Source organism: Sarcophilus harrisii, chromosome 1 (genome assembly GCF_902635505.1).
Source record: "Sarcophilus harrisii chromosome 1, mSarHar1.11, whole genome shotgun sequence".
Lineage (NCBI taxonomy): Eukaryota > Metazoa > Chordata > Mammalia > Dasyuromorphia > Dasyuridae > Sarcophilus > Sarcophilus harrisii.
In genome coordinates, this window is record NC_045426.1 from 624,112,865 (window position 1) to 624,184,953 (window position 72,089).

A 72,089-nucleotide genomic window follows, 5' to 3' on the forward strand; every position below is an offset into this window, starting at 1 on the left:
GCATATAGAAGGTAATTAGATAGAGAGCAGAAGCAATCAGTCAACTAATCAATAAATATTAAATGTCTATTTTTGCCAGGCACTGTGCTGCTGGAAAAACAAAAAAGAGGCAAAAGACAGTGTTTACCCTTAAGGAGTTTACAATCTAATGGGGGAATAATATGCAAACAAATATGTACAAATATACAAACTATATACAGGATAGTTATAAGAGAAAATAGCAGAGGAAAGGCACTGGGATTAAGGGTTTGGGGAAGGCTTCCTGTAAAAGGTGGCATTTTAGAGCAAGAGCTGGGTATGAATATCTATGATGAATATTCAAGAAAATATAAATTCAAATGCAGCCTCTAACATTTAATGAGGTACATTTAGTAATGTGACTGTAAGCATACCAGTAAACCTTTCTTAGCTTCACTTTCCTGATTTGTAGAATAGAGATAAAAATACCACCTCCCTCTGAGGATTGGTGTGAGGATCAAAAGAGATGATATTTGTAAAAAGCTATGTATATATTACCTATTAACATTTTCATTATTTACATTTCCAGCACCTAGCACACAGTTTGCTATGTAATAAGTGACCAATAAATACTTGTTGCCTCACTGATATTATGCATTTTAGAGATAATAAGGCTGTCCCATATTTGTTATTGTGAATACCTAAGAGGGAATGAGGAGCTCTGTTCCCTATTTTTCAGGAAATCTAGACATAAAAATTAAAGCATTAAGCTTTTCTTTGGAGATGAACCTGGATTTAAAAATGCTCCATGCTGGTTTCAAGACCAAAAAAAAAAAAAAAAAAAAAAGAAAATAAAAAAGAAAGAGATGATGATGACCCAGTCTAGATGATGACCCAGGAGCAATCCTGATCTGTTTGATATGAGAGACTTTGTAGTCCCTGAATGACATTTGCATTGAGCTGAAGTGTGTCTTTGATTTTACCTCAAATTGTAAAATAGCAAATGATAGATGTGGGTGACAATTCTGGGATCTGCAGAGAAAATCATTACAGCCCATGACCCCAATAGAGATACATCGTTTTGGTCTAGGTCCCCAGAGACCTAGAATATTTACGTGATCTTAATTGGAAGATTAATTTCCCATAAAGTAATGCATGGCAGCTTAATCTCAAGTAAACCTTTGTTTGGCTATTTCTTCAGTACTAATGAGGAACTGTTGGCATTGAGATGTCTGGTTGGCCAAGTATCTATCATGGATTCAGTCCCATGAGCCGGATGTCTTTATAGAAAACTGGATCAGAGACAGAGGTTTAACTCAAGAGTCTTCAGATCTGTGAAGATTCATTCTTCCCATTCCTGAGGCAGCTTGCTTGGGTTGGGTAGTATCCATGTTCATTATAGGTTCATATTTATGGCACTCCAAATTTGTCCATCCCTTTACTTGGCAAGGCAAGGCAAGGCAAGAAGCTTATTTTATTACCTACTATGTGTCAACAACTGTGCTAAATTCTGGGGATACAAATAGGAGTAAAAAGAAAGATAGTCTCTGTCATGGAAGAACTTACATGAAAATGTGGGAAGATAGCATACAAAAGGGACACACAAAAGTGGGTATAAGCAAGGAAGGGGTGAAAAGTATTTACAAAGGACATGATTTCAAAGTCTAGATAGCTATAAGTAGAGTCAGAAGGGAAATGAAGTTTAAATTCCTTCGCAAGATGGTGGACCTGGGGGGAACTCAGCAAGAGGAGAAGGAGACTAGCATCCCAGACAGTTCCAGGATAAGAGAGCAACTGAGGCATAATAAAAATAACCCAGACTAATTTGATTTTTGCAACGTTTCTGGGAGGTATGCAGGCAAATATTATTTACGATTCTACAGTGAGGAGGCTACTCAGTATAATGTTGAATTTCTTCACTGGGTTGCTATGAAACTTAGAGAGTGGTTGCTCAGGATTGTAAAAAGTGTGTAAGGTCAAAAGAAAGTATATATGTGTGTATGTATGCATGCATGAATGCATGGAAAAGCCAACTCAGTGTTTGGGAGAATCTAAAGGAAAGGGTAAGAAAGAAGAGGTATTAGATTGACTCCCAAACCAAAGTCTCCAGAGCATTTTGCTGACCTCATTGTTATGTGCCTGTGAAACCTGGATAGTGTACCAGCTCCACACCAGGAACCTGAATTGCTTCCATTTAAATTGTCGTAGGAAGATTCTGAAGATTACCTGGCAGGATAAAGTACACTGAGATTTTTTCTTGAACTAAATTGTTAAGTATTCAAAGTGTGCTGCAGAGAACACAACTCCATTGAACTGGCCATGTTGTCTGAATACATAAATACTCTCTCCCTCCCTCCCTTCCTCTCTCTCACTCTGTTTGTGTGTGTGTGTGTGTGTAATATATACACACATACATATACATGTGTATACACTACATATACATACATAAATATGTGTATATATGCATGTACAATACATATACACTATATACACATATCCATATACATATATGTACATGAATACACATATAAATATGTATATATAATAAACATGCAAACAATATACATATATACACATAGGTCCATATACACCTGTATAATGTGTACATATTTGTGTATATATACCTCCTATACATATATAAATACATAGAGAGACATAGACACACAATACACACATATTATGATCAGTTAATATTGATCACCTCTAGTTCCATTATAGATGAAGGAGAATTAGTAGTCTCTGATTCTATATTAAGTTCAAACATATGTTCAAATTCTACCTCAGAAAAACACCAGCGCTGACCTTGAGCTGTGAACTTCAGTTTCTTAATCTACAAAAAGAAACTAATTAAAGCACTACCTCCTTGGGTTGTTTTGAGGATCAAACAAAATAATGCCAATAAAGTACTTTTCAACTTTTAAATTTCTCTACAAATGACAGCTATCGTCATCATCATTGTCAACTAGTTCAACCCATATGAACAAGGATTCCCTCTGCTTCACTCATGACAAGTGTGCAACCAGGATTTGCTTGAAGACTTCTACTGATAGGGAACTCATCATCTTCTGAGACAGCCAATTCTACTTTTAGATGGCTCTTATCCCTGTGAGTTGATCTACATACATAAAACTTTTCAATGAAGATGACTTTTTAAGTCCAAGTCTTAAGTCTAAGAAAATTAAAACATTCACTATTCATAAAATGATGATTGTCCTCCTTAAACTACACATTTTGGTTTCCCAAGTCTGCCTGAAATTTGTAAATAGAGTAGGGATACTCTCCACAAAATTTGAAAGTCCAAATTGAAACAACTCCACTCTTGACATCATTCCATTTTGTACAGTTTTTTTTTTTTCTCACAAAAACTGTGAGATAGGTAGTTGAATATGATTATTTCCCTCTGCACTGGAGACATCAAACCTTCATTGGTATGGTGTTCTCTTCTCTAAAATATGATCGTTCTCTGGGAGCAGGTTTCTTGGGGAGCTTCCGGGGCAGCCTTCATTTCAGCTTAGTGTAATAATCACCCCAAGTGCAATCAGGAGTTAAAAGTTCGATCCTTTATTATCTCTTCCAAAACACTCCAGTTAGCTTTCTTAGAGGCCTCTCTCCTTGGTTCCGAGAGCTCTTGTTGCTAGTCCTTTAGTTTTCCAGCTTCTCCCTCTAGCTCACCTCCTACTCCTGGCTTCTCAATCTCCCCAAAATTTCTAGTTGGCTTGTGGGAACTCCTTATATATGATCTCTTAAAGGTGTGAACTCAAGTTGACTCCTGCTCTGAGAGTGGGATTGTGGGAGCTGTGACTTGTGAATCTCCTCCACTGAACTTGTGAATCTTCCAAAATGCCTATAAATTCCAGTGACTTAGCATCTTGTAAGAATCCTAACAATTGACACACAGAACTTGACGATATAACAAAGCAAATATTTCTATGATGGAATGGAATTTTCTGGCATCCCAATAATAGGATTGACAAAAATGTCACATTAAAAAGGGCCCTTTATTTTATTCACTGCATGTCATACACTAGGCAACTGTATGCTTTGCCCATCCCTAATCCCAGCCCTACCCATAAGATTAAGACCTGGAGAAGGGGCATAATTACACAGACCCACAAATGAAGTGATGTTTGTTAACTTTATCTCCACAGAACAACTCAAACAAATTAAAAGAAGGGGAGGGAAATGGGCAGAGATATTAATTAACTTGGATTGCTACCAAAATAAACTCACATATAGTAGTGGTTAAAGGCTTGGCACTGAACTGGCTGGAGGCTGGCCCTTCCTGAAGAGAGAAAAGAAAGCTCTCATAGCCCCATATCACTCACTTTAGGATTTCTGGGTATTCTGGATCCTTATGCCTCTTACCTCTCCTCCTCCATGTTCCTTTGGGAGTAGTGAGGCAGTGGGTAATTATCTTGGTTGTGGTTGGGTGCCCATGTAGCCAATCAATTAAAATCTTGAAGCAAGTGAAAAACCAACTCAAGGGGATATCAGGCACCAAATTTGTGGTGTGAGTTCTTAGCCCCTTCCCCACCAAGAACTATAGAATCCCAGAGTCATAAAGATAGAAGGGGATCTACTTAGTCCTTTCTTGATTCTATGTTAGTCCTTCACTTACTGTGACCACTTTTTGTGGTCACCAGAAAAGCTCTCTGGTATTTCATCTTGGTGTGGAGGTCATTTTAAATTCAAAAGATCACACTAACGTCTATCAAGCTGGCAATGGGATAAAATAAAAAGAATTGACTCTGGAGTCAGAGGAAATGGGTTCAAATTCTACAACTAACACTTGTCACTTGTGTGATCTTGGGCAAGTCACTTAAACTATCACCAGGGTCTCCTGGCAAAGAAGACACAGTTGCACTATATGACTTGTGAGGGCCCTTCCAATTTTATATCTGTGAATCTAAGTAATAGACAGGCAATGCACTCAGCCATCAGTGGATAGAGTGCTGGACCTCTTGAAGACCGGAGTTCAAATGTGTTCTCAGACACTTACCTATATGAGCCTGGGAAATTCACTTAATTATTGTTTACCTGTTTGTCAATTGTAAAATGAGGAAAATAATAGTATTTTCATAGGGTTTTGTGGAGCTCAAATGAGATAATATTTATAAAACACTCAGTACAGCATCTGGAACATAATAGATACTTAATAAATACTTGCCTTCTTCCTTCCACAGTCAAGCCAAGCCACTCACAGTAGCCCATTGTCCCTGAAGGAATGTAGTAAGAGAGAATCAGGAAACAGTGTGCTCTGCCATTCCAAAGAGAGGGATGAAGAGCCCAGTTAGAGATTATTGTGATTATTTTTATTTGACCCATTCAGGAGGTGAAGTATGTAATGGAACTGCAGCCTAAGGATTTTAGTTAAGGGAGCAGTTTCATCACTGAAGAGCCATTTACCAGAATTAGAATTCATGTGGCTACAGAAACTCAGGAAGACTGGACATGAAGGCATGGAAAAATTGCAATATGAATGATAGGAGGCAGTGCTCACATCAGTGAGGTCAGTGATCTTTTAAATTCAAGAAATATTCTGTCTTTGTCTATCTGTCTGTTCTCTTACTACATTCCCATTTCTTCTTCTTTCCACCTCTCTCTTTCCTAGTAGCTTCTAATTTAGGAACAGTAAGAAGAAATGCTTCAGGCCTTTAGTTAGGGAGAAGTAGGAGTAACAGCAGTAGCATGCTATCATGGCCACCTTATCCTGTCAAGTGGCCTTCTTATAAGTATGAACAATTGGCATTTGTTTCTTCTGCATATGATAGGTTTTATTCTCCTTTCCTGGTTTAAGTGAATGAGTATCAGAATGGAATTGAACATCTTTAATATATATATATATATATATATATATATATATATATATATATATATATACACACACACACACACACACACATATTTTCCCCAATTACATGTAAAAACAATTTTTCATACTTTAAAAAAGTTTTGATTTTTAAAATCAAAGAGAGAGAGAGAGGAATGGAAGGAGAGAGATAGAGAGAAAGAAAGGAAAGAAAGAAGGGATGAAGGAAGGAAGAAAGAAAGGAAGAAAGAAAGAAAGAGAAAAGAAGGAAGGAAGAAGGAAGGAAGGAAGGAAGGAAGGAAGGAAGGAAGGAAGGAAGGAAGGAAGGAAGGAAGAAAGGAAGGAAGAAGGAAGAAAGGAAGCAAGGAAGGAAGAAAAAAGAAAGAAAGAAAGAAAGAAAGAAAGAAAGAAAGAAAGAAAGAAAGAAGGAAGGCAAGGAGGGAGGCAGGAAGGAAAGAAACAAAAGAAAGAAAAAAGAAGGAAAGATAAAGAAAAAAGAAAGAAAAGAAGTAAGGAAGAAAAATTGAAAAATAGTATATTTCAGTTGGTATTCAGATGCCATCAGTTCTTTCTCTGGAGGTGGAGAGCATTTTTCATCATGAGTCCTTTGGGAATTGTCTTGGATCATTGTATTTTTGAGAACAGCTAAGTCATTCACAATGAACAAGTTACATCTTTGTGAGCTTTTGAAGGTTGGAAAAGGCATCAAAGATAACCTTAGCTGGTAGTGGCTAGTAGTAGCAAAAGTTGAGTTCAGTGAGGAACCAGCTCTGAGGAGTAACTTTTTTGACCCAGCCCAGCAGTGAATCAAATTGACAATTAAGGCACCATCCAGCAAACAAGGGAGTGATTTATCCACCAGTTCTGGCACAGCCAGAAGTGAACTTCATGGGGAATGGGGGATGTTTTATTTCAACTACTTTAAGTTTGAACCCACTCTTTTCAGATACTGAGGAGAAAGAGAAAAATGTTCCCTAATTCTGGAATGTTTCGATCCTTGTTATGCTTTTCCAGTAAATATACCTTTGTAAAAGCTAATTGATATTAATTGGTTAGATGCAATTGGGAAGATGTTAACTGGTTATTGATTTAGTGCAAACTCACTGAATGGGAGCTCAGGGGCAACAATAATAGCATTTCCAATCCTTAAGTAATAGGAAATTGACCAATGAAGTAGGAGTTCTCCTATTTTATAAGGAAAATTATCCTAAAAACTAAAATGCTCTCAGTTTTCTCTCCTAGTTTTTAACACCAGGACTTTCTCCTATTAATCCCCACTGGGATGTAGTTTTATTCCTTTCCCTTTGCTCTCTATGCTTCTTTTGGTGTTCAGGGAGGGTGTGTATTTCTCCTTTTGTGTTTCTATCTAGGTATCTCTATCATTCTGGTAATGTTGTGTTCTTTTACTCTACATGAGGGTCAAACATACTTAAATATATAATTACACGGAATGCAAGATCTTAATATACTTAATCCTGTAATATCCCACATCTCTCTCAGAAGGAACCCAATTATAAAGTGAGGGAAAGGACTCTGAATTAGAAATTTAAGGCATTAAAATTAGAAGAAAAGTATTTTGGCATGAGTATGAAGCAAGGGATAGTTGACTTTTGGGTAGCTGAGTAGAAATAACACTGCATCTTGAGAAAGAATACCTGAATACAATGTTCTGATTTTACAATTTCTATTCTTATCTGCAAAATTATAACAATGGTATTTTGCTTAGCTCACAGAGTTGCTAGAGGAATCATTATATAATTATTAATTATTATAAACCAAAGGAAGATATTCCTTTGGAAGTTTCTGACAAACACCTCTTTGCCTTCTTAAAGGGGGAAGGAGAAAATGATTCAGTCCAATATAATTGGGTAAATTACTGATCAATTAAAGAGTATCTGATTCCTCTCTCTACATTTAGTAACAGTCTACTCAGCCAACTCAGAACAAATTATGCTTATTTCATTTTCCTATTAAAAAGCACAGTGTCTCAGTGTCTGAAGTGGGCATCTTGTCCAGATTACTAAGAAAAAAGATCTCTTCCACAAAATTTTGAATAGTTTCTACCTGATATTTTCTAGTAATAGAGAGGGAGCTAACTACTTTTCAAGGCAACAAATTCCAGCTTAGGAAAGCTCTATTGTTAAGAAGATATTAAGAAAAAAATCACATTAAAATGATTGTCTTCTTGTAAATTCTATCCATTATTTCTCATTCTGTCCTCCAGTAAAATAAGTCCAATTCTTTTTCTATTTTATAGCCTCTCAAATACTTGAAAACAGGCATCATATCTTTTTAAATCTTTTTTCTTCCAGTTAAATTTTCCTACTTCCTTCAACTGATCCTGACATAGCATAGTTTTTATTCTCTTCAGTATTTGGTCTTGGACCAATATTTTTTAATACTTTTTTTCATCTACTTCACTTCATCATACATTGTTTGAGGGCAGGGATCATAAATTATTTAACTTTGTATCTTCCACAACAACACTTAATAGATATTCAGTAATTATTTGTTGAGTATTTGCTAAAATGGTATGGATACTGGGTCTGGAATCAGAATAACTAGTTCAAACTCAGAGACTTGCAAGCTGTATGACCCTGAGCAAGTCACTTAACCCTGTTTGCCTTAGTTTTGTCATCTGGAAATTTATCTGAAAAAAGAAATGTCAAACCACTCTAATATGATTACCAAGAATATTCTAAATTGTGTCACAAAGAGTTGAGCACAACTGAACTAATAGACAACAATTATTTGTTGGATTTGTTTAAATTCTTTCCTCAAGCTACATTGTCCCAGGTCTTTTAATACACACATCTGGTCTGCTACTCTGAGCTTCTATCTGAGAAGCTGTGTTGTGATTCCACATAATTTCTTCCTGAAAATCCTTTGCATTTGCACCAAGGACTCTGAGTTTCTGAGGAACAGAAATTGCCTGATATTCTACTAGCTTATATTAACATGAGGAGTTCAATGAAATGAATGAAATTATAAGATAATGGGAAAGGTTCTAGATTTGAAATCAGAAGTTGTGGTTTTGAATCCTGACACTTCCATGGGCCCCTGTGAGGCCTCGGGAGAAAAAAAAAACATTAAAATTTTCTGGGCCACAGTTGCCTAACTATAAAATGAGAAGATTAAGTTAGATTAATTTTAGAAATCTTTTTTAAGTTAAAATCCTTAGATATTTGACCCATACTAGATATACATGAAATTGGAGCCCCCAGAGAGAGAATGTTTCCACATTCACTACATAATTTATCTTTCTTTTTCTAGAGAAGAAGATCAAGAAAATGCTACCAGAAGTGAAGGGTCATGTCTTATATTGGGTATTTTTAATACTTCTTTTTAGAATCTTCTCATAGAGTCAAACATGATTTTGGGCAAATAGTAGATATTCAATCAATGCTCATGGATTACAAAGTAACTAAAACCATATATCAGCATTCATATATAAATATATATATATATATATATATATATAATATAATAGAAAAGCCATTGAACTAGGAAAAAGAAAACCTATGTTTTGCATGTAACCCTGTCATAAACTCTGTGTAATCTGAGATAAATTATCTCACTTCCTGAATGTCAGTTTCCTTTTTTTGTAAAATGAAGAATTTGGATTAGATAATCTCTTAGGTTCCTTTTCCAATTCTAAAAGCCTATGTCCTGATATTCTTCAATGTATATTCTTATCTTCTAATATTTCATTTCCTAAAGTCTCTTTCAGCTCTGACACTCTAAGATTATCATACGATAGATATAGATCTGGAAGGTGCTCAGTAGTTATGACTTCAAGACCTTTATTTTACAAATGAGGAAAAAGAGATGATTTTAATGCCTTTAACCATTAAAAGAAAACCAGAGGTAGGTGATGTCTCCATGATCATCTAGATAGTAAATGCTAGAGGTCAAATCTGCACTCTGGTTTCTCTGACCCAAACTTTCCACTGTACAATACTGCTTCTAAAATTGGGGATAAAAATATAGTCTATTGATCATAGAATGATAGATTTATACTTGGAGGCAAGTAAATTCAACCTCTTCATTTTACAGATAAAGGGAATGAAGGATAGGAAAGTTGAATGACACTTAGTAAATGTCAAAAGTTGTATTTTAAGCCAAATCTTTTTTACACACTGCGCGTAGTTGCCTCTCATCTGATTTATTAATATATTCTGTCTTCTAACATTTTATTTTCCAAGATCTCTTCTAGCTTTAGACTTTTGAAGTCTATGTTCTACCAATCTACTCTCTAAGACTTCCAGCATTCTATATTCCAACATTCTAAGATTCTCACTATCTATGGAATCAAATGAAATTTTAACACTGTCAATATAGATAATACCCCACCTGTCCCTTCCAGCTTTAAAAGCCTAGAAGTCTAAATTCCTTCCCTCTGCAGCACCAGTTCCAGGGATTAATAATAGAAAGGACCTGGAGGCCTGGACTTTTTGATTAATTGTGGAATGTGCTGATTGCTCCTGAGCACCCCAGAACATTCCTTATGATTTGGTCTCATAGCTTCTTCTTTTTTTTCTTTTTCTTTTTCTTAACCTTATCAGGACTTTCTGAATTTGGAGATGTCCATTTTTTAAATATATTTTTATTCTTGATTTCTCTGACATCTTTCCAATGGTCTCAGTCACAGACCATCACCACCATTCTTTTTGATGTAAAAATAACCTTTTGTGAATTTTTCCAAGCACATGTTTTGTTTCCTCAGTTGAAACATAAAAGGGTATAAGGAATTGTTCTCCTTTTTTCCTTTCTGGAAAAAAAAAGGAAAAACAAGAGGGGGGAATTAGAGATCCAACAGATGCATGCATAGACAGCTTAGAATCTTAACCAACAAACCTCAAAGCACATTTGACAATAGATCAGAGAATATTTATTGACTTACTTCATATCCTTACTGGATTGTGTTGAATGGTGAACAGTAAAGGGACACAACCATCTATTAGAGACAATCCTTGCCCTTGAGTTTTGTTTCTTTTGGGGGAGAGGGAGGAGACACACACACACACACACACACAGAGACAGACAGACAGACAGACACTGAGACAGAGACAAAGACATACAGAAAGAGAAAGACAGAAATAGAGGTATAGAGAGACAGACACAGAGAGACAGAGAAAGAGAGACAGAAAAAGAAATGCACAGAGATACAGAGACAGAATGAAAGAGACACAGAGAGAAAGACAAAAAAAAAAAAGAGAGGATATATATAGAGAGGAAAAAGAGAGGAGATAGAGACAGAGAGAAATAGAGAAACACACAAAGACAGACAAAGAAAGAGTGACAGAGAGACAAAGAGAGAGATTCACAGAGACAGAGAGAGAGGGAGGCACACAGAGAGAGACAGAATGAGTGACAGAGCGAGAGACAGAGCAAGAGACAGAGACACGCAGACAGAAACAAAAGAGAGAAGCATTAAGAGATACAGACAGAGAGACAAAGAGAGAGACACACACAGAGAGAGAAACAGAGAGACAGAAACAGTCAGAGACAGCAAGAGAGACACACAGAGAGACAGAGACACAAAGAAAGAGACAGACACAAAGAAAAAGAAAGGCAGACAGAGACAGAGTCGGAAGCAGAGGCAGAGGCAGAGGCAGACAGGCAGACAAAGTTAGTTTTGGGTGAAAAAGTTATAATCATCTCATAATTCTTTTTCTCCTTAAAGTTAAAAAAAATTTTGGGTTTTTTTTCCCCAAAGCATATTAAGGTAAATGCTCAAGATAGTAACAGCTTCATTTTCCAGGCAAGGGAAACAAAGCTTGAGAACAAATGACTATTTTGTCCAAGATGGCACAGCTCAAAAAGCTAGAGTAAAGATATGAATGGAAGTCTTCTGATACAAAATCCATTGCTCTGTTCCTTACATAATACAAGATCTTTTCAGTTAATATGGAAAGAAGGCAGAGAAATGCATTAAAATTTGACATATCAGAGTTTTAATACCAGCAATGCCTTTGCTGTAATTGTACTGCTGTACAATCTTAGGAAGATCCCTTCTTTGGGCCTCAGTTTCTTTACCTGTAAAATGAAAGATTGAGCCAGCTGCTTTCCAAGATTATTTCCAGTTCCAAAGGAATATAATGTTGTATTTACACATTTAGCAATTTCAGATTAATGTAAGACAGCAAGTATATTAGAGGCTGTGTCTCACACTATAAGAACTGGAAACATTCGGGGAAAGGGGAGATCAGTGTTATGTGAGTCATAATAATAATGAAGGTCAGAGTTGAAGGTTTTGAAGCTTTGTCTTTCAGAGGTTAACATGCTATCTATGCTTCCAAAATACCTTTCATAATTTATAAAATTGATTAATTTATAATTTATAATCCACAAAATGGAGAGAAAATAATTACTTCCCTGCCAGTGTCACATAAAAAAAGGTATTTTGTAAAAAAAAAAAAAAAAAAAAAAAAGCAAGCTATTCTATGTGAATAAAATAGAGAAAGTGACCAATGAATTAGTCATGAAACTAAAAAAGCTAAAAAAAAAACCAACAAATTAACAACCCCCCAACCAAATATCAAATTGCAAATTGTGAAATGCAAAAAAAGAGATTAATAAAATAGAAAATAACAAAACTATTGAACTAATAAAACTGTTTTGATTTTATGAAAAAAACAACAAAATGAAATTTTGTTAAATTTGTTTAATTTGATCAGAAAAAAAGAAAAGAAAAAAAAAAAAAAACAAATCACCAGCATCAAAAATGAAAAGGATAAAGTTACCACCAATGATAAAGAAATTAAAGCAATAATTAGGGACTATTTTGCCCAATTGTATGGCAGCAAGTCTGACAATCTAACCAAAATGGATGACTATTTACACAAATATAAATTGCCCATGTTAACAGAAGAGGAACTAGATTACTTAAATAGTCTCATTTTAGAAAAAGAAACTGAACAAGTCATTAAGGAACTCCCTAAGAAAAATTCTCCAGGGGCAGATGGATTCATAAGTGAATTCTACCAAACATTGAAAGAACAATTAATTCTACTACTATAAACGTTATTTGGCAAAATAGGTTAAGGAGTCCTGCCAAATTCCTTCTATTGACACAAACATGGCACTGACATATAAACCAGGAAGAAACAAAACAGAGAAAGAAAATTACAGACCAATCTTCTGAATTAATATTGATGTAAATTTAAAAAAAATTAGCAAAGAAATTATTGCAATTTATCAGCAGAATAATACACTATGACCATGTAGAATTTATACGGGGAATGCAGAGCTGGTTCAGTATCAGGAAAATGATTACCATAATCAATCATATTATTTTGTTTGATAAATAAAACCAACAGAAATCATATGATAATTTCAACAGATGCAGAAAAAACTTTAGACCAAATACAGCACCCAGTCCTATTAAAAACACTAGAAAGTATAGGAATAAAGAGAACTTTCCTTAAAATAATGAGCAATTTCTATCTAAAAAAACAGCAAACATTATTTGTAATGGAGAGAAGCTGGATGCATTCCCATTAAGATCAGGGATGAAACAAGGATGTCCATTATCATCACTATTATTCAACATTGAAATAGAAATGTTAGCTTTAGCAATTAAAAAAACACACACAAAAAAAAGAAATTAAAGGAATTAGAATAGACAATGAGAAAATAAAACTATCACTCTTTGCAGATGATATGATGATATACTTGGAGAATCCTAGAAAATCTTCCAGAAACCTACTGGAAATAATTCACAGCTTTAGCAAAGTTGTAGGATATAAAATAAAACTACACAAATCATCAGCATTTCTATATATTACTGAGAAAGTTCATCAGTAAGAGATAGAAAGAGAAATTCCATTTAACATTATTATAGACAAAATAAAATACTTAGGAGTCTAGCTGCCAAGACAAACCCAAGAACTATGTGAGCACAATTACAAGACACTTCTCATACAAATAAAGTTAGATCAAAACAATTGGAAAATTATCAATTGTTCGTGGCTGGACCAAGCTAATATAAAAATGACAATTCTGCCTAAATTGGTCTATTTGTTCAGTGCCATACCAACCAAACTACCAAAGCATTATTTTATAGAACTAGAAAAAATAATAACAAAATTCATCTGGAAGAACAAAAAATCAAGAATATCAACGAATTAATGAAAAAAAAATACAAAGGATGGTGGCTCAGCAGTTCCAAACCTAAAACTATATAAAGCAGCAGTCATCAAAACCATTTGATACTGGTTAAGAATTAGAGTAGTAGATCAATGGAATAGATTAGATACACATGACACAATATTCAATCTAGTATTTGATAAACCCAAAGACCCCAGGTTCTGGGATAAAAACTCACTATTTGACAAAAATTGCTGGGAAAAGTGGAAAATAATATGTCAGAAATTACACATAGATCTACATCTTATACTCCATACCCAAATAAGGTCAAAATGGATACATGATTTGGGCATAAAATATGATAACTGTAAAAAAAAAATTAAGAGAACAAGGGATAATTTACCTATTGGATCTTTGGAGAAGGAAGAACTAGAGAACATTATGAAAGGTAAAACTGACAACTTTGTTTACATTAAAATAAAAAGTTTTTACACAAACAAAACCAATAGAACCAAGATTAAAAGGGAAGTACAAAGCTAGGGCAAATCTTTACAGCCAGTATTTCTGATAAAGGTCTCATTTCTAAAATATATAAAGAATTGTGTTAAATTTATAAAAATACAAGCTTTTACCAATTGATAAATGATCAAAGGATGTGAACAGACAATTTTCAGATGATGAAATAAAGCCATTTATAGTTAAATGAAAAAAAAGTATCTAAATCACTATTGATTACAAAAATGCAAATTAAAACATCACTTCTCAGATTGACCATCAAACTGTGCATATCCTTTGACCTAGCAGTGCTATTTCTGAGTCTGTATCCCAAGGAAATCATAAAGGAGGGAAAAGCACCCACATGTGCAAAAATATTTGTATCAGCCCCTTTGTGGTAACAAATAATTGGAAAAGGAGTAGTTGCCCATCAATTAGGAAATGGCTGAACAAGTTGTGTTCTATGAATGTAATGGAATATTATTGTTCTATGATAAATGGATGAACAAGATGATTATAGAAGGGCCTTGGAAGATTACATAAACTGATGCTGAATGAAACAAGCCAAACCAGGAATACATTTTACACAATAACAGCAAGAATGTACAGTGATTAACTATGAAAGACTTGGGTTTTTCTCAGTGATCCAGTGATCTAAAGCTGAGTTTATTAATCCTAAAAGACTTTAGATGGAAAATGCCATCTGCATTCAGAAAAAAACTAAGGAGACAGTGTAAGTCAACACATGCTATGTTTACTTCTTTCTATTTTTTTCTCTCTTCATTGATTTTTCCTTTTTGTTCTGATTTTTTCTCTCCCAACATAATTCACAAAGCAATGTGTGTTATAAATAAATAAAAAAAATTAAATCAAATTTAAAAAGAAAAGAAAAACAAGCTATTGTCTCATATAAGTTGGAAACACTTACTATCTTTGTGACTTTGAAGAAATAATTTACTTTCTCTGGACCCTACCATTACCATACCCAGCATTTAGAAGAGTTGTATATTGTTTTACAAATATTTCATCATTTGCTCTTCAAAACATCTTAAAGGTAGGTGTTTTTATTATCACTGTTTTATAGATAAGTAAATTGAGCCTGCTTGCCCATGGTTGCACAGTCACTAAGCATCTAAGATAAGCTTTGAACTCAAGTCTTCCTGATTCAAAGTATTGTGCTCTATCCACTGCATCACTTAACTGCCCTGAACATAAGAATGGTAATATTCCTTCTCCTCAATTGTGAGGATGAAGTAAAAGAACACATAAAACATTATTTTTGAAGTACTACATAAATGAGAACAATTTTATATATAGCACTTTAAGGTTACATTATTTTATTATTTGGAGGAAATAGAAGTAGAACTAGAAAACTTTGTAAAATAGAAGCTGATTAAATTATAAGTATATAATAATATAATTGATAATGGATAGATAAAAATGAACTGTATAATTATAATAGAGATTTAAAAAAAATAATGACTACTTCTAAAGCACCTGAAATTAAATTGTTTATTTTAGTTGTTTATTGCTTCAGTGGTTTCCCATTTCATGTGAAATTAGGATTGGGGAGGGAGACTTTGATCTTACAGGTACAGGAAACTTGCAGTTGAGGGAACTCTCTCTTTCAGTATAGATCTCAAAGAGTTCCTAGGGGGCGCTGAAAAGTGACTTTACTTAGGGACACATACTAATTACAACAACAACAATAATAATTAGAATATATATAGCACTTTAAGGTTTGCAAAGTATTTTAAAAATATTAACTCATTTGATCCTCACAACAGTCCTGAGAGGTAGATATTAATATTTCCATTTTAAAGTGGAGAAAAGTGAGGCAAATTATAAGTGCATTCTTCTCCCTTTCTTCTCCTCTCCTTTTCCCCTCCCCTCCCTTTCCTCTCCTCTTTTCCCTTTCTCTCCTCTTCCTCCTCTCTTCTTCGTCTCCTCCTTGTGCTTCTTTCTTTTTCTTTTCCTTCCCCTTCATCTTCTTCTTCTTCTCTTCCTCCTTTTCCTCCTCTTCCTCTTCCTCCTCTTCTTCTTCCTTATCTTTTCCTCTCTTCTCGTCCTCAATGGCTCTTTCTCTCTCCTATCTCTTTCTGGATATCTTTCTGTCTCTCTCTGTTTCTGTCTATCTTTCTCTCCTCTGTTTAAAATTCATATCAACTTTCCCAAGGTTGGTAAACCTTAAAATGCTATGTATATATGAATGGATGGATGGGGGGGGGGAAAGCATATTTTTCAGCATTTATTTTGTGTAATCATTAAATACCAAGGATACAAATCTAAAAATAAGACTCTCTAGATGCTCACTTTAATTGGGGAATGCCAGCTTGAAATGAAAAGTTCAGTTCTGGTATAATGGAAAGAGATGGATCTGGGGGCAGGAAATCTGGGTTCAAATTTCTGTCTTATCAATTACTAGATATGTTGTCCATGGCAAGTCAAATGGCCTCTCCAAGTTTCCCAATAATACTTTCCCTCTCTCTTCCTCCCTCCCTCCATCATAAGGCAAAATAGTTTGTCAACATATAAGTACCACATAAATACGAGCCATTGGCATCTGCAGAATGAAGATGAAAAGTTATATTTAGATTGCCTATTCCATAGAATTACTGGAAGGTTCAAATAAGGTAATGAAGGTGAAAGTGTTCAGTAAACTAAATTCTAACTAAATGTAAGCTGTGACTGTCCTAAGGTGTTCTTTAAATGTTTTCCCTGGAATCCTAAATTGGCAGAAGAAAAAGACAGTTTATAATAATATAAGGGTATATTTGGTCCATGAACAATTAGTCCTAGATTTCTAGGCAAAGAATTGTGACCAACCCTCCATCTCTCTGGGTGAGATAGAGACTTCTGAAGGTATTAGTGAACTCTTTCATCTCTAAAGTTTCTTCTCATCAACAAACAGTTTGAGAAGACAGGACTTGAGCTGCTGGCATCAACCCCAAAGAAAAGCTAATTGAACATGGTTATGACAACTTGCTTTTCTGTAACAGAGTAGCCTTCACTGCACCAGGGGGAGGCAGATGTTAGTAACATTCCTATTTTACAGGTGTGGAAACTGAGCAAAGTAAGGTTATGAAATCAGAGTTGTCAGAGACCTCAGAAGCCAGAACCAGTCCATGGTGTTCTTCACCAAATTCCTTTTTATGTCGAACCAGAAGAGTTCATCCAGCCTTCACTTGAAGAGCTCAAATCACTTCCATTATCTTTTCTGCATCTACTACTTCTTAGACAGCATAATTTAACTTTTGAATAATGCTAATTACAAGGTAGTCTTTTTCTAGTGGCTTCTAATGACTAGGATTTCAGCTCAGTGTTTAAGTGTTTATATGACTTTTTGCAATCTGGCTGCAGCTGATCTTTACAATTTATTTCACATAGTTTTGATTCAATCACTTTGAATTCCAGTTAAATTACTTACTTTCTGTCCCCTGAAATTGACATTTCATCTCTCACCTCCATGTTTATATGTGTTTTCCCATAAGCCTCCAATTTCCTCACCAATAGCATTTGGAATTCATAATTTCCTCCAAGGTTCTTCTTTGTTTGATAAAAATTGGAGTGTTTTAATAGACCACAACTCAGTATAATTTATCTTGATAAATTATATGTATGTGGCACATACACATACCCAAAGTAAAATGTATGTGGCAGTCAAAAAAATTAATGAGATCTTAGGTTGCATTAAGAGAGGCATAACTCCCAAGAAGAAAGAAGGGTTAGTTCCATTGTTCTTTGAATGGGTCAAGCTAAATATGAAGCATAGTGTTCAGTTCTGGATGCTAAATGTCATCTCCTACTGAAAGTATTTCCTAAAAGTTCTGGTTTTTAGTGTATCCTCCTGCTTCAAGCTATATCACAAATTATATTCACATACATTCTATTCATTTACTTACTTGCTTCTTCTCATCCACTTTAACATTTGTTTCCCCAGCATTTAGCATTAGAATTTACAAAAATTCAAATGACTTTCTCTTAATCATACATCACAAAGTGTCAGAACTCAGATTCTATCCCAGAAATAGGCTAATTCTAACTCTATTATACCCTGGACAAGTGGGAAGCTGGCCAGGTTCCAGGAGCACATGGTGGGAGTTGGGATGGCTCCCAGGTGTGTCTGGGCCTCTCACTGCAGACATTAAATAAATGTTTTCTCTTTGTACCTGATAACGTCTCTGACTAGTTAATTTGGGAAGGGGGTCTAGCGCTCAACCTGTCCCACACAGTAACAAGGGAATGGTAACATTCTGTACCACAACAGAGCTTGTCCACAGAATGAAGTTAACAGAGAGAACAGGGGCATGGCACACATGTGGGGAGGAGTGAGTCCTTGTGGCATTCCATTAAGTCTGAGAGAAGGAATCCAGCATCCACCTGGGGCCAATTCTGCTACCCCAGTGATCACTTGGAGTAGACACCTAAGTGGGGGAATTGTAAATTACTCACCTTGAAGGAGGTTTTGAGGATACCTTTGAGATCCAGCACACGGTTATAAGGGCCAAATGAGATAAAATATATAAAATCATTATAAGACACAAAAGTATTATTTAAATATCAAATATTGTGCGTGTTAGTATAATCTGGATTTTGGTCCAATCCCAGATTGCTTAAAGTAGACTGCATCAGTTACACAGTCAGAACTCTGTCTATAAAACTTCCATGGCTGGAAGAATCTCATTTTTTTTTTTTATTTATAGTGGTATCCTAGGGTGAAGTTCTCATTCCTACAACAATAGGGGATAGGGGTTAGTACAAGCAGTAGAAATGAGATCCTGGGCACTCCAGTGGGCATTAGCAAAGAAAGCCTGAATCACTGTAAACAATCCTGAAACTTTGGTACCCCTAGAGGCAAGTTGGGAGGAGCACAAATGGTCTCATCTCAGCTTTAAGAGGACCTTAAAGTAGGTCTTTTGTTCAAGTGAACTTTTAATTACAGTCCCAACCCAGGTGGAGGTCTTCAGCAACTCACTATATCCAAGAAGAAAGCCAAGTTATGATGTCAAATCCCCAAGGTTATAGTTCCCTTATAAAAGATCTGCTCATATTGTAGATCCTCAGTAACTCCTTTTAGGGTGTTAAATCCCTTTTAGGGTTATCCCGTCAGTTAATGAAATGCTCCTGCCTCATGGGATTTTTCTTCTTGTTATAAATAACTCCTTTTGAAATTTAGTCTGCTCTTAGCAGTGTAATAAAATCATTGCCCCATGATTTGGAAGTCACTGCCTACAAATTCTTTTGAGACAATCTTGACATTGGCTTGTCATCCCAATATACTTTTGGGATCCAACACCCCATAACAATAGTGCAGCTTTTCCTTTCCCTTTAGATCTCATGGCCCCAAGATTCAGATTTGGCATTTTGTTCTATTTCTTTTGTCTTGTTCAATTTCAAATTCAGGGACTGCATTGTAAGGAAAAAAAAATGTAAAATTCAGCTGGACTCAGTTTTATTTTCCCTGTAGCCAGAAGCCCCAGGAACTTCAGCCATCACAATATTGGATCTGAGAATTCTAGATAGGATGTGTCTGCCAGCTAAGGGAAGTCCTGCAAAGGCCAGTGTCCCTGGACATAATCCCAAAGGATTTTGGATTTGGAACTTGATAGGATTGGAACTAAGTGCTACAATTTATCCATCTTCCTTCCTCAGAAACCATAGGAGATGTGGGAGGTATTACAACCTTTCAAGAATTGGGGGGAAAGTTTGTATTGTATTTGTTTCTTGCTATAACTTTGAAGTAAAGATTCCTTTGTAAAAATCAATCTAATTGTCAAGTGGTTAAATGGAACTGAGGTTCTATGGACCCCTAAAATTTGGGGGGGACTTAATTATTGGTGGCTTGAGCCAAAAGCAGAGATAAGAGAGATCCCTAATTCTCTATCAGATAATCCGAATGAGAGAGTGAAGTGTAGCTCACTTGAGTTTTAACTGATAAGATTAGTCACTATTACAGTGAGGTAGTGAGTTTTCTTGTCATTGGTGTTTAGTCAGAAACTGGATGGCCTGCTATCTGGGATATGATGGGAGAATTATTTGTACTGGGGCAAGACTGGAATAGATGACTTTTAATTCCTTTTAAATGTGTGATTAACAGACTCAGTGGACCAGAATGGACCAGAGAGGTCATTAGAGAGAAAAGTCCCAACATGTCTGCTGAATTCCAAGGATCCTTCTGCTTCTTTATCTTATCACTTATTATTTGAAATTACCAGTTTCAGCTTTCTTTAGAGGTGTCCTAATAACCCTCTGGATACTGGGCTCTATTTAGAATGGAACATAGTACCTAACACAAAATGGCCTCTGGTCATGGGTATCAGAGATCACATCCCACTTGGAAAGAATGCTAAAATTCTTTGTATGCTCCAGAATCTTAGGGATAGATCCAAAATGATTGATCTACATATGAGTAAATTGAGAGTCAGAGGGTGAATATATCAACAAACATTTATAAGTGTATAATATCTACGTTCTAGCCTAAGTTCTAAAGCTACCAAAAAAAAAAAAAAAAGAAAGAAAGAAAGAAAGAAAGGAAAAGGAAAAATAAAGGCAAGAACAAGAAAGCCCATCTCCTCAAGGAGATTATATTCCAGTGGTGCTAGCCATCTGATAAACAATAATATATACAAGATAAATATGGAGTACACAATAGGTGATCTCAAAGGAGAAAATACTACCACCTGAGATAAAGGGTAGAGTTATGGACAGGCTGGGAAAAGTCTCCTCCTGTTGTGCCACAGTTCTCTTGTATTATCCTGACTCACTTTCCCTAATTATCCTGACTCAATATCCCTAAATTGCCCTGCCTCAGTTTCTCAGAATGTGACCTAATTGTTCTGGTCAATCCTGCAACCATCCCTCCCTCTTAATCAGAATATTTGATAAAGATAAAAGAACTTATATTTTAGAATATCAGAATGCCTCTCCACAACCCAATCTATGAGAATATCAGATACTATCTTATTAAGATGCCTCTCCCTATCTCCGGGGTTCCTCCCCCCATTATGTCATCTCCATCTCCCGTGGCTCCCCCGACCCTGTCAGAGTCCCATTCCTGCTCTTAGCACCCTGATTCCACCCCTGCCTCAATCTATCCCCTGAGTCTGAGCCACGTGTATATATGTCATTGAGAACTCACATTGTTGGCTGGATTCTTGGATAAGATAGTTTCATTCAGCCCTGGGATCAAACAATGGATCCATTTGGTCCCAGTAAATCTCTCCCTTTCAAACAAATTATTAAATACTCTCTAATCTCTATCTTGCCTTGGTTTCTCTGGCATTACGCTACAAAAGATGGATTTGAGGGATTGAAATCCCTAAATTACCCAAGAAGTTATATGAGTGACCAGATCTTCTGACTTCTCTCTTATTCTGGTGGTTCTTCACTATTCTGTAAAGTCTCTAAGACTGTACCAGGAGGAACTATTGATTCATTATTGAGATGTAAATGTCCATTGAAAAGACATAAAGCAGCTACATTTCAGGAATCAGTGACAAAAACAAACAAACAAAAACTTCTTAGCTTTTTTACCTATTGTATTTTCACCTTAAACTCTTCTCCCTTACTTTTTAAAATATCACTTTTTGTTCTATTGAATTCACATTCTTCAGATTTATGCTGGGGTATAATATAATCTCCGGGAGTCCATAAAGCTGGGGTTCAGCCACTCACTAGCTGTATAACTTTGTCCAGGTCCCTTTCCTTCTCTGGACCTTAGTTTCTTCAGCTGTCAAATAAGGTTGTCAGAAGGAATGATTACCTATATCTAGTGATCAATTCTCTTGAAACAATAAAGCTAGTGATTTTCTTTAGTAAACAATGAACTTTGTTACAGCAGCAGCCAATGTGAATTAATTAAAGCAATTTATTGACATTTGGGGTGATGTGGAATTAAACAGTTAATTTTTAACATCTAATTACTTATCCTGAAATGCACACAGGAGAAAATCCCTCATAAAACTGACTTCTGGTTTGTTTGCCTTCAGTATAGAAGTGGTTTCTTTTCTATTTCACATCAATCTGGAGAAAGTGATGCCATGAGGTAAATGAGGGAATGCTATGTTATGAAGTCGAATGGAAGAAAATAATGTTAAAAGGTAAGTGGGGGAAGGTGCTGCTAATAATAAGGCAGTACAACAGAGGGAGTCAGAGTTGAACTTGTAATATTCTAACAGGGTTTAACTTCTCCTCTTTGATAGTACTATAGAATTTCCTTAAGGTCACGTTGCTTCTAGAAATTAACCAAGATGAAGAACTAACACTCATTTGATCTGGTTCAACTTTTTCATGTTATAGAAAAAGGAATTGAGTCTCAGAGAAGTGAAGCCACTTGTCCCCCACACAGGTGAAGAATCAGTGTTTTGACTCCAATTTTTGAACCCTTTCTTATTGTGTCAGTAAGTGATTCTCAACAGGAACCTTACTGCATAATTAGTGCATGGCCATGAGGATGGATTCTTTAAGACAGACTAATTATAAAAGTTGAATCAACCCCCATTCCCATGGTGCATTATTCCTACTTTACTGAAGAACCTAAAGAGTGCTTCAGAGTGACTCGTTCAAGATCACACAACAAATTCAGGGCAAGGCTAGTACAATTGAATCATATCAACAGGCAGCTTAAAGGTTATTATTAGTTGATATTCTTTTACACGGATATGAAGGTAGTGGCATTTGATTTTAAAATTGATTCTATCAGAACAAGTTGGGCTTTCTTGAAGTTGTACTGAATAATTGGAAGCAGCGTGATACATTGGAAAGGTCAATGGATTTAATGTCAGAATTCCTGGGTTCAAATCTTAGTTCTGGCAGTTACTACCTATTGTAATGCCAAAGAAACTGAGGCAAGATAGAGATTAGAGAGTTTTTAATATTTTATTTGAATTTCTGAGAGGGAGATATTGTTTGGTGGCAGAGCAGAATCCATTTTCCCCCCACAGCTGAACTGGACTTGCGTCTCAAAGAATTCAGCATTGAATGTGAGATTCCAAAGATTTTTATAAGGCACAAAGGCAGAAGCGGAGCGGGTAGAGTGAGCACTGGTGAAGAATGGAATTCCAAGAATGGACCATAAATCCAGTTCTGACAGTTTGGGAGGGAAGGACCATAAATTCTTGATCATTTAGGAGGACTTAAGAGCCAAGATGTCTGAAATAAAATATCTTCCCCTTATCTGAGATTAAACATTTACAGTTTTTGACCCTTGAGTAGCCAGTCCTAAATTATATCAGCCCTAATAGTCAGGAAATGGGGGTTGCAACCAGGGGGATTGAAGCAGAACAATTCAGTTAAATTGAAGTAAAACAATTTAGGGAAACTGAGGCAGAACAATAAAAGAAAACTGTGGCACAACACTATGTGACTTTGGGTAATTCACAACGTCAATAAATATATATTAAGTACCTTCTAATTGTCAGGTATTGTGTCAAGCTCTGGGAATTCAAAGAAATTTTTAAAAATTTATAATTTCTGCTCTTGAGGACTTTATGGTCTAATGGGGGACATAACACACAAAAAAATTATGTATAAGCAAACTATATGTAAGATCAATTGTAAACCATCAACAGAAAGATGGAATTAAGAGGGAGTAGGAAAGGCTTCCTGTAGAAGATAGAATTTTAAGTGAGCTTTGAAAGGAGCTAGGGCAGCTAGGTAGTGTAGTAGAGAGGATGCTAGTTTTGGAGTCAGAAAAATTGCTCTGGGAATTCAAAGAAATTTTTAAAAATTTATAATTTCTGCTCTTGAGGACTTTATGGTCTAATGGGGGACATAACACACAAAAAATTATGTATAAGCAAACTATATGTAAGATCAATTGTAAACCATCAACAGAAAGATGGAATTAAGAGGGAGTAGGAAAGGCTTCCTGTAGAAGATAGAATTTTAAGTGAGCTTTGAAAGGAGCTAGGGCAGCTAGGTAGTGTAGTAGAGAGGATGCTAGTTTTGGAGTCAGAAAAATTTCTCTTCCTGAATTCAAATCTGACCTCATTTATGAACTTGTGATTAGGAAAGTCACTTCACCCAGTTTTCCTCAGTTTTCTCATCTGTGAAATGAGCTGAAGTAAGTGTTTTTGCCAAGAAAATCCCAAAAGGGGTCATGAAGAATTGAATGGGACTAAAATGACTGAGCAACAACTGAAGGGAACCAGGGTAGTCAGGAGATGGAGAGTATTCTAAGCATACCATGGAGGGCTGGAGGACAAATGGTGAAAATGCCCAGAGTGGGGGAAATGGAATGTCTTGTTCCAGGAACAACTGGGTCACAGAGTGTGTGTGTGTGTGTGTGTGTGTGTGTGTATGCATGTGTGTATCTGGGGGAGGGTTAAGTATAGGAAGATTAGAAAAGTTGGGGGTGGGGTAGAGACAGATTATAAAAGGGTTGTTTCCTTTTCTGTAAAGATATTAATCTGTTTCCTTCAAATCTAAATAACTAGCTTAGTGAAGACAATCCTGGACTTGGAGTCAGAAATATTTGGTTTCAGATCCTGCCTCTGGCATTTATTTGCTATGTGTTGTTAGGCAAGTCACTTAATCTCTTCCAGTCTCAGGGTCCTCATTTGAAAAAAAAAAAAAAAAGAGGTAATAATGATTCCCACTTCATATATGCTTTAGTGAGATTTAAGTGTGATAATATCTATTTTTCTATATCTATCTATCTATAGATATACTATGTTGGTTGTCCATCTTGAAGAGGACCAAAAAATGTAATATATCATATATTATAACATATCATTATATAATTTTATATTATATTACACATCTAATAGAATATTACATATATTTATACACATGTATGAAATTTCATTTCATAAACTTTAATGTATTCTGTGACTATAAACACTAATGATTATCATCCCTATCATTATTAAATCAGTAATACTATTATAGATACACAACACTATAATAGAGGGAAAGAATAACAAGCTGTCCCTTCTCCCACACATCATGGAAACATGAGAAATCAGAGTCTATAATGTAAAACTTTCCCTACATGATGCTTCTTTCTCAGGTGAGGTTGGTGATGTGGACCTCTGAACTTGAGTCTCCTTTCATTCTGTAACTAAGTGTAACTCATCATTCTGCTGGTACTTCTCCCTTTTCAGGACACTTATCAAGTTGAGGACAGTTCTTTGAATGCATCCAACTCTTAACTCATCCATATACCTTTTAACTCTGAGAGTCAGATTTGGGAAATGGAAATCAGCTTGGCTTGGGAGTCAAATAATCTAGGTTAAAATTATGTACACATTATATGAACTATGCACCATTGCGAGAATTGCATTTCTCTGTAAAATGAATGAATCATATCAGAACCCTTCTACGTTCCCTTCTAGTACTAAGATTCTATGTTTTGGGTTGCCTTTCAAAATGAACATTCTATTGACCAATCCAACAACATTTATTTATTTATTTTTATTCCTAGCAATTTTTAGAAATTCAATTTTACTGTTTTTTGGTCTACATTCTTTCCCTCCTGTCTTATTCCCCCCAAGTCCTGACATTGAGTAAACAAGAAAAACAAAGCCTCTTTAAGAACATACATTTTCACAGAAACCCTGGCTGAAAAAACAGAAAAACCTTTTATCATGTGTTCTAACTTCATCAGTTCTCCATTGGGAGGTAGGTGTCTGGAATCTATAAGCATTTATTGAATGCCTACTAGGGATTGTGGTAGGTGCACAATTTATAAAGAGAAAAAATTAAAAATACACAACCCAAAATCCTTGCCCTCAAAGAGCTTATATTCTATTGAAGTTGGGATGGGGAAAGAGATAGGTACACATATTAATGTAGGTAAATAGAAAATGAACATAAGGCATTTAAATAATATTTTGATAATAATAATTAATATTAACTAAAATAATATTAAAATAAATTTAAATATAAATTGGTGAGAGATAACACATTAAATTGTGGAAATAGGCAAGAAATTAAGAAGATAAATGTTTGAGCTTGTGTCTTAAAGGAAGTGAGGAATTCTGTGAGACAGAGGTAAGAATAGAAGACATCACAGGCCTGGAGGATGATCCATACAAAAGCACTAATTCATAGGAATGATAATAGTAACAATTATGAAACATAAACAACAATAACTAGCATTTATTTAGAACTTTAAGTTTTGCAAAGCTCTTTATAAATATTGTATTACTCATTTTATCTTTGCAACAATCCTTGCAGGTAGTGCTATTTTTTTTCCATATTACATAGGAGGAAACTGAGGTATACAGAAATCAATTATTTCTCAGGTCCACACAGTTAATAAGTGTCTGAAGTTAGATTTGGATTCAGGTCTTCTTGACTTCAGGTCCCATGCTGTTCAAATTTTTGTCAGTGAATGAAATAAAGGGATAGAACACATGGGCCAAATTCATGGCTGATATGAAGTGAAAAGGGATAGTTAATGCCTTGGACAGATATTCTATCACATTCTGTCACATAAGTTTCTGTCACACATCTGTGTTATTCTGTCACATAAGTTTAAACCCTATTCTATCATTGATGGAGGAAAGAACTCACTTTCACAAACAGCCTTACGAATGAGTTCTTGGCTTATTATTGACTCAGGCCTTTTCCAAAATACAGTGATTAGTCATCATAAGAATCTTACAGGACAGACTTTGCTATCAATGTTATCAATCACTGAGGTAGAGAAGGAAGAAAGGAAATATCATTTGGAATATAATTCTGGTCCTCTTCCTAAAGGTGAACATATTTTACTTAAGAAGATAAAACTTCTGTAAGTTGTCATTGGACAGTACAAGAAAATCCACCAACAATCAACATTGATTTGTCAAGAATTCATTATGTTCCAGTGTGTCCAGCATTATGCTATATCCTGAAGATGCAAAGACAAAAACAGAATAACCCTCACATTCAAAGAGTTTACATTGTATTAGGAGAAATAACACGTATACATGTGAATGGATATAAAATACATGCATCTATATCTATATTTCTATAAACTCTCTATTTAGTGGCAAATAGATTGTAGTAGATTAAGTCCTGAGCTTAGAGTCAGGAAGACTTAAGTTAAAATCTGCTCCACAGTTGTGTGACCCTGAACAAGTCCCTTCTCTTGCTTTAGTTTTCTCAACTGTAAAATGGGCACAATAACAGCACTTACTTCTCAAGGTTGTCACAAGAATAAAATGAGACAATATTTATAAAGCACTTAACATAATCCCTGGCACATAGTAGGTATTATATTAATGTTTACTTCTTCTCCTACCTTATTCCCATCTGTATCTAAATCTATATCTATTGGTCTATCTATCTATCCATCATCTATCATCTAACATCTGTCATCTCTCTTTCTATCTGCTTATCATTCATCCATCTATCTATCCATCCATCTATCTATCTATTCATTTGTCTGTCTGTCATTTATCTCATTTATCTATTCATATCTCATCTATGTTTATTTATCTATCTGTCATCTGTGTCATCTATCTCTCATCTATCTATCTGTTATCTATTATCGATCCATCCCTCATCTATCTATCTATCTATATCTATCTATCTATTTTGTAATTGGGATGCACTAATATCTGGGAGGAACAAGAAAATGCTTACATGGAAAATGGCCTTGGAGGTAAATTTTGTAGGAAGCTAGTTTTATTCTAAGGGATTGTAAAGGATAGATTATGAAAGAGTTGTAATGACAAGCAGAAGCTTTTATATTAGATATGGTGACAATAGAAAACCACTGGAGTTTACTGAGTAGGAGGACATAAGGTTGATAGCTGAGAGGAGGATGGTCTAGAATGTGGAGACATTTAAGGAAGAAGGCTACTAAAATAGTCTAGCTATGAGGCAATTAGGACTTGCACCAGGGTGGCAGTAGTGTTAAAGACAAAGAAACATATATGAGAGAAGTTATAAAGGTAGAATTAAGGATCAAGGAGATGCCAGTAAGTCAAAAACATTCACTAAGCACCTACTCTGTGCTAGGCACTGTGTTAAACACTGGAGACACAAAGAAAGGCAAAAGACAGTCCCCGTTTTAAAGCAGCTCCCAGTTTAATGGGGGAGACAATATACAAACAACTTTATACAAACAAGCTCTATAGAATAAATTTCAGGTAATTAACAGAAGGAAGGCACTAACTAACATTAAGAGGTTTCAGGAGAGGCTTTGTGTAGAATGTGCTATTTTAGCTGGAATTTGAAGAAAGCCAGGAACATAGGATACAGAGATAAGAGAGAGAATTCCAGGCATGAGGATCAATCAGTGAAAGTATTTGGAGTTAGGAAATGGAGCATCTAGTTTGATAAAAAGCAAGGCTAGTACTAGATCAAAGGACATGGGGGTAAAATGTAAGAAAATTGGAAAGGAAGGAGACCAGGTTGTGAAAAATCTCTTGAGAGTCAAACAGATTTTTATAGTTAATCTTTGAGGTGGTAAGGAAGATGGAGTTTATTGAATGAGGGCAGATATGTGGTCAGATCTGCATTTTAGTAGAGCTAAGTGAAAGATGAAATGTAGTGGGGAGAGACTTGTTACCAGGCAAATGAATAGGCAGGTTACCATAATAACTGAAGTGGGAGGTGAGACCCTCCATTAGAATGGTGACATCAGAAGAGAGAAGGGACATACAAGAGAGATCTTAGGAAAGTAAAATGGACAGACTTTGGCTGAAGATTGGTTATGGAGAAGGGAGGTGAGAATAAATGAAGAACTGAGCATGACATCTAGGTTGCGTGACTTGAGAATAGTTGTATTTTAGATGCTTCTTCTTAAGCTTTGGGTCGCCATATGGGTTCTTGTAACTGATTGTTGGGAGTGTCACAAAATTATATGTTTGATCTGTATAAGTGTTTTATATATCTATATACTCAGGATCATGTAAAAATTTCTTGGGCAAAAAGGTATTGCAGAGTGGATAATAATATGAAAGTTAGGAAGAGGAATGGTTTTTGGGGAAAGAAAATGGGTTCAGTTTTGGATATGTTGACTTTAAGCTGTTTATAATGCCTGAACCACAGTTTCAGATGAGATTGGAAATTAGTCAAGATATTAGGGTTTGGATATATAGAGCTGAGCATCATTTAATGCAGAAATTCAATTTTACTTTATGAAATAGTACAGAAAGAAAAGAGAAGAAAACTTGGGACAGAACTTTGTAGGAAACCCACAGTTAGTGGGAATTACTTAGATGGAGATCTAGCAAAAGAAAATGAAGGGGAAAAATGAAAGGGGAAAATCATGTAAAAGGAAAACCAGGACAGAGTAGTGTCATGAAATCCTAGAGAAGAAATTCAGGAGAAGAGTGTGAAGGTGTCAAAGTAAGGACATAAAAATATGGAGAAGAGACCATTGGATTTATTATTGATAAATTTGGAGAGAGTAGTCTTAGTTGAATGATGAAGTCAGAAATCAGAAGGTAGAATTAAGAGAAGAGTGGGAAGAAAAAAGCTGGAGGCACCTATCATAAACTATTTTCTTAGGAGTTTATCTACAGAGGGAGGAGAAATAAGGAATGATAGTAAGGATAGATGAGTGGAGAATTTTCTGAGAATAGGGGAGATATGGGCATGTTTGAAGCAATTAGGAAGCAACCTGTAGACAAAAGAAATTGAAGATAAGTGATAAAGAGGGTATTATAAGAGGGGACAATCTGATGGAGAAAATAGAATGGAATGGAAAGAATGACAGAAGGAATCTGGGAAATATAAGATGAGAAGAAAGGGAGAAGAAAAAGATCTTGGCAAATGGAATCAATTATTTTTTCCAGGGAAACAAAAGGCAAGCAAAAACTGGAATCCTACAATATGTTGTTTACAAGAAGCACACCTGAAGTAGAGAGACACACAGAGGGAGATGGTACAGAATTTACTATTCTTCAACTGAAGTAAACAGAGGTAGCAATCCTGATTTCAGACAAAGCAAAAGCAAAATATAAATCTAATTAAAAAGAGATAAAGAAGAAACCACATCCTGCTAAAAAAAAGTATCATAGATCAAGGATTCCTACATTTTTTCCACTCACAACTCCCTTTTTGCGTGAGAAATTTTTATGTGACCCTGGATAGATATATATAGGTATATAAAACAGGGATACAAATCAAACATTTATTGATAATAAGTCATAATTTCAGACCTCTCATATTCAATTATGAGACCCCCAATATGGGGACACAAACTACATTTAAAGGACAATGAAGTAATATCAATGCTAAACATATGTGTACTGAGTGGTATAGCATCCATATTATTAAGGGAGAAGTTTAGTGAGTTATAGGTTCATGACCAAAGAAGAGATAAAGAGCATATGAAATGTAATTTTGATTAAATTAAAAAAACTTTTGCACAAATAGAACAAATATAACCAGAATAGAAAGGAAAGCAAAAGTCTAGGCAACAATCTTTACAACAAATATCTCTGATAACAGCCTAAATTCTCAAATATGTAGAGAACTGGGTCAAATTTAAAAGAATACAATCCATTCTCCAATTGATAAGTGTTCAAAGGATATTAATGGGCAGTTTTCAGATGAAGATATCAAAGCTATCTATAAACATAGGACAAGTTCTACATCACTTTTGATAAGAGAAATGCAAATTAAAACAACAGTGAGATATCACCTCACTCCTATCAGATTGTCTAATGTAACAAAAATGGGAAATGATATATATTAGAGAGTATGTAGGAAAATTGGGACACTAATATGTTGTTAGTGGAGTTGTGAACTGATCCGACCATTTTTCCCTTTTTAAAAAATTATTTATTTAATATTTTTATTTTTTCCAGTTACATTTAGAATAATTTTTACATTTGTTTTTAAAACTTTGAGTTCTAGCTTCTCTCTTTTCCCCACACCCAGCTCCCATTAAAAAAAATACATGTGAAGTTATGCAAAACATTTCCATGAAGTCATGTTATGAAAGAAAACACAGATCTCTCCCCTAAAAGAACCAAGAATCCTCAGGAAAAATAGAGAGAGAATATGCTTTAATCTGTATTTAGACACAATCAATTCTTTTTCTAGGTATAGATAAGATTCATCATAAGTCCTTCAGAGTAGTCATGTAATACAACAATTTTGGAGAACAATTTGGAACTATGCCCAGAAGGTAACCAAACAGGGCATATCTTTTGATCCATCAATACCACTGACAAGATCATAAAAAAAGGGAAAAGGACCTAAATGTATGAAAATATTTATGGCAGCCCTTTTTGTGGTGACAAAATATTGGAAACTGAGGAAATGCCCATCTATTGAGTAATGATTGAACAAGCAGTAGTATATGAATGTAATGGAATACTAATGAACAAGAGGAAGACTTCAGAAAAACCTGAAAAAACTATTTTGAACTTATACAAAATGAAATAAGCAAATCAGGAAAGTATTGTAAGTAACATCAGCTGCATTGAGTGACAATCAGCTATGACTGACTCAGCTATTCTCAAGAACACAATGATTCAAGACAAGTACAAAAGACTCAGGAAGGAAAATGCTATCCACATTTGAATAAAAGAACTGAATGAAAATCAAAACATAGTTTTTTCACTTATTTCATTCTTTTCCATGATTTTCCTTTTTTTGATGTTTTTTTCCCTCTTTCAACTGTGACTAATAGGAAATTATGTTTTACATAATAGCTACATATATAATCTATATCAATTTGCGTATAATTTTTAGGAAGAGGAGAAGAGAAGGAGGGAGGGAAGAAAATATTGAAACTTTTGGCTTGTAAAAATGAATGCTAAAGATTGTCTTGACAAATAATTGGGAAAAATATTACTAAAAAAGAAATAAAAGGCCAAATTCTCCTCTGAGAGGATAGGATAAAGGAAAGCCATAAGAGATTTGAGAAAGGATGGAAAGATTTATTTTTTTCCCTCCCACTCTTTACCCCCTCCCCTAGATGGCAAGCAGTACTATATATGTTGAATATGTCCTAGTATATCCTAGATACAATGTATATGTGCAGATCCAAACAGTTTTCTTATTGCACAGGGAGAATTGGATTCAGAAGGTAAAAATAACGCAGGAAGAAAAACAAAAATGCAAACAGTTTATTTTCATTTCCCAGTGTTTTTTTCCTTTGGGTGTAGCTGCTTCTGCCCATCATTGATCAATTGAAACTGAATTAGGTCTCTTTGTCAAAGAAATCCACTTCCATCAGATTACATCTTCATACAGTATCATTGTTGATGTATATAATGATCTCTTGGTTCTACTCATTTCACTTAGCATCAGTTCATGTAATTCTTTCCAAGCCTCTCTGTATTCATCTTGCTGGTCATTTCTTACAGAACAATAATATTCCATACCATTCATATACCACAATTTATTTAGTCATTCTCCAATTGATGGGCATCCACTCAGTTTCCAGCTTCTAGCCACTACAAACAGGGCTGCCACAAACATTTTGGCACATACTGGTCCCTTTCCCTTCTTTAGTATCTCCTTGGTGTATAAGCCCAGTAGAAACACTGCTGGATCAAAGGGTATGCACAGTTTGATAACTTTTTGGGCATAATTCCAGATTGCTCTCCAGAATGGTTGGATTTGTTCACAACTCCACCAACAATGTATCAGTGTCCCAGTTTTCCCGCATCAGGATGGAAAGATTTAGAAAAGCTACTTTGTTGAGTGGAATATTTAGTTAAGAAAATGTAAAGAGATTCACTTGTGGAATGAGAACCCAAATGAGATTGTGTATCAGGAATTTGTAGTAGATACAGTCAGTATGGTTTCATGATCTTCACTAGTTCTGTTCTTCAGCATTTTGAGTAGGGGTGAAGACAGAAAATGGTGCAAATAATCTTGGTGTGATTCTTAGAAGGGTAAGATCAGCAGTAGGGTAAGAGGGTAAAGCATTCAAATGAAAAGGATCATATAAAATGAGCTGATTCACTGGGTGGTAAAACTGAAAGGGAGGTGGGTATAACTAGTACAGGGGTCATGACCTGGAGGTCAAGGCTTGAAGGAAGACAAAGAACTGTGTTTGAAGTTGCAAGACAGAGGGAGATATTGTGACCAGATAAGGAAATTTCAGAGTAGTGAACATGGAAGTGGTGTGCATTTTGAGTAATGGTTCCAAAAAGTCTCCATCTTCTCACTTTACTCCATACCCCTTCCCTTCCATGTATTTTTATTTTCTGACCAAACTAAACCATTTACTTTCCCTCAAAATGCTTATGTCAATATGATGAAAGTTCCCTAGGCAATTTCTCCCTAGATTTATACTTTATCTTCAACACTTTTTATCTAAGACTTTGATGATAAATTCCTCAAATTTCAATTGTTATGAAACTAAACGGAATAGCTGCCATGTTGGATGACATTGTATGAATCTAAATGAATCTCACCAAGGTTATTGGGACAAACATTGAACCAATATGACATAATGGTAATAAAAGCAATTTCTTGTAATTAGAATCTAAACAATAAAAAAAAAAACAAACCAAATAAAAAAACAACCCCACAAAACTACCCAAATATTTATGAAAGTAGTATTTGGAAGAAAATTGTCCTTTTTAAAATTTTTACTTTATTAAAAAATTAAAAGAAAAACAAAACATTGTCATGTGCTCAGCAGAACATCAGGAAGGGTTCAAAATATATATAACTATAACTTACCACTTTAAGAAAGGATATGTATAATAGTATAATAAATTATATTCATGAGTGTCCATCTTTGTAGATTGTTCTTTTGTTTTCTACTGTGCATATATTTTTTATTCTTTTTTTCCCTTTTCATCTCCCTTACATCCCCAAGCAGACTATAATTAAGCAAGAATATATTTATGTATACATTTATAGATATATATATAACACCTATTTTTCCTATCCTTGTTGACCCTTTGCTTTAACAGACATTCAATGAAGTTCCATATTTTCAGGACTTTCTATCAACCAAACCCAAACATAAACATTTGAAAAAGTTAAGTTTCTTGAAACTGATTTTTGATATTGACACTTATATGTTAAATTTTCTATTGAGTTCAGGTCTAGTTGATAAAGTCCTGAAAATCTTGAACTTCTTTGGATGAAGTTCAATATTATGGATAATTTTGCTGGATATGATATTTTTGGCCTCATGCCTAGTTCTTTTGATTGCTAGTAGATATGATTCCAGAACCTGTAGTCTTTTATTGTGGCTGGATGTTCTGTACAATTCTGATTGTAGCTCCAGCCACAATCTTGTTTCTTGTTTGCTTGCAAAATTTTCTCTTTGATCTAGGGGTTTTGAAATTTGACAATAATATTCCTATGTGTTTTCCAAAAAGGATCTCTTTGAGGTGGTGATCAATGTTTTTTTTTTTTTTTTTTTCTCCCTATTTCTACTTTCTCCTCATGTTCTATCACTCTAGGAGAATTTTCTTGCATTGTTTCTTGCATTATTGTGTCAAAGTTCTTTTCTTTGATCATAGATTTCAGGTAATCCAGTTATTCTTATATATTCTTGTCTTAATATTTTCTCCAGATCTGTTGTTTTTCTTATATTACACTTTCTGTTCTGTTTTTTTCATTCTTTATATTCTTTTTCATTTTTTTCTTGGTCTCTTATAGCTTCCCTGGCTTCTCTTTGCCAAATTCTGATCTTCAAAGAATTATTTTTGTCTTTAAGACTCTATCTCCTTTTCTAGTTGGTTAACTTTTTTTTCATAATCTGCTTATTTTTTAGGATGGTTTTTATATATTTACATTAAAGTTTTCCCTCACTTATCTCATTTGATTTTGTCTTTTTTTTTCAATTCTTCAATAAATTCTCCCTGGGAAAGGAGTAATTTAACATTTCTTTTTGGTGTAGAAGAATCTTTTTTTACATCAGTATTCTCCACTAAAGAAGAATCTAATCTTCCTTATTCCCATAATAAGTTTCTATGGTTGGATTCTTTCTTTGTTGATTCATTTTTTTTTGTTTAATGAGAAGTATCAGTGTAAGCATCTCTAATAATTGGGGGTGAAATGGTACCTCTAGTTTTACATCAGCTCTCCCCTATGACATGGAACCTTAAACCAAGAAGTCCACTTCCTGTAAATGCTGGCAGCAGCAGCAGTTCTGCCCCACTGCTTCTGCACTTCCAAAGCACTGGTTCCTTCCAGTTTAGGGCTGTGTCTCAGCAGCACAGCTGGGTCTGGTTTTTTGGATCTACAAAGGTTCCCTCAGTCTTCAAGGACTCAGATTCCAGATTCTATATGCCATAGGGTTGGTAAAAGTTTCTGGGGTTCCTGCACAAACTCCAACCAAATCCAACTAATCCCAAGGGTCCCCTGCTAGGTGTTTTGGTGGAGTTATCAGAAGGTGTTTGTACTTCACACGGGCTAATCCCAGGCCTGAGGGATTTGACTTCTGTTCTACCTCAAGTCTATGCTCTCCCTGAGGTACAAATTTGTTTCCTTTAGGAGGAAAATCTGGAAAGTTTGAAATTTAACAACTTAATCCAACATCACCCAGAATCCTTCCCAAGAAAATTGTTCTTTTGAAAATTTTACTGTAGATTTGCTAGATTATAATCTCAGTATGATTCAATAGTGAGGAACAGTAGTCCCTAAATGAATACACTCTTAGGCTAAATTAGGAAATTTATAATGTTCAGAATAAAGGAATTTGTTTTTCATCTTGATTAGATCAAACCTGAAGCTTTGTGTTTAGTATTCCATACCCATTTTAGGAATAACATTGAATATCTCAGGAATAATCAGAGGAAGATGACTGGGTGGTGAAGATCTAGAGATTATGTTACATGAGTTGAGTTTGAAGAGAGAACTGGGTATATTCAAGTTGAACATAGGATGTAGGAATGATATGATCTATGCCTTCAAATATTTGAAGGACTTTCATGTGGCAAATTCTGTTACCTAGTATTGGACAGAATTAGAAGTGATGGGTAAAAATCACTAAGAAGCAAAATTTGGTTCTATGTGAGAAAAAAACTTCAAAAATGTTATAATTATTTAGAAGTGGACTGAATTTTCTCCAAAGGTAGCTTCTCCTTCCAGTAGAGAGGTCTTTTAACAAAAGCTGTATGAACAACTATTGACTTGAGTTGTACTGGGATTATGATACATATACAGATTGGAATAGATGGCTTCTGAACTCTTACATTTTTGAGATTCCATGAAAGCATTTTTTTTCCTTAATAAATCTACCAACCTTACTGATTTCTGATGTCAAGAAAGAGTTTATAAATAAACACTTTCCTCCTTTTATGACTTGAGACTGTTGCTTTCAGAGCTCTCTAGAGCTAAACATTGAAAACTAAATTTAGAGAGAGGATTTGGTTTTTGTTAGAGGTGATCTGAGCCAAGGTGGCCAGCCCAAGTGAACACTCTCCTCTCCTCTACACCAAAGTCATTAAAAAGAGGATTCCATCTGATTAGAATTTTATTTTGAAGACATTTCATATGAGAAGAGCTATCTGGCATGATCAATGATCTCTGGAAAGGACCTTCTTGTCTCTAAGTCCTTCATGTGTAGACATGTCTTCCGTTATACAATAAATACACTTGGTTTATCACATGGTCACCTCCCAAATTGAGGCCAGCTTTAACTGGATTATTCTAAGAGATTTTCCTAATTCAGGTCTCTGTAGAATTTGCCTTCTACATAGCTGCCAAGGTGGTAGTCCTAAAGTGTGAATTTGACTTGCTCAGTAAACTCCAATGGCTTCTTTCTTCCTTGAAGATTAAAATACAAATTTCTCTATTTGTCATTTAAAGCCCTTCATAACCTGGCTTCAGCTGAGCTCTCTAAATTTCTTACAGATCACTGTCCTACAAAAATTCCTTGCCTTTAATGCTCTTCTTATCTCTATTAGTTTCCCTGACTTCTTTTAAGACTCAGCTAAAATACTACTTTTTACCTGAAGCCTTTCCCAACCCTTTTTAATTATAGTACCTTCCTTCTATTGATTATTCTCCATTAATCCTTTATATCACCTGTTTGTACAATATTGTTTTCATGTCATCTTCAACCTTAATAGTCACATCCTAAAGATCAGAGACTGTCTATTGCCTTTCTTAGTATTTCCAGGGCTTACCACAATGTTTGGAACATTGTTTAATAAATGCTTATTGACTAACTAATGTACAATTCTCTTACAACTGCTCTGCCTAATCTCTCTACCTAGAATGTCTAGTTCCTTATCAATTTAAGGGAAAATTTATTTATACCTATACTTTCAAGTGTTACTTTTTAAAAATAGAAATGAGTGTTGTACTTTATCAAAAGCTTTTTCTATATCTATTGATATGTTTTTGTTACTTTTTTGATATAATAAATTATGTTTATAATTTCCCTTCTGTTATATATCTCTGCATTCTTGGCATAAGCCCTGCTTGTTCGTAATATGTAATCTTTGTAATATTTTGTAATCTTTTAGCTAATATTTTATTTATAATTTTTGCATTTATATTCATTAATAAAATTGGTCTATGATGTTGTTTTTATTCTTCCTTAGACATCAGTATAATATTTGTTTTATGAAAGGAGTTTGGTAAGAACTTTTCTTTGGATCTATAAAAGAAGATGCAATCTCCATTCAGAGAAAGAGCTAATAAACAGAAGTATATATAGAATGCTTTTAACATATATATCTTATGTATATTACATATATAGTATATTGTATATTAAGATATAATATATCATAAATACATACATATATGTATACATAAATACACACATATTTGTGTCTAATGAGAGCTATCTCTGATGTGGCATGGGGAGAGGAAGGAAAAAAGGGAAACAATTAAAGCTGTCTGATAACTTTATTATATATTTAAAAGAAATAAATTATACATAATAGTTTTATCTAAAATCTTTTTTTTTCTTTCTCTTCTAATATGTTTTGGATATGCTTGTTTTCTTTCTTAAATTCAGAATAAAATAAATTTTAAAAAAAGAATGAATGTCTAGCTTCCTTCAAAATTTAGCACATGTTGTACCTCCTACACCAGACCTTTTCTGATCTCCCTAGGTATTAATATCCCCTCCCCCAACTAATTTATAGGCATTCAGTATATATGTGTGTACATATTGTTTCTCCTGCTATAATAGAAGGTAAGCCTCTTAGGACAGAAACTAGTTCATTTTTGTCTTTCTATACCAACCCTAATACCATTTCTGGATTATCTTATTGATTGCTCAAAGAGGTCATATATTTAATAGAAGGTTGATCACACATTGGATTTGAAGGTTATCAGTTACTTATATTTTAGTGTATTTGAGTTTATCAGATTCTTTCATTGAAACAGGTTCCTAAATTGCATTGGGATGGAGTGTAGAGATAAGGTGAAAAGCTGATTGAAGAGATCATAGTGAGTATGAAAGATACAGAAATAGGGAGGCTGAAAGAGTGAAAAATGGGTTCTACCCACCACATGGGTGGTTGTTATTGCTATTTTTCATAGGCTCCACCCTGATTTCTTGTCCTAACATATTGCTTTAGAGCTTTGTGGGTAAGATCTTTATCTTATATTTCTCTACATCTACCATTGTGATAATAAATGATTGATCACAACATAAAAGGACTATTCATCACATGTTTATTGAACAATAGGAAAGAAAAAGAGAAGGGGTACCTGAATGTAAAATAGTAAGCTTTGACTTCCTTTCAGAAAAATCACAGCCAGTCGTCTGGTCCAGTTCTGGATCTTAAAGGACAGAAACTTAGTAACATCCATCTCCTAACTAAAATCCCTTCTTCTACAGCAAAGATTTTTAAACTGTGGGTTCATAGTTGAATGTGGGGGTTGTGAAATTTTGATTTTTTTGTCAGCTAATATTTGATTTGTATATCTATTTTATATACCCTGTATGTCCAGGGACAGGTAAAAATTTCTCAGGCAAAAAGGGGTCATAAATGGAAAAAATTTAAGAAGCTCTGTTCTGTGGGAACCTTTTCCAACTCTTCTTAGTTATAGAGCCTTCTCTCTTAATTACTTTTATGCCAATCCTCAATATAGAATATTTCTACATATTTGTATGCTTGCTAACTGTTCCATTAGAGTGCAAGTTTTTAGAGAGCCAGGACTGTTTTTTGCCTCTTTTTGTTTCACTTTTATATATTTAAAAAATAATTAATTTTCAAAATTTTAGACTAAAACAAGAAATTCCATAACATAGTATATTTTAAAAAATTATATTATGAAATTGTCAATCTATTATGTACAACTTGATATTTCTTTTAAATATATAATAAAATTATCATGTAGAATTTTTCCTTTTTCTACTTCCCTTTCTCCCCCTTCCTTAGGGATGGCTAAGGATACATATATATGTAAAAATGTAAAATTATTCTATGCATACTTCTATTTATCAGTTCTTTTACTAGATGTAGATAGTATCTTTCTTCAAATATCTTTTATAGTTAATTTGGATATTAATAGCCATCAAAATGACATTCACTCAAAGTCATTTTTAAAACAATATGACGATAATTATATACAATGTTCTCTTGGTTCTGCTTATTTCAGTCTTCATTATTTTGTGCAAATCTATCTTTATTTTTCTAAGATCATTGAAATTTTCATTTCTTATAGTACAGTGGTATTCCATCACAATTATAGGCCACAATTTATTCAGTCATTCCCCAATTTATGGGCATCCCTGCTCTCTCCAGTCTTTGCCATCAGAAAGAGAACTGCAATAAACATTTTAAAACATTTTCTTTTTTCCTTAATCATCTTTGGAAGTAGACCTAATGATGGCGTTTTGCTTCTTTTTTGTATCCCTAGGGCTTAGTACAATGCTTATCACACAGTAGACACTTAATAAATGTTTACTGACTGATTTCATTGATAACACGCAGAGTACCATATAAAAAGACTCATGTATCAGTCTCATTGCACCCCTTGGATTACAATACTCTGGTTCTTGGCAGATGAAGCCCTATACATGATCACACCCCATGAAGACAGCTCCTTCTAGAACTAAAGGCCATATGGAATACCCTCTGAGAGTGATTTTATGTGGGTTCAAGAAAGGAAGGTATAGTCTTTCACACATGCACCAATTTAGAGTAAATGGCATTAAGGTATCTGTGAATGAACAACAGTAAAGAAAAAACACAAGCATAAGCAGAGGAGCAGATAAAACTTCTTTGAAGTCAGAACATATTTATATACCCCACTTCCTCCTTTAATTACCCCTTCATGGGCGATCTTCTATTGTTCGACTATTGTCCGTCGTCCTTACCCTCGATTCCTAACTTTCCTGGCTTCCTTTGAGATTCAACTTAAATTCTGCTTTTTTTTTTTTTTTTTTTTTTTGAGGAGGGCTTATTTAGTCCCTTCAGTTGCTTATGCCTTTACCTTTGAGATTACTTTCATGTACTCTGTTCATCTCTGATATTTATAAGGTGAATCCCCCATTAGAATGTATATTCCTTGAGGGCTGGAACTGTTTTTTGCCTTTCTTTATATTTTCAGGGCTTATCACAAAGTAAATCCTTAAATGTTTCTTGACTGAGTGATTAATAAAGACTTCTGATCTAACTATCCGGCATTACTTTTTAATAACAGTTTGAATGGATCTAGGTTTTCTTCATTTAGAAAGCATGATCCTATCAACTCTTTTACAGGTAGAAGTGTGTCATAATGAACAGAATGCTGACTTTGAAGTCAAGAAGATTCCCTACAATTTGTGGAATTGTATTTGGGTACAAATCCAACGTCTCACATACTCACTGGATGTCTCGGAGCAAAGCACTTTGTAGTGTCCCAGATAATTCTTTACTTATAAATCCTAAATTATACAGCCTCTAACAATTATGACAATAAGTTACAAAGCTGGTGTCTTTTTGTTAGTCAGTCAACAAGCATTTATTACTTGTCTACTACATTACATGCACTGTGCTAAGCACTGGGGATACCAAGAAAAGCAAAAGACAGATCCTGTTCTCAAGGAACTCATAGTCTACTGCAAGAGACAACTGTGAACAAACAAAATATGTAGAAAATAAATTGGATATAATGAAAAGAAAGAAGGCATTAGTATTCAGGAAATTGGGAGAGACTTCTTAGAGAAGGTAGGATTTTAACTAGAACTTGAAGGAAGCCAGGGGAAATTTTCCATCCTAATGAAATTGTGTCTAGTTAAAAAAAATGTACAGAAGGGGAATTAGGTTGTCTAAGTATCAGACAGCCAGTAAGTGGCAGGACTGTGACCTGAAGCCAAGTTTCTTTCTATTATATCATGGCTGATTTGCTAGTAATTCAATTCAATCCATTTTAATTCAGTTTATACTAGCATTTCATAACCACATACTGTGTGCTAAGCTCTGTGCTAATAGTTTATATTTCCATAACTTTAATTTACAAAACACTTTCTTGTCAATGATCCTAGGTTAGAGGTAATATAAACATTATTACCTGCATTTTATGAATAAGAGAAACTGAAGCTCAGTGGCTGAATATGAATATGAAAATCAATGTCAATAGGTATTTATTAAGCACGTGCTAAATGTCAGGTACTGTACAAAGAGGTGGATTAAGATTGGTCTTGTATGACCAAGTCTAGGGTTCTTCTTTCTATAGTCCATTGTCTTTATAAGTAACCTCTCCCAACCTCCTGCTCATCCAACCCCAGTCCCTCCAATTAAAGTTTAGCCATTCAGAGAGGTAACAGGACACAAGTCCTAGAGGAACAATTCAATTATGAAATCTGTTACCTCTATATTTACCTCTAGCTTTCAGATTTCAGCCTTCCTTTCCTAATTTAAACCAATCAGCAGTGGTGCCAGAAGCAATCAGCTGAGACTATCCATTCACTTCAGCCCATTTCTGTTTCAAAGGACATATTTAGGAAGAGTAGGGGAAGCATTAGCAGTAATTACTAAAACTGGGGATTTGTGTATAAGTGGGAGGTTGAGGTGGGGCAGGGATGCTGTCTTTCTTTTGGGTCAGAATTTATCACAGCTGCACTCTCTAATGTGAATGGAATGTTTGAGGTATAGACATGGAAGGCTAAAAATAACAGCCTACCTACAATACCTACCTCACTGGATTATTGTAAGGAACAAAGGAGATGATGTTTGTATAGTGATTTGTAAAGCTTAAAGTTCTATAGACAAATCAGATTAGAGTGTTATTATTTACTGGGTTCCTATTCGCCTCGGGCTTCAAGGTTTCCAAAGTATTTTTCATACAATTTTTGTGAGATTAACAATGCAACCAACCTTCAAGTTACCACCAAAATCTTATCTTCTACAAGAAGCCTTTCTCAGTCTTCTTTAATTCTAGTGCCTTCTTTGGATTGATTATTGTTGGAATCCATCACAGATGATCTCCAGTTTTTACTGTGTATGCTTATTTTCATTTCATAGTTTCTTACCTGTTGTTTCTCCCAGTTTCTCCCAGTAGACTGAAGCTCCTTTAAGAGAGAGACTGTTTTAGACTTTTTTTTTAATCCCTAGGGTTTAGCATAGAAGCTGGCACTTGGTAGATCTTTAATAAATGCTTGTCAATATCAGCCATCTACCTGTTAAAATCTAGCCTTAGACACACAGGTGTATGAACCTTGGCAAGTCATTTAGCCTTCTTTGCCTTAATTTCTCATTTATAAAATGAGTTGGAGAAGGAAATAGCAAATCATTCCAATATCTTTGCCAAGAAAACCCTGAATGGGATCGCTGAGTCAGTCATGACTGAAACGTCTCAACAACAATATAATCATTTAATAATAGTACTTACTAATTTTCAGCCATTATATTAAGCCCCTGAGATACAAAAAGAAACAAAAGACAGTCTGTACCCTCAAGAAGTTCACCATCTAGGGAGAGACAATAAACAAATAAATATGTACAAATAATCCACAAAAAGAATAAAAAGTAAATAAATAAGAGAAAGGAGACACTCATTTCTAAAATATATAGAGAACAGAATCAAATTTATAAGAATACAAGTCAATCCCCAATTGATAAATAGTCAAAGGACATGAACAAACAATTTTCACATAAAAAATTAAAGTCATTTCTAGTTATATAAAAAACTACTTTAAATCAATATTGAGTAGAGAAATGGAAATTAAAACAACACTGTGGGACCACCTCAGATTAGCAAGAACGGGAAAAGATAATAATAAATGTTGAATTCTTGGTGGAGTTGTAAATTTGCTCAACCATTCTGGAAAGTAATTTGAAACTATACTCAAAGGGCTAAAACTGTGCGTATCCTTTAATCTATCAATGTTATTACTGGATCTGTATCCAAAAGAGATCATAAAAGAAGAAAAAAGAACTATATGTGCAAACATATTTGTAGTAGCTCACTTTGTGGTGGTAAAGAATTGGAAAATGAATGGATGCCCATTAAGTAGGGAATGACTGAAAAAGTTGTGACATATGAAAAAATGGAGTATTATTGTTCTATGAGAAATGATAAACAGGCTGATTTCAGAAAAGCCTGGATTTATATAAACTAATGCTGAGTGATGTGAGCAGAACCAGGAAAACAGAGGATACATCAACAAGAAGATTGTGTAATGATTAACTTTAATAGATTTAGCTCTTCTCAGAAATTCAGAGATCCAAGTGCTGCAAGTCAATAAACTTTGGATGGAAAATTCACCCACATATAAAAGTATAACTATAGAGACTGAATGTGGATCAAAGCATATTGTTTTTAATTTTATTTTTCCCCCTTTTTTCTTTCCTGTAGGTTTTTTCTTTTGTTCTGATTTTTCTCTCCCAACATGACTCATATGTATAGATGTAAAAAATAAATATACTTGTATAACCTAAAAAAAATTAAATTAAAAAAAGAGAGAGAGAGAAGGGAGACACTAAGGACTGGGAAAAGTTTTCCATAGAAGATGGTATTTTACTTGGACCTTGAAGTCAGGGAAGCCAGTCAGAGGAGATGAGAAAGGAGGGCATTCCAGACATGTAGAACAACCAAAGAAACTATCCGGAGCCAAGAAATGGAGTGTATATTTTGATCCTGAAACAGCAAGGAGATCAGTGTCAATGGAGTGCAGAGGGTAATATGTAAGAAGATTGGAAAAGTTAAGAGAGGAATAAGCTATGAAGGCAGTTTCACATTTATAATAAGGAAATGACTGGAATTAATTGAGTGGGGTGGGCAGAAAAGGTAGTGACATGGTTGACCTGTACTTTAGGAAAATCACATTAGTTGCTAAAAAGAGGATGGATTAGAGTGGTGAGAGATTTGTGGCAAGCAGATCCACCAGCAGGCTGTTGCAGTAATCAAGGCATGGATTAGAGTTAGTGTTGCCCTGCTGGGGGTGGAATTGGAGTAGGGAATCCTCTGTGGTCGGCACACAGGTCCAATATGAAAGAATTCACAAACCCCAAAAGTTTGAATGGCAGAAAGGAAAATTTATCGTTCACTAAGAAAGAACTCCCTTAGCAAGCAAAACTCATTACAAGTTTGGCAAAAATGAGTTTAACAGGCCCATGGTTATATGGGCAAATGTTGGCATGGGGCTAGGAACTGTCTGGGCTAATCAATAAAGGACCATCAGACAGAGATCTCCAATTGAATAAAATCATTTTGAAAGCTTTTGCCCCAAGTCTGGAAATTTCCTGAAGGGGATCTGGCCACCCCCAAAAGATCACTGGAGGGTGATTTGACCAAGATCTCCAACTAGGTCAGAAAAATCTTTTGGATTGATCAGTATTACATCCATTAGTGCCTGTCTCACTTTCTATCTGAGAAAGTTAGGGAGAACCACAAGAGAAATAGAGACAGAAAGAGACAATGAGAAAGAGGGAGATGCAGAAAGAAGACAGAGACAAGCAGGTATAGGGAGGACAGAGACAAAGAAAGACAGAATAATCCAGAGACAGAGAGGAAGATAAAGAAATAGAGACAGAAGCAGAGGATATTCTAAGGTCCTCAATTTTCTTTAATGGCCCCTTTTCTTCTCTAAACTCATTCTATTGTTAGCTTTCTTCAAACTCCTACATTTTATCTTGACAACCTCATTCATTCACTTGGCCTCCACAACCACCTTAGTTTTGGATCTATGTTTCCATGTCCTAGCTTCTTCTTGAGATCCAGATATACATCACTATGTGCCTCTAGGATATTTTCACTAGAACTCAAGTGCTTAAATTTCATATCAAAAATTCATTTCCTTAGCTTTGTCTTAAAATCTTCTTTTCCTTTTGATTTAATTATTGCTCATTTTATCTTTTTAGTGTTTTATAATGGAAACAGAATATGTTTAAGATTGAAAATGAAGTAAGGCATAAATAGATTCTTCTTTGGTTAGAAAGGTGACAGAATAAGAGTTCCAAGAGATCAGTGCTAGGATTAATTTAATTTGCTATTTTAACATTTAGAGAAGGGAACTTAATCTGAGATTTTTGGTAAAATGGAAATATTTTAATATGATACTCTAATCACATCAATTCTTCCCTTAAAGTGTTTCTGTGGTTCCTTATTGGCTACTCATGCCAATAACTCTTCCCAATCCTGTCCTATCCCCACCTTTTTGAATTTGTGCTACTCACATATGCTTGAGTAAATTTCTTGAGTCTGGAAAGTTGGAAGGAAACTCTAGAGTACAACCCATATCTAGAGAAATATCCCTTTTACAGCATGCCAATAAATAGTCATCCAATGACCCCATGAGAAGACTTCTTCCATTTTGCTGAAGATGAACCACTATTTCCTGAGGCAGCATATTTCACTCTTGGATGTTTCAATTAGTAGAAAGTTGCAACATAACTAAATCAATCCCTTCATGACTTTTACCCACAGTTCCTAGTTCTTTCCTTTAGGGCTAAAAGAAATGTCTATTCTTATCTCCACATGGCAGCCTTTCAGAAAACTGAAGAAAGATTCTGTCTTTTCTAAATCATCTCTTCTCCAAGCTACAGATCCCCTCTATTCCTTTAATCAGTTTTTCTCTATAGTATTGTGTAGCCTTATTTTCTTGAATGTGCTCTGGTTGATCATTGTGTGTCTTAAAAGAGTACACTGAAAACTAAACCAATACTCCAGAGTGATTTGATCATAGTAGGGCCCTACATAGATCACCCTGGTTATTAAGCAGTGTAAGATTCCATTACCTTTTGTTTATATCACACAGTAGAGTCAGATCAAACCTAAAATACTCTAAAACTGTAAAGTGGTAGCTAGGTGGTAAAGTGGATAGAGCATGGTGCTTAGAATCAGGAAGATTCATCTTCATTAGTTCAAATCCAATCTTAGACACTTACTAGCTGTGTGACCCTGGTGAGGTCACTTTATCCAGTTTGCCTCTGTTTCCACATCTGTAAAATGAGCTGGAGAGGAAAATAGCAGACCACATCAGTGTCTTTGCCAAGCAAATTTCAAATGGGGTCATGAAGAGTTGGACTTGACTGAAACATGAACAAAATAGCTGTTAAATAGTTTTCAGAGGAACTGCTATCTTGCCACACTTCTCCTTCGTATTGTGAAATTAAGTTTCTGTTCAACTCAAGGGAAAGAGTTTATATTAACTCCTAAAAATGACTTCATTTAGTGATGTCAAATGTTCTAGTATACTGTGATCTTCTTTGGATCCTGTCTCTTTTATTCTCTGGGATAGCTTTTCTTTCTAACAAAGCATTATGTGAAAATTTGATTAGTATGCTATCTATTCCCTTATCTATGTCTCTAATTAAAAAATGACAAATAGCAGGTCATCATTATAGATTCTTGGTAAATTCCACTGGAGAACTCCTTACAAGTTGACACTGAATCAACAATTCACTGGATAAATGATAGTATAATGGTGAAGCCAAGCTTAAATTTAAATCCTTCTCACCCCTGTGACTCTAGATCAATGATATTTAACTTGTTTGAGTCTCTGCTTACCCATCTATAGGAATGGGGAGATTGGACTTGATAAATTTTGACTCTATTCTAGCTCAAATGCTATAACATTATGATTTCTTTTATTTTGTGTGATCTCTTTGAAATCTGTTCTCTCCAAAGTTTTATGTTACATGATGCCCAATTTTCTTTGACTCTTCTTTCACGAATGTTAATGTGGGAGAGTTAACTTCCTCCAAACATTCACACTATTCTCATGTTAGCAATAGCATCCTTTTTTATGAGAATCATGTCTAGAATAAAAGTTCCTCTCATTAATTCTTTCATTTTTTGAAGGATAACATTATCTTTAAGACACATAAAGACATTATTAGCTGTTCCTCTTGCACAAAGAATCTACGATAATTATTCAGATAATAAAATCTCCAATCACTGATTCATCATGCCTCTGTTTCATTCATGATGCTAGATTCCTGAAATTTTCTGTTTCTTCTTTCAGGCCGGTAATTTTTAATATTCACAAATGACAACATCCCCTTTTTTGTTTCTGTTGATCTTCATTCAAATACTTTTAACTATATTACCCTTTTCTGGTTCTTGTATTTCTTTATACAAACATATATTATTAGCATGTAGTAATTGTACCTTGTCTTGTCTTGCTTTTACTTATTCTGTACCTTTTGAGCAAAGTAGTACATCTTTCCTGTAAAATGAATGCCATTTCATCAAGTCTCAGTGATACCTAAGAGGTCAAGTTTTCTTCTTTATTTCAGATCTCTGTTTCATATTCTTTGGTACTCATCCTTTAAGCATATTTTTATGCCCTTTTTAGGTAAAATATCTTATTGATAGTTCTTGACTTTTGTATCCTATAAATTTCTTGGCATTTCTACTGTCATTTATATTCTTATAGGTAAGTTCTCTATAATCTACCTAACTTTGTGTATATATATTACAAGGGCAATTTCCTTTATTCTCTGATTTTAGCTTAAAGCCTTCTTGATTATATTTACCAAGTTCCAGGTAGACATATTTTAATTTTTTTTCATTTGGGCATTTTTTCCCTTTTTTCTCTCCTTCTCCCACTAGAATATAAAAATAAAAACATAATTCTTATATCAAATGTATCTCTCATCAAAAAAGTTCTCATATTGATCATGTTCAAGAATGTATGTCTTGTTTTGCATATTTTTTCAGGCCTCTGTCAGAGACTGGAATCATGATTGATCAGTGGGCTGATCAGAGTTCTTAAGTCTTTCAAAAACTGTTTTTTAACAATGCATTATGCTATAAATTGTTCTCATGGTTCTGTTCATTTCACTCTGTCATTCCAGGTGTCATTTAAACCATGCCCTTCAGCATTTTTTTTTCTGAGACAAAGTGACTTAAGTGGGGTTAAGTGACTTCCCAAGGGTCACACAGCCAGGAAGTATGACTAAGGTTACATTTGAACTTAGGTTCTCCTGACTTCAGGGCTGATGCTGTATTCACTACACCAATGAGCTGCTCCCTTTCAGTGTTTCTTAAAGCAAATGGTAATCCATTAAGTTTGTTTACTCTAATTTGTTCAGCCATTATGCAACTGATTGTCACCCTTTAATTTGCAGTTACCACCAAAAAAGAACTGCTATGAACATTTTAATGCATCTTCTTCTTCTTCTTCTTTTTTCTTTTCTTCTTCTTCTTCTTTTTCTTTTTCTTCTTTTTCTTTTCTTCTTCTTGTTTTCTTCTTCTTTTCTTCTTCTTTTTAATAATATAATAATAATATAAGTATCATTGGGTCAAAGGGCAAGCAAAATTTAGTAACTTTGGGGGCATAATTCCAAACACCTCCCCAGAATGGCTAGGTCGATTCAGAACTCCATCATCCATCTGCCTATTTACCTGCAACTTATCTAATATTCACCATTTTCTTCTTTTGGGGAAGTCAGCTTTGTTGATTTAATGGCTATGAAGTAGTAAATTAAATTTTCTTGTAGAATTTAAATTCTCTTAAGTTTCTTTAATTATTGGTGATTTGGAGCATGTTTTATATGACTTTAGATAGCTCCTTTTCCTTCCCTTTAGAACTGACTGCTGATATCCTTTAGCCAGTTAGCAATTGGGAAATAGTTTTTATTCTGAGAAATTTAAATCAGTTCCTTATGTATCTTAGAAATGAGACTTTTATCAAAAAAAAAAAAAAAACTGCTACAAAGATCCTGATGAGGTCTAGATTTGGGGTACCTAAATGAAATTAGGGTTTAGTTGAGGTCTAGTGGCAGATTCGGGGTACAGGGAGTCAAACAGAGCTTCCCTGTAACTCCCTTGGATTTGGCGCAAATGAGGTCTAGTAGCAGCCGAGTCTCCAATAAAGACATTTATGGGCCCGAGAGCTAGATTGATAAAAGAGGTTTATTATTGGGTTTGGAAGTAAGGAGATAGGTGAAGGTAGAGATAAGGAGGGCACCGGACAAAGGGTCCAGTGAACAGAGGGTTCTCACATGGCTAGCATGTTTGGGACCTCTGCAAAGAGGGGGTCCCAGTGTGTCCCTTTTATAATGGGAGATTTAGCTTGAGGAGCTTTGTAGCCCCAAAGTTGGCCCAGATTCGGTTGGGGCTGGGACAGGCCAGGATCTTCTATTGGAATACAAAGGGACCAGGATTTGTGAGTTAAAGGGTAATTACATTAACTGGGGGGGGGGGAGGGAGGAGGAATCTTGAAAGGAATTTTTCCCACATCAATCCCTCCCTTTATCCCTTTAACTCTTCATTTGATTCTCAAAAAAACAAAACAAAAAAAAACTCTATGAAGTTGGTATTATTATTATTATTATCCTCCTTTTATAGAAGAGGAAACAGAAAGATTAAGTAACTTGCACACAGAATCACAAAACTAATAAGTTCTTTTAATTTTGTTTTCATACTGAAGTCATTACTTGTTTGTGTTTAACAACACTTTGTTCTTTCTGATATACATGATGAGATGTTCTTCAAACTCCTTTGCTTTTTCTTATAAGTGAGAGACAAGCTTGTACTTTGAGCCTCATAAATCCATATGTCAAAGTCCATTTTTCCCTTCATGACTAGTTTAGATGCCACCTCCTCCAAGAAGCTTTCCTTGTATTCCCAACTGAAGGCTCCCTCCTTGCCCTTAAAGTCCTCCTGCCTCTTTTACCTGATTTTGTGATAACTGAGTTTAGCACCCAGAGTATATTACAATCAGCCGGAGTCAGAATAAGGGAAAATCCTTGACCTTTATTCTTTGCGGAGGTGAAAGAGAATGGCAATAAGAAGTGAGAGTAGTTGCAACAGGAATCCGGCTATCAGTGCCTCTCGCTCTCTCACTCTACCCACCAAATAGTCTCTACATCATCTCCTATACAACACATCAAAACTTGCACAGAGAGTGGGCAGGGTCATTCTTTCTCCAAGTATATATTAATAGAGTATTGTTCAATTGCTATTTATCCTCATATGCTTGGGACCTCAGTGCAACGACTCAAGAGCTTCAGCCCATTACATGATCTGTGTACTGATCAATCCAAGAAAATGGCTTTGAAGATAATAGACACTAAACATTCTTCCCAGAATTCAGACCAACAGACCTGCATGTTGTTATGTCCTCAGAACTCTGACAAACCTGGGCATCTCAGGAATGGCTTTTGCAAATTTAATTAGGAAACCTTCCTTCTCATAAAGCTATCATGTGCTTAGAATAATATGTACAGTTCTAGATACTGAATGTTAGGGCTAAAGAAAGTCCAAAGATGGTAGAAAGGAGGCTGTAAAAGGCCTAATGTAAGGATGGGCCTGAACCAATAAGAGCTTTTCAATCTAGAGAAATGAAGGCTGACTGTGGATATGAACAGCTTCTCCATGGATCTAACTTTCTACATATAAAAAAAGAAGCTGGATTAGATGGTCTACAAAAATCTCTTCAAGTTCCAGTCCTAAGAGCCATGATTTATGTCTTGGGATCTAAGTATATAAAATAACAAAAGAGGTAGAGAGGATGTATAATGATATTTTCACCAAATCTCAGAATATTGAAGTTTAAGGGAAAGAGATTAGTGTTCAATAAAAAAGAGATTCTCCTTTATGCAAAGAACAATGAACATACATTTCCCCCCAGCAGAAATGTGTTCTAGACTATAAATACAAAGAATTTTAATAAATAATAGTTTGCATTTATGTAGCATTTCATTGTTATAATGAATTGTGAACACATTGTTAGAATGTATTATATTACATTGTTTTCTTTGACCCATATCACGAAGGAAAGTAGGGAAAATCAAGACTTAACTTGTAGGCAGCTACTAAAACAGAGGATACAAAATTAGAAAGATCTCTATTCAAATCTGCTTTCACTTACTAGCTGTGTGACCTTAGCCAAATCACCTTCTATGTACCTGCTTACTCATCTGTAAAATGGGGAATAATAATAACCCCATCTCCTAAGATCAAATAAGATAGTTGCAAAGTGACCTGCAAAAGTTACAGTTATAGAAAGAACTGGAAGTTTTACAGGTCACTTTATAATTATCTTTATTTTACTATTTACATTTTACTATTACTATTTTTAGGTCCAATGTTGTAGATGAGGAAATGGTGGCTGAAAGTGGTATAGAGAATATTGCTTAAAGTCACATAGTGAATAAATGTTATACATTTATATTTCTTTTAACATAGAGATAGATGCCTATACTAAGATCTCATACACTGAGTGTCAGGGCAACCTTATGAAGTATTATACTGATATCATTTCCATGCTACCATTAAAGAATTAGAGGTAATTCAATGGGTAGAGTTCTGGACCTGGAGTTAAGAAGATCTGAGATCAATCCAGGCTCAAACCTTCACTGCTGTGTGATCCTGGGAAAGCCAGTTAATCTCTACTTGTCAATATTTTCTATCTATGAAATGGGAATAATAACAGGTTTGTTGTGAGAATCAAATGGAAAGTACTTGGCACAGTCACTGGCATACAGTAAGTGTTATGTAAATGCTTTTCTGCCCAAGGCACAATGAGCTTAAGTGATTATTTCATGATCATGCATTTAGTAAGCATCAGAAAAAGGGTTTGAAACCATTACTCATGGCACAAACAATCTGCACTTTATATACTCAATCAGGTTTTGGATCCCAAGGCCAATACTCTTTTTATTAGCTTCCGATAATATAAAGATAGATGACAGTAGAAAATAAATAGATTGATAAATAACATATAGATGATAGACATGATAGATTGATAGATGATAGATAAACATATAAATGACTGATAGATGATATATTGACAGAAGATACTAAAATATAAATGGTAGATGATAGATTGAAAGATCATCTTAACAGTTTTCAAAATATTTTTTCTATTCATGGTTTCAGTTAGTGATAGTCTTGAAGAGAGAAAAGGGGAATGAAGGCTACTTTATAGATAGAGGGGAAAGTTTAAATGCCTAATTGGAACTAGAGTTCCCAATTTCAGTAACATTGTGGAAAGAACCGTGGATTTGGAGCCAAAAGATTGCCAATTAGAGGAGCAATTGTTTTCTTTTCTAAGGTCTTGGTTTCCTCATTTATAAAACCAAAGGAATTGGACAAAATAGTCTCCAAAGTCTTTTATTGTTCTGAAATTCTAGAAAATAAATTCATGTACAAAAAATTTATGATGAAGAGAATATTGAAATGAGTAGAGTCATAATGTGAACTTTTGGAGATAAGTAGAGATCATACATGCCATTCATGTTAGGGGCACTAAAAAGGATGCCTTTTCTTACTTGGAGAAGGTATCCAAATATTTATTTGGAACCTGGAGTTTAGATGTGAAAATGATGAATGTTTTCAGCTTGGTGCTTGCCTATTCATCAGTTGGGCTTCTTGTTTTTCTTGATTACTTTGGATTTTTTTTTGGTAGATTAAAGTTTGTTGAAGTGAAATTCTAACTTTTCCTTTAAGAATCTGACTATGATCTCAAGTAATGTTGAGAGATTTAATTGCTGAAGAGCTGATAGATGGCAAGAGCTCCCTGTTAGCAGAAGACTAAAAGAAATTAATCTATTCCTCTTCCATCAAGTCTACATCATCTCTTTCTAGACAAGGCAATGTGATGTAGTGGAAGTACACACAGACACACAGACACAGAGACAGACAGACACACAGAAATGCACAAAAATATTTATGCTAAACATCTTACCAGGATATGCCAAATAGTCTCTTCAATGCACACTTTAAATATATAATGAACTTTGGATGATTTAAGCATTTGCCAAATTTTAGCATGTATTAAAATATCCAAAACATAACTTACATTTCCTATAGTACTGAATACTTTGACACTGATAAACAAAATGAAAAAAAAAACATAGTGAGATTGGATTTTGAATTAATAAGACCCCTACATAACAGGCAGTCTCATACATGTTAAACATGTTAAAGTATATCTTAAATACAATATATGTGTGCAGATCCATACAGTTCTCTTGTTGCACACACACACACAAAAAATTGTATTCAGAAGGTAAAAATAACCTGGGAAGAACAACAAAAATGTAAGTAGTCCACTTTTCCCATTTCCCAGTGTTTCTTCTCTGGGTGTAGCTGATTCTGTCCATGATTGATTAACTGGAATTGAATTGAATCTTCTCTTTGTCAAAGATATCCACTTCTATCAGAATACATCCTCATGCAGTATTGTTGTTGAAGTGTATAATGATCTTCTGGTTCTGCTCATTTCATTTAGCATCATTTCATGTAAGTCTCTCCAAACTTCTCTGTATTCATCCTGCTGGCCATTTCTTACAGAACAATAATATTCCATAACATTCAGATACCACAATTTACCCAACCATTCTCCAATTGATGGGCAGCTATTCAATTTCTAGTTTCTAGCCACTACAAAAAGGGCTATCACAAACATTTTGGCACATACAGGTCCCTTTCCCTTCTTTAGTATTTCTTTGGGCTATAAGCCCAGTAGTAACACTGCTGGATCAAAGGGTATGCACAGTTTGATAATAATTTTGATCATAGTTCCAAATTGCTCTCCAGAATGTCTGGATCCCATTTACAACTCCACCAACAATGCGTCAGTTTCCCAGTTTTCCCACATCCCCTCCAACATCTGTCACTATCTTTTCCTGTCATCTTAGCCAATCTGACAGGTATGTAGTGGTATCTCAGAGTTGTTTTAATTTGCATTTCTCTCATCAATAGTGATTTGGAACACTTTTTCATATGAGTAGAAATAGTTTCAATTTCATTATCTGAAAATTGTCTATTCATATCCTTTGACCATTTATCAATTGGAGAATGGCTTGCTTTCTTATAAATTAGAGTCAATTCTCTATATATTTTGGAAATGAGGCCTTTATCAGAACCTTTAGCTGGAAAAAAATGTTTTCCCAGTTTATCGCTTCCCTTCTAATCTTGTTTTCATTAGTTTTTTTTTGTACAAAAGCTTTTTAATTTTATATATATATTTATTCCTAACTTAAAGGATTTCACATTTATAGTGTGTGAACTTTATATAGTACTTTATAGGATATAACACCCTTTCTTCACAAAGACCTGTGACATATATTTCAATCATCTTATTTTATAGATCAGGAACTAAAAGCCCAGAAAAGTTAAAACCACAAAGTAAGAGGACAGTTAGGTAACACATTAGATAAAGTGTTGGACCTAAAGTCAGGAAGACTGCATTCAAATCCAGTCTTATTCATTTAGCTTTAACATTTACTTAGACATCAGTAACTGGGCAAGTTATTTAATTGTGTTTGCTTCAGTTTTTTATATCACACTTTTACCTACATTATTCTGCATTTTATAGGGTTAAAGTTAGACAGAAAATAGAAGAACAAAAATTAAAATGACAATAATCAGTCAATAAGCATTAATGAAGTGTATATACTACTTGACAGGTACCATATTAAATACTGGGGATGCAAAGAAAGATAAAAGACAATCTGCTCTCAAGGAGCTTATCTTCTAAGATACAGAAATAACAACAACTGACTTTGAAGACTGGACTTCCCTTATCCTTGCCTCTCTCTGCTTGTTGTAGTTTTTTAGTTTTCCATGATTAAAAGCTGTATAGCATCATTGGAAGATTATTGGTGTCCAAAAGATGGACTTTTGTTTCAGAGAGTAACTTTGGTTTATTGACACTGAATAATTTTCCAATTTCCCAGAATTTTTCCAATCTGGGATCAGCCTGCCCTAGAGAGAGGGCGATATTCAGTCATTCAGTCACATCCAGCTCTTTTTGATCCCTTTCATTTGCTCATGGTATTTTCTTGGTTTGCCATTTCCTTCTCCAGTGATACATGTATGATGATAAATACATAGATAGAAAGGTAGATGAACAATGAAACTATCTCAATAGTCCACTGATCTATTGTATGTCATGGTTTGGACAATAATATTTCTTTGTTTGTTTACTTGTTTTTTCATGTGTGGATTGGCAGACAGCTCTCTTAATGTAAGGATATCTGCAATATTTTGGAGATTATTTGAATCAGCACAATGCAATCTTCAGAGAAGGGCATTTGTAAAACATTACCACCTTTAGGACATCCATCCTCCATTTAAACCTTTTGCAGAAATTCCATTCAATAAGTCCAAATAACTTTGGCAAACTTTCGTGTATTTAACAGGATTAGTTTTTTTTTTTTTTTTTTTTTTTTTTTTTTTTTTTTTTTTTTTTTTTGGTAGTATATCAGTTAGAAAACCCAGCATAACCCGAAGATGTACATAAGAATTTCCACTGGAGGAAAATCTTTATGGAATTGCTCTAGACTACTGGGACAAATGTTTCTTTTAAAATATCAACAAAACAAACTCTGAGGTTTAATATTAGAGGCAGTTATGTAGGATAGTGAATAGAGTGTTGTATTTAGGAAGTCCTAAATTCAAATCTGGCCTCATATACTTACGACCTATATGACCCTGGACAAGTTATTTAATCTGTTTCAGTTTCCTTAACTGTAAAATTGGAATAATAATATAACGTTTATCTCACAATATTGTTATTAAAATTAAATGAATTAATATTTGTAAAATATACTTTAGTATTAGGCACATAATAGGCATTATATAAATACTTATTCTCTTTTCTATTTTATTTTTATTTTGCACATCAAAAGATTAGGTTCACATCAAACAGGGATAGGGAATGCATCTATGAATCCTTTAATTTATCAATTTGAGGAGATAACTTCCAGGGCAATAATAATTTTCCAGGACATTTAGAATGTAAATGAAATGTTCAGAATAACATATTTAAGATATGTCAAAGCAGGATTTGAATACAGATCTTTATGACTTCCAAGACATTCTCCATCCACCTTAGCACACTGTTTCTCACTTAGAAGGTATTTTGTAGAGGGCTGAAACTCCAAAAAGGTATGCTAAGAATCAGACAACCAACCAAGCACTTAAGGCTAATTGCCTATTCGATGTGAGATAATGACTCTATTAGCATATATTTGGATAAATGACCCTTCTCACCATTGGTGCTTGCTGAAAGTTTGGTGTTAAGATAATCATAGGCAAGGATTGGAATTGAATATAATTGAATTTATGAATTGAATTGAATTATGAGTAATTCAATATAATTGAAACTATGAATAACTTTAGCAAAGTTCTAGGATACAAAATCATTAGTATTTCTACATATTACCAACAAAATCCAACAAGAGATGGAAAATTAGAAAATTAGAAAAATAAGTTCCATTTAAATTAATTATAGACAATATAAAGTACTTAGTAGTTTACTGCCAAGACAAGCTAAGGAAGTTTATGAAAACAACTACAAAAGACTTCACAGAAATAAACTCAAATCTACATAATTTAAAAATATTGATTGCTCATGTGTAGGCCATATAATAAAAATTATAATCCTATATAAACCTATTTATTCAGTGTTATAATCAAATTATTAAAAACTTATTTTGTGGAGATTGAAAAAAATAACAACAAAGTACATCTGGAAGAACAAAAGGTCAAGAACATCAAGGAAAACAAAGAAAAAATTGAAACAAAGTGGCCTGGACATACCAGATCTCAAACTGTCACATAAAATAGTAATTATCAAAACAATCTGGTAAGATTGGCTAAAAAATAGAGTAGTGGACCAGTGGAATAGATTAGGTACAAATTATAGTATAATAAATGATCATAGTAATTTAGTAGATGATAAACCCAAAGATCCAAGTTTTAGGAACAAAATGTTATTATGGTCTCATAAGTCTTTTCAGGTTTTTCTGAAATCACTAATTGTCATTTAAATGTTATAATCATATATTGCAGCTTATTTAACCATTCTCCAATTGATGTCCATTCCTTTGATTTTCAATTTTTAGCCACAACCAAAAGAATGTCTATAAATATTTTTGTACAAATAGGTGTTTTTTTGTTCTTTAAAAAATGTCTTTGGGATATAGAACCAGCAGTGGTGTTGCTGGATCAAAAAGTATGCAGAGTTTTATAACCGTTTGGGCATAGTTCCAAAATGTTCTTCAGAATGACTGGATGAATTCACAACTCCACCAACAATGTATCAGTGTTTTCCCATATGCCCTCCTGTATCAATCATTTTCCTTTTTTGTCATATTAGTCAATCTAATACAGGTGAGGTGGCACTTCAGAATTTTTTGGTTGTTTGTTCTTTATTCTCAAATAGGATAAATGATCTCAGGAGAGTGATGCCTTGACTTTAAGTGAATTGGATATGTGTGGGACAGGACCCTGCAAAATCATCAACCTCATTCTCTCCTCCAAAGTCACGGGAGTCCAGTGGCAAGACATAGGTCAGGATAACTGGCAATGGCCCAGGATGCAGTAGAAGACGCTGGGCTTTTAAGCTAAAGTCTTTCCAAGGTTTCACTTTGTCTGAGGCTACATCCTTTCAGTGATTAAAAACTTGGTAAGAATTGAGACAAAAGATGGCCTAATTTGACTTCATAATTTGGGAGGGGAAGATCCTCATAGTTTCTGGCCAGAACAAAAATAATTGCTGTTTATACTCACTCTAAGCCATCAAAACCAAAGCAATGATCTAATGAGGCTTGGGCTTGGACCAATTATGGTCCAATCATTGAAAGTCAGAGTGTCTTGTATTTAAGGCATGGTCAAATAGCTCCATTTAAGTCCTGGTGGGCTTTATCAAAGGCTGGTTTTCTAAAATTCTATTTCAAGAAATCATAAATGGAACTACATGGAACAGAAGAGGAAATTGTTGTATTCAGTAACAGCAATATTTTCCCATAAAGAAGAGTGTTATTCTTAGTTATTCTCAGCAATATAATGATCCAAGAGGACCTCCAAATTTAATAATGAAGCATGTGCTCTCTACTTCCAGAGAGAGAAAATTGATATTGTTTAAATATAGACTGAAGCATATCATTTTCTTCTTTCAGTCTTTTTTTTTACTTGAGTATTCTTGTACAAGATGACTAATATGCAAATGTTTTACATGATTGCACATGTATAGGCTATATCTGATTGTTTACTGTCTCCAGGACAGGGAAGGAGAAGAAGGGAGGGAGAGAGAGAATTTGGAACTCAAAATTAGTAGCACTTACTTCATAGGATTATTGTGAAGGTCAAAAAAGATAACACACAAAACTTAACTCACTGTATAAGTACCAACTATTATTATGATGCTGTATCCTGGTGGTCTTTTTTTTTGTTGCTGATCATTATGAACATTTCAGGATAAAATAGCCATGTCTCACAAAATGATATTTATTGTTAAGATCGTGTATTTTAAGATCATCACGAGACAGGAATTCAGGTTAGGGGAAAATCGTCAGTCTTTATTCTCAGTGAAGAAGGATCGGAGGTGGAAGAGAATCGGTGATAGCAATGTGTGCAGCTGAGTCAAGAAGCTAGCTCGACCAGCAGCCACACAACCAGCAGCTCGGAGTCTCGAACTCAGCCCAATCTCTCCCAGCTTGTCTTCTTCCCTCTCTGCCTCCCCCCACCAAAATCGTCATTTCCTATACAACACATCAGGACTTGCAAGGAGAGTGGGCAGGGACCATTCTTAATCCAATCATGTATATTAATAGAGTATAGCCCAATTACTATCTAGCCTCATGTACTTGGGACCTCAGTGCATCAGCTCAAACCTCAGCCCATTACAATTTATGATTACTTTTATATACATATTAAAAATTACTCCAATGATTCTTTTGTTTACTTCTCCAAAGAAAACCTATAAATCATTTTTAAGATCATAAATTTTTGAGGGGCGTGCAAGGGCATCTAATTTAGCTCCTTCATTTGACAAAAGTGGAACTGAAGCTCAGAGAGATTAGTGTCTCCAAGACCATGTAAGTAGTCATGTTTTTCTTAATTTACCAACCACCTTGCTGAAAGAATCTGTCGCCTAATTTTCAGTCTTCTGATGATGAGCTTGTGTATTCAGCAAGACTCCACTAAGACAGTAAGGTTAGATTACCTCTAGGTCTGCACCAGAAATCTTTCTGCAAAAGATTAATAAATTAATAAATACTTGTACATGGTCAACTAAAATCTGTCATATTCTCAAAAAAAAAAAAAAAAACAACCCATTGTCATTTCTTCATAATGATGAGTCATCAGGTTAAGACTTTTGTGGAGGCGAAATAAGTCATAACCAACATCAAAACATAGCTCATGATCTAGAACAAAGGGATTCTTATCTGTTTGAGTATCACACATCTGTTTGGCAGTGTAGTAAGTTTTTGACATCTATATTTATCAATGAAGAAAATTTAATGATTGACCCTAGGTTACATATATAGTGTATAGTGTAAACAAAATTTGAAATCATGTCTAATGAGTCTACTCTATGTATTATAGTTGAAAGGGCTTTGGAATTGGAATTAGGAAAGAGTCCCATTTGAATTTTGCAATTGATATTTACTATCCGTGTGGAAAGTTTTAATCTCCCTAAGTATCAATTTAAAAAAAAAGACCTGAGTTCAAATCTGGCCTCAGACACTTAATTCTTCCTAACTGTCTGACTCTGGGCAAGTCACTTAACCCCAATTGCCTCAATTTAAAAAAAAAAAAAGATGAATATGATAACAATAATTCCTGTAGTTCTGATTTTGTAGGGTTGTGAGAATCAAATGAAATAATATATGTGAAGTAGTTTGCAAACAAAACAATACTATACAGATATCAGTTACTTTTCTGATACTTGTCATCACATATTTAAAGGAACTCTATTGGAGAAAATGTTGTATTGAATAGAGATTAAACCTGTTTGGCCCAGGGAAGAGACACAAGGACAAATACATTTGAGGGGAATTTCTGAGAAGATATCAGTTTAATAAAAGAAAGACTTCTCATTGCTGCTATAAGATTGTGAATATTGGAATAGGACAGTCATTGGCAGTGGCCCAAAGGGCAAAGGAGAAATGAATTGTAAGTTTGAATGGGTTGCAAGGCATTCTCAGTGAGGATCCATTTGAAAAATGTACAAAGGTTTTCATCAAGGAAATATGGCTGTCCACAAAATCATAGTGTTATTTTAAGCTTTCATTATCTGAGGTGTACAAAAATGAAAACCCATAAACAACAACATTTGAAAGGGAAATTATTTAAAAATTATAAGACCATTGATATATTTCTTATTAAAATTCAACGAATCAGCTGTCTTTAGTTGATTTTCAAACTTAGTAGAATTTTTTTTAACAGTTACTGTTCAACAACTGTATTACTCACCTTAAGAGCACCCAGAATAAATTTTAAAGCTTATATGATAGTTTTTAAGCCCCCCCCAAAAAAAATTGAAAATAGATGAAATTACTGAGGTGACCAAAAAAGAAAACTTTCTCTAATGATCCACTGATCTGAGAAAGTGTTATATATAATGTGTGCATTTTCAACACAAAATGATAGGGTGCCCTATCTTATTAAAATTAATAATTATCATTTAGAATTCTCAAAACTATGCAAAGGAACAAGAGATTTAAATATTTAAACTTCCAAATGGTAATTATATTTTTAAAATAAGTTTGCAGCATTTAAAACCTCTTAAAGTTTTTAAATATTTGAGGTCACATTTGAATTCAAGTCTTCCTACCACCAGACCTGGTGGTCTGTCTATTGCATTAGTTAAGTGCCACCTTACATTCAGTTAGACAATAAATCCTTATTAAGTTTCTATTATGCTAGGCATTGTCTTTATGCCATTTACAAATCTGAGGAAGGTATCATATCTACCTTTACCCATCATTTAAAAAAATGTTAAACATCACAGGACCAAGCACAAATTTTGAGGTGCTCTACAAGAGCCTTCCTGCCATATTGGCACTGACCTATTATCAATTATTCTTTGAAGTTGTGCCTCCAATTAATTTTGTAGAATCAATTTTAGTTATTATCCAATCCATATGTCTCTATCTTTGTTATAAAATAAACTACTTGATCAAGCCTTGATTAAAATCTAGGTAAATTATATTCACTGTTTGTGTATATGTGTTTATGTTTGGGTATGTGTATATATATATATATATATATATATATATATATATATATGTATATATGTGTATACGTTATATAACAACAAAGATAAAAATGACAAAATTATCAGTAGATTAGATATGTGTGGTAAGTGGGGGTAAGAATTATGGGATGATCCCAAGGTTGAAAGTTTGTGTGACTGAGAGAATAATGGTATTCTCAAGAGAAATAAAAACATTTCAAGAGAGGAGGGTTTTTTGGGAGGAAGGGAATAAGATATTGAGTTTTATTTTTGACATAGTGAAAGTGAGTTACTTCCAGGACATTTAGCTTTAGGCAGTTCATGATGTAGAGCTTAGTAGAGACAATCAGGCTGAAAAGGTATAAATAGGAATCTTTGCTTCAATTATGTCTTTTGTTATTCATAATCAGTAGATGCTGAAGATATTTTTTCTTTCTTTTTTTTTTAACTAAAGCTTTTTATTTTCAAAACATATATATTACACAGCAAGAGCAATATTATACAATGATCAATTCTGATGAACGTGACTCCAACTGAGATGATTGATGCCAGTTCCAATGATCTTGTGATGAAGAGAACTATCTACACCCAGAGAGAGGACTGTGGGAACTGAGTGTGGATCATAACATAACAATCTCACTCTTTTCGTTGTTGTTTGCTTTCATTTTGTTTTCTTACTCATTTTCTTTCCTTTTTGATCTGATTTTTCTTTTGCAGCAAGAGAATTGTATAAATATGTTTACACATATTGGATTTAACATATATTTTAACATGTTTAACATATATTGGCTTGCTTGTCATCTAGGGAAGGGGATGGGGAGAAGGAAGAGAAAATGTGAAACACAAATCTATGTGAGGATCAATGTTGACAAATTATCCATGTATATGTTTTGATAATAAAAAGCTTTAAAAATGAAAAAAATATATACATGGATAACTTTTCAACAATGACCCTTAAAAAACTGAAGATATTTATAAAAGGATGACAGACATATCCACTGAGTTGGAACAGAACATTGTATGACATTTGTAGACTATGCCTAACGTGAAGCTCAGTAACTAAACATGTGGAAGTTCTGGTATCCCAATAAAAGGAAAAAGGAACCTTTAACTTAGAGTCCAAATTTCTGGTTTCATAGGATCATAGCATCATTGGTTTAGATTAGTAGGGATCTCCAGAGTGACCTCCTCATTTTCCAGTTAAGGAAAACTAAGCCTATTTTATACAGGAGTATCAGAGGTAGTATGTGAACTTCATCTTAGTTCTGTTTCAGCTTGGTTCTGGGACTGTGACAAGGACAGATAATATCTTAGTTTCAATTTCCTCAACTGTAAAATGGGGGTGATAGTGCCTACCTACTTCTCACAGGGTAGGGTTTAAAGGGTAGGAATTCCAGGAAAACACACAAAACCAGGCATAGATGAAAATGCTTCAGGGACCTTAAACTCCACAGTGATATTTTTCTGCTAAATTTCCTATTTGCTTCCATCTTGTGCTCTCCTTGTATTCTGCTTCTGCATTCATAATATCTTAAAAATCTACATGTCCTTTGATTATATTGCCTCTTCTGCTTCTACAATTTGGTTATTAATAATCCTTCCATTGCTAGCAAGGATTTGGGGAAGAGAAAATCTGATCCCTTTTTGGCTCTAGTGTTCCCTTGCATGGCGTTCTCTGGTGTGTTAATGTAGCAAGCATCTAATCAGATGGATAAAGATGGGAATTGAGGACAAAACCTGAGATTTTATTGATAGAAAAACTACCAAGGGGTCAGTTCTCTCTATCCAGCATCTTTTCTGTAACATATGGACAGTTGCATAAACCTAGGGTACTGAAAAAATAAGTTACTTGTTCAGGGATACACTGACAATCTGTGTCAGAGATGGACCTTGGACTCAGAGTATTCCTAACCTTTTATCCATTATGACATACTACCTATATCCCATCTGGCCCTGACAGAGATAATTCCTTTTTTAAAAAATTTAATTAAATATTTAACATGTATTGGTCAACCTGCCATCTAGGGGAAGGGATGGGGGGAAGGAGAGAAAAATTTGGAACAAAAGGATTTGCAACTGTCAATGCTGAAAAATTACCTATGCATATATCTTGTAATAAAAAGCTATAATAAAAATTTTAATTAATTTTTAATCAATAAAAATCTATTTTCTTCCATTCTCATCCTTCATTGGGGAAAAAAAGAGAGAATAATACCAAACTTCTTATAACACTTTAAATAATCAATGAAAATAAATAACTTATTTAAACCAGGAAAATAAACCTGGAGGACATAACAACAATGAACTGTAACTGTAAAGAGCTATTATCGTTTAAAGCGTAATAGAGTCCCCTTTCTACCAGAAATTCTAAAGTCAAAAATGTCTATTCTATTGGAGTTTTTCTCTTTAGAAAGCATGCTCTTTAAGGGTAGGTTGAAGCTGTCATCTAGAAGCTTTTCTTCCCAAACTGCCCTATTGGTAGGGCCATTGTCTTCCTCTGGAGAGGTGTCTTGGGAGCAGATATTGCTTTTTCATTGCTATTCAGTCATGTCTGACTCTTTATTATCCCTTTTTGGAGTTTTCTTGGCAAAAATACTGGAATGCTTTGTCACTTCCTTCTCCAGCTCATTTTACAGATGAGGAAACTGTGGTGAACAAGATTAACTTTCTCTGGGGCACACAGATAGCAAGTGTCCCAGGCCAGATTTAAACAAGAAAATGAGTTTTCCAGATTCCAGGCCTGGTACTCTATTCACTGTGCCACCCAGCCACCTGTTGTCACTTTACCTTTTCATTATCAGGAATCTCTGATAAGTTGCTATATACCAAATAAAAATAATCAAAGGAACAGAGAATACATGTTCTTCCTTCTCTGAATCATTAACATAGATTTAAACACTGATGACTTTTTTTGGCAGAATTCTTGCACATTATCCTAAAGCTATTTGTAGAATTTGCTGAGTATTTGCTTCTATATCATAATTCTAGTCAAAATGTAGAACAGAGTTTTATATCCAGAGAAAGCAGCTTTCTGTATCATCCTGGCTTCCAGTAGCCTAAACATCCACTGCAAGGGATTTTGAATGAGGAGTCTCTATTGACATTTCACTAGTTGCATGATATTAGGTGTGTCACTTCTCCATTGCTGAATCTGTCTTCATTTGTAAATTAAATGGGCTACAAAAGAGAACCTATCTGTTCCTCTCAGCTTTACCATTTTATGTTCTCATTTTTTTTTTTTTTGTTCTAAAATCCCTTCTATCTCAATGGCACTATTTATTCTTTCACTCAAAGTTGCCTATTACTGTGTGCAAAGCATTATGCTAGATACTGTGGAGGAATGAATGAGACATGACTCTTGTTCTTTTTCATTGAAGTTACGATAAAGTATGATTTAGTAAAGTTCAAACATAGTCTACACTTAGCCTACTTTACCCTTCCCATGTTATACTACCCTACCTATCCTGTCCCATCCCATTCCATCCATCCTACCCTACTCTACTTATTTTACCTGACCCAATCCTATTCTTCCTTACCTTATCCTATCTTATCTCATCCTTTCCTACTCTACTGCTATCCTACCCCATTCTATCATACCCTACTCTGTCCCATCCCATTCCATCTCATGCCATCCCATCCCATTCCATCCTATCCTGTACTGTCCAATCCAAAACCTTGTTCTGTCTTGTCCTATCCTATCTTCATACCTTGAATGTAGCCTGAATTTCTATTTTCTAGTAATCTCATACAAGTATATTCTAAGGAGAATTCTCATATCCCTTTCTTATTTTTGACCCTAGCCCAAATTGGCAGCCAGCAGCACATGCCTGACTGCATTTTAGCAGTCTGATACCCTTCTCTGAGCATTTACTCATCCAAATTCTTGACAGAAGCACCTTTCTGTTCTCCAGTAAACCTTGCCAGACCCTCCTTTTTGTTTTGCAAAAAAATCCCACGGAATTGGCGAGCACCGTGGGAAGGGTTTATCAGTATCACTTTGATCTAGAGATTATATTTTGTGTGCACCTTAATACAAAGGCAGGCTAGTGGTAAAACCACTTTATAGCTCCATTTACCATTCTTGTTAAGTTCTTGTTTAAATGTGTTTTTAAAGTGCTATCTTTTGAGATGGCAGAGATGTCTGTAACCTCAAGCTCTTTTAAAAAGCAGTTTGTATCTGAATGAACTTTAGGACTTGGAGAATGATTGCAGGAAAGTAAGGAGGAATGTCAGTGACCATTGTATTTAAATCACCAGTAAAGCTCAAATAACAGTCAGTAGTTGGTGTTTCCTTCTGAGAAGAGTAATTGCATTATAAGTAAGAGCTGGGAAAAAATACTTAGAACTTAGATTGTGAAAAGTTGTAAAGGACTTAGATCATAGAATGTTGGGGGATCTGAAAAAAAAGCTGCTCACATGCAGAATGTTAGCTCTGGAGGAGACAATTCAATGGCACATTATTTTCAAATTCATATTCTTTCTTCTTCCATCTCCTTCACCTCCCCTCATTGAGAAACAAGAAAAACAAACCCTATTACAAACATGTATAATCAGGCAAAATAGTAATACTAATAATCCTGCATAGATCACATCTAAACAAAGAAGAAAACAAAAAAAAAAGTGTCCTCCATCATTACTCTGAGTCCATCTTTATCAGGTGGTAGTTAGAATATTTCATCTTGACTCCTTTGGGATTGTTTGGTCAGTTTCAAATTGTTCTCTTGGCTTTGCTCACTTCACTCTACCAGTTCATAAAAATCTTCCCAGATTTTCTCTAAAAAGCTATCAATTACTTCTCACTGCACAATAGTACTCTCTCTCTCTCTCTCTCTCTCTCTCTCTCTCTCTCTCTCTCTCACACACACACACACACACACACACACACACACACACACACAATGCCTTGTAGAAAATAGGCAATTAAAACTAGATGGAACCTTAGAAATCAAAAAGTTTGAACCAAATAGGGTCTTAGAAGAGAGAATGTTAAAACACAGAATTTTGGAATTGAAGGGAACCTTAGAATATATTATGTTTCAACATGTCTCAGAAAAGATTAAAAATGGAATTGATCAGGCAGGTTCTATAAAAAGTCAATGCCCCCATTTAAAAAGGGTTAACTTGAGTCACAGTAAAGGAAAGTCAATTATCCAAAATCACAAGGCTAATTAGTGACAAGGCAAGAACTAGGGCTCAGGTCCTCTGATTGTCTATCTAAGGATCCGTCCATTATGCCATTCAGCTTTTTCCAAAGAATTATCTGTAATATTGGTTCATACCTGGATCAATAAAGTTTCATTTTAAATTAAAATAATTGCAAAAGAATAAAAGTATGAAAATTCCCCTCCCAGTTAACTCTTCTTTGAAGACCTTCCCAATCTGAACTTTCCAATCATTCAACAATCTTAAATGCCTATCTTGTACCAGGTACTTTTGAATTTATATCACACTGGATTAAAGATTTAGCAGTAAAAGGACATTAAAGGTAATTTAATACAATCTTTCATTTTTCAGATGAGGAAACTAGGTTTCAATCTTGCTCTCAATTACACAAGAAGTAAGCACCAAAGGTAAAATTTTGAACTCAAGTCTTCTGGCACCAAAGACAGCATACTATCCCTATGTAATAAGAAGACATGATTTTAATCTTAGCTCTGACACTTTACACATATTTAGAGCTAGAAGGAATTTTAGAGATCACCTTGTTCAAACACTTCATTTTATAAATGATCAAAGTGTGATCTAGAGAGTGACTTGCCCAAATGGGTTGGGCTCAAAATCCAGTGTTTTTGCCTCTATACTACAATGTTTCAATAACACGGTATTTTCTACCTTAATGTTTGTTGAATTGAGTGTACAGAATAGTTGTATTGACATTTCTGGCACATATCCTGATTAATTTTATTAGACTAAATTAAGAGGGCTTGAGGGTAAGGAACACACAACATTCAAGAACTGGAATAAGTCCTCTGTTACAGGGAACAGGATAGGAAGCCCTAAAGCAGAGATAGTACTTGCACCTATTCTCAAAAAAATCTGTTTGTGAAACCATGAAAACCTGACACTAATTAAGGGTAACAAACAGGTGTCAAATCCATTGGTAAGTTAAGTGTTTGTCCATCCTAGGCAAGTGAAGACTAACCCGGAGGAACGGGAGGATGTGAATAATTTGTTGCAAAGTCCATGAAGGTGCTTGAAGCTAGTGCTGTGGAGCACCAAGGGCTAGGTCAAACATCAAAGACACCAAGATCATCCATTGGATCCCAGGCTATCACCACTCCTCCTGACTTTTGTCTTGCCCTTGAACTTCCATGACTCTGGAAGAAAGACTGAGTCTGATGACTTTGTGCAACTCTTACTCACTTAAATCTAATTCATATTTAAGTCAAGAAATCAACCCAAGATATCTCTAGTCTTCTTTCAGAAGTATATATATAAACAAGAACAATATTATATTTCAATAAAATAATCAATTTGATTTGGACTAATCACTTGACTTTTCCAAGAAACTTCTTACACCATAATAATATAGTCATAACCAAAGGTCCCATTCTCTCCTCACTATAGCCTCTGAGCAATCCCTTGTTTTTCTCAATGTCCAGCTTATGTAGCTCTGCTTATAGAAAACTTCTTCTGATCCTTTCCATTGTACAAGACCACATATTGCTCAAATAATCATCTATGCATGCACATATGTGTATATATCCACCTGTAATATAATATATATATATATATATATATATATTTAATAAATAAGCTTACATGTTCCATCTGCTATTAGACTGCAGGATCCTAGAAGCTAGCTATCATTTTTTTAAAATTTTTTTCATATTTCTTTAGTACTTGGCATTGTGCATTGTACACTAAAAGCAGTAGTTGTTTTAGATGGGACTAGATTGAATCAAAGCTTAAATGGGTCATAAAGGCAATGTTTCAGAATAGATAACATTCTAGATCTTCAATTAGGAAGATCTGGTTCGAAATTTGCCTTTGAAACTTGATAACAAATGGACATAGTGGATAATATAGTGGGGAGAAGGGATGAATTAAAAAGACATGTTCCTGAGTTTAAAATCTGTCCTCAGATACTTACTATGTGACCCTGGGCAAGTCACTTAATCCTGTTTTCCTTAATTTTCTCATCTGTAAAATGAACTGGAGAAGGAAATGGCAAACCACTCCAGCATTTTTTCCAAGAAAACCCCATATGGGGTCACAATGAGTCAGACAAGAGTGAAAAATAACAAGTGCTCACCAAATTGAGTTAAATTGAAAGGACTAACATAGTACAGAGATACTTCTTAGCAATGTCACCATGGGCAATTGTACATCAGTGTCCTCATCTGTAAATGATTTTCAGGTTATCTACTCTGATGTGAGGCTCCAATGAGATAAGCTACATAGCTATATAAATGGGAGCTATTACTGTTGATCCCAAGGTATCCTCAGATACTAAAAGTCATGAAACAAACCTTCCTATTATGTGTTACTCTGTTTCCTCCCTGGCAAGGACAGTATCATTTCTTGTTGGTGTTTGGTTGTGACCAGTCAAGTTTTTAATTATCTATTCTGAGTCTTGCCCTTTCCTTTTTGGTAATTAAACATCAGAGAAGTGACAAAAACATAATTAAAAGCAATCCATATCATCAGCTATAAATATACAGATTCCTTGCTCCTTGCTCCTTTAGCTCTATTGAACCTCCATTCCAGCCTGATGGATTTACCTCATCTTAACTAATATATTTCTCAAGTATTTATCTTGTCATTTTATAAAAGAAATAGTGGAGAAGCATAAGGAGGCATTTAAAAGGTAATAGACCAGGGAGAGGAAAACAAGGTGAAAGAACAGCAGGAAGGATGCCCCCAAAGAATGGCCTTTATTGTTTCTTTTTATTACAGACCAATTTAGCAAATGCAGATCAGGAACAGAACCATTTAATAATCAGTGTAAATTCCCTGCCTTCATCACTTCATTAGAAATCACTGATTGTTTCTGTAAAAGAACAGAAAGGAAAATTCAATATTGAAAGAGGGTGTGTCTTTTGAGACAACCATAGAATATTAGAATTAGCAGAGGCTAAAGAGGTCATCTAATCCAAACTCCAGCCTAATTCAGAAACCTCTCCTATAATATACCAAACAAATATTAACATCCTCTGATTAAAGGATATAAGGCTCAAAGGAATCTTCAATGGCTCCCATTGCCTCTTGGATAAAATACAAATTGGTAAACTTGACTTTTAAGAACATTCGCAGTCTGACTTCAGCCTACTTTACCAGATTAACTTAAAATATATATTTTATTTTGCCCCAATTATATTTGGAAATAATTTTCAATATTCATTTTATATTTTGAGTTCCATTTTTTTCTCCTTTCCTCTCCTTCCTCCTCCTTGAAATGGTAAGAAATCTGCTACAGGTTATACATATGCAATCATGTCAAAATTTTAATATTAGCCATTTAATGCAAAAAGATTCAGAAAGGAAGAAAAGAATAAAGAGAAAAAAGAAAGAGAGAAAGAAAGCAGAAAGGAAAAAGAAAGAGAAAGAAAGAAACAATAAAGGAAAAGAGGAAAAAAGGAAGAATGAAAGAAGAAAGGAAGATGAAAGAAAAAGAAAGGAAAACTAGTATGCTTTAGTCTGTATTCAGCCATCATTTTCTTTTTATCTGAGTGTAGATACATTTTTTCTCCTTAGTCCTTTTGTCTCAGATTCATTTTTCATTACTCTCCATTTTGTACCCTATATTCAATTCAATGAGCATTTATTAAGGGTTTACCATATACTAGGCATCAGAAATACACAAACAAAATTCAATTAGTCCTTCCTTGTCAAGTAATATCAGAACTATTTTATTTCTTGTCTTGACATCTTGAGTACCTGGCATAGGTTCTAGAACCAACATAGAATCAGAAATTAGACTGGAAATTCCTCTGGCATAGAAATTTCCTCATTGTTGATTTGTGTCTTTGCTAAACTTAGATTTTTAGAGAGTTTTCCTTCTAGCAGTGAGAAATAAAGGACTTGCCTAAAGTCATACAACCAGTATGTATAAGTGGAAAGACTTGATGGGAGATCTGTCAGTCAACCAGAATTTATTAAGTTTTTTACTTTGTGACACACACTATACTAAGTGTGGGGAATACAAATAAAATCAAAAGAATGACAGCCTGTGCACTCAAGGAGCTTATGTCAGCAATTCAGCCTGGAAAGGAATAGAACATCTTTAGTGTGAGTATCCTTTTAAAATAGAAATTTTCTTTCTGATTGCTTGGCCATACATTGTACTTCTTTGCTGTCAGGGCCATAGTAGGTCCTTAATAAATGCTCACCAAATTGAATTAAATGGAAGGAATTGACAGTGGGGAGGAACAATATGTATGCACAATTAATTTAATGCAACATATTATACATGATAAGAATTGTCAAGGGGTGGTGGAGAGAACACTAGTAATTGAGGGAAATTATAAAAGTTCCAATCAGACTGGACCACTAGCTATTTTCTGAACTTGGCAGTTCATCTCTGGCCACCATTTCTTTGTTCAGGCTCTTCTATACTCTTTTAATGCAGCACTACCTGATTGTTTTGTTTTTGGAAGGCTGGAAAATGTTCTACTCCATCATTTTGGGTGTTTTAACAATCTAAAATTTGTTTAAAGTCATTATGTAAAGGAATTTGAAGTGGTTTTGGGCAGAAGTTGGGCAACTTACTGCCTTTACTCCACCATTTTGGCCTTTCTGATCTCTCTGATGTTTTAAAAACTTCTTTAAAATATTTATCTTCCTAAGGTGCTATCTCAGGTGTCAGTCATTAGTATAATTTCTCTGCTCAAATGAGCTTTCATTAGCTTACCTATGTCTGTGCTGAAGACAACTAGATGGTATCATGGATAAAATGCTGGCTCTACAGTTAGACTAATCTTCCTGAGTTCAAATATGGTCTCAGGCACTTACTAATTATATAACAATCAATAAGCCATTTAATCCTGTTTGCCTCAGTTTTCTCATCTGTAAAATGAGCTAAAGAAGGAAATGGCAAACTAGTCCAGTATCTTTGCCAAGAAAACCCCAAATGGGGTCTTGAAGAGTTGGACATGACTGAAAATGACAACAACAAGCACAGTCCATATAATGCATGGCTTTAAATGCACTTGTCTGGGAGGGACTATTTTTCATTTTGTCATTTATTCCCAGAAGCTACTAGAATTAAGATTAGTCTAAGCCTCGAATTTTCAAGAGAAAAGCCAAGACTCAGAAAGATTCTATGATTTCCTTTAGCTGGTACTCTGCTTGAAGACCTCCAAGGTTAAGGAGCTTATTATGTTCAGAAGTAGCTCACTCTAGTTTTGGACAGCTTAAATTGTAAGGTTGTTCTTCATATTGATCTGAAATCAGCTTGTTTTAACCTCTGAAAGCTAATGGAATACTTTTTCTCTTGTTTCCAAAGGATTAGCCCTTGAAACACTTGAAGACAGTCTTGGTTCCTGAACAAATCTTCTCTTCAACACACAAAAATTTTTTACAAATCTTTATGTGTATTTGTGGGAGAGT